The sequence below is a fragment of the Prionailurus viverrinus genome, chromosome B3, assembly GCF_022837055.1.
Source record: "Prionailurus viverrinus isolate Anna chromosome B3, UM_Priviv_1.0, whole genome shotgun sequence".
Lineage (NCBI taxonomy): Eukaryota > Metazoa > Chordata > Mammalia > Carnivora > Felidae > Prionailurus > Prionailurus viverrinus.
The window spans coordinates 86,431,711-86,503,799 of NC_062566.1; positions in this window are offsets into that span (position 1 = coordinate 86,431,711).

Sequence of the window (72,089 nt, forward strand, 5' to 3'; positions counted from 1 at the left end):
GTGGGCATCCTTGTCGTGTTCCTGATCTCAGGGAAAAAGCTCTCAGTTTTTCCCCATTGAGGATGATGTTAGCTGTGGGCTTTTCATAAATGGCTTTTATGATCTTTAAGTATGTTCCTTCTATCCCGACTTTCTCAAGGGTTTTTATTAAGAAAGGGTGCTGGATTTTGTCGAAGGCCTTTTCTGCATCGATTGACAGGATCATATGGTTCATCTCTTTTTTTTTGTTAATGTGATGTATCACGTTGATTGATTTGCGGATGTTGAACCAGCCCTGCATCCCAGGAATGAATCCCACTTGATCATGGTGAATAATTCTTTTTATATGCCGTTGAATTCGATTTGCTAGTATCTTATTGAGAATTTTTGCATCCATATTCATCAGGGATATTGGCCTGTAGTTCTCTTTTTTTACTGGGTCTCTGTCTGGTTTAGGAATCAAAGTAATACTGGCTTCATAGAATGAGTCTGGAAGTTTTCCTTCCCTTTCTATTTCTTGGAATAGCTTGAGAAGGATATGTATTATCTCTGCTTTAAACGTCTGGTAGAACTCCCCTGGGAAGCCATCTGGTCCTGGACTCTTATTTGTTGGGAGATTTTTGATAACCGATTCAATTTCTTCACTGGTTATGGGTCTGTTCAAGCTTTCTATTTCCTCCTGATTGAGTTTTGGAAGAGTGTGGGTGTTCAGGAATTTGTCCATTTCTTCCAGGTTGTCCAATTTGTTGGCATATAATTTTTCATAGTATTCCCTGATAATTGTTTGTATGTCTGAGGGGTTGGTTGTAATAATTCCATTTTCATTCATGATTTTATCTATTTGGGTCATCTCCCTTTTCTTTTTGAGAAGCCTGGCTAGAGGTTTGTCAATTGTGTTTATTTTTTCAAAAAACCAACTCTTGGTTTCGTTGATCTGCTCTACAGTTTTTTTAGTTTCTATATTGTTTATTTCTGCTCTGATCTTTATTATTTCTCTTCTTGTGCTGGGTTTAGGCTGCCTTTGCTGTTCTGCTCCTAGTTCCTTTAGGTGTGCTGTTAGATTTTGTATTTGGGATTTTTCTTGTTTCTTGAGATAGGCCTGGATTGCAATGTATTTTCCTCTCAGGACTGCCTTTGCTGTGTCCCAAAGCGTTTGGATTGTTGTATTTTCATTTTCGTTTGTTTCCATATATTTTTTAATTTCTTCTCTAATTGCCTGGTTGACCCACTCATTTGTTAGTAGGGTGTTCTTTAACCTCCATGCTTTTGGAGGTTTTCCAGACTTTTTTCTGTGGTTGATTTCAAGCTTCATAGCATTGTGGTCTGAAAGTAAGCATGGTATAATTTCAATTCTTGTAAACTTATGAAGGGCTGTTTTGTGACCCAGTATATGATCTATCTTGGAGAATGTTCCATGTGCACTCGAGAAGAAAGTATATTCTGTTGCTTTGGGATGTAGAGTTCTAAATATATCTGTCAAGTCCATCTGATCCAATGTCTCATTCAGGGCCCTTGTTTCTTTATTGACCGTGTGTCTAGATGATCTATCCATTTCTGTAAGTGGTGTATTAAAGTCCCCTGCAATTACCACATTCTTATCTATAAGGTTGCTTATGTTTATGAGTAATTGTTTTATATATTTGGGGGCTCCGGTATTCGGCGCATAGACATTTATAATTGTTAGCTCTTCCTGGTGGATAGACCCTGTAACTATTATATAATGTCCTTCTTCATCTCTTGTTACAGCCTTTAATTTAAAGTCTAGTTTGTCTGATATAAGTATGGCTACTCCAGCTTTCTTTTGGCTTCCAGTCGCATGATAAATAGTTCTCCATCCCCTCACTCTCAATCTAAAGGTGTCCTCAGGTCTAAAATGAGTCTCTTGTAGACAGCAAATAGATGGGTCTTGTTTTTTTATCCATTCTGATACCCTATGTCTTTTGGTTGGCGCATTTAATCCATTTACATTCAGTGTTATTATAGAAAGATACGGGTTTAGAGTCATTGTGATGTCTGTATGTTTTATGCTTATAGTGATGTCTCTGGTACATTGTCTCACAGGGTCCCCCTTAGGATCTCTTGTAGGGCTGGTTTAGTGGTGACAAATTCCTTCAGTTTTTGTTTGTTTGGGAAGACCTTTATCTCTCCTTCTATTCTAAATGACAGACTTGCTGGATAAAGGATTCTTGGCTGCATATTTTTTCTGTCTAGCACCCTGAAAATCTCTTGCCAATTCTTTCTGGCCTGCCAGGTTTCAAAAGAGAGATCAGTCACGAGTCTTATAGGTCTCCCTTTATATGTGAGGGCACGTTTACCCCTTGCTGCTTTCAGAATTTTCTCTTTATCCTTGTATTTTGCCAGTTTCACTATGATATATCGTGCAGAAGATCGATTCAAGTTACGTCTGAAGGGAGTTCTCTGTGCCTCTTGGATTTCAATGCCTTTTTCCTTCCCCAGTTCAGGGAAGTTCTCAGCTATGATTTCTTCAAGTACCCCTTCAGCACCTTTCCCTCTCTCTTCCTCCTCTGGGATACCAATTATGCGTATATTATTTCTTTTTAGTGTATCACTTAGTTCTCTAATTTTCCCCTCATACTCCTGGATTTTTTTATCTCTCTTTTTCTCAGCTTCCTCTTTTTCCATAACTTTATCTTCTAGTTCACCTATTCTCTCCTCTGCCTCTTCAAGCCGAGCTGTAGTGGTTTCCATTTTGTTATGCATTTCGTTTAAAGCATTTTTCAGCTCCTCGTGACTGTTCCTTAGTCCCTTGATCTCTGTAGCAAGAGATTCTCTGCTGTCCTGTATACTGTTTTCAAGCCCAGCAATTAATTTTATGACTATTATTCTAAATTCACTTTCTGTTATGTTATTTAAGTCCTTTTTGATCAGCTCATTAGCTGTTGTTATTTCCTGGAGATTCTTCTGAGGGGAGTTCTTCCGCTTGGTCATTTTGGATAGTCCCTGGCGTGGTGAGGACCTGCAGGGCACTTCCCCTGTGCTGTGGTGTATAACTGGAGTTGGTGAGCGGGGCCGCAGTCAGACCTGATGTCTGCCCCCAGCCCACCGCTGGGGCCACAGTCAGACTGGTGTGTGCCTTCTCTTCCCCTCTCCTAGGGGCGGGATTCACTGTGGGGTGGTGTGGCTCGTCTGGGCTACTTGCACCCTGCCAGGCTTGTGATGCTGGGGATCTGGCGTATTAGCTGGGGTGGGTAGGCAAGGTGCTCGGGGGCAGGAGGGGCAGGCTTAGATCGCTTCTCCTTAGGTGATCCACTTCAGGAGGGGCCCTGTGGCAGCGGGAGGGAGTCAGATCCGCTGCCAGAGGTTTGGCTCCGCAGAAGCGCAGAGTTGGGTGTTTGCGCGGAGCGAGCAAGTTCCCTGGCAGGAACCGGTTCCCTTTGGGATTTCAGCTGGGGGATGGGCGGGGGAGATGGCGCTGGCGAGCGCCTTTGTTCCCCACCAAACTGAGCTCTATTGTCAGGGGGCTCAGCAGCTCTCCCTCCCTTTGTCCTCCAGCCTTCCCGCTTTCCGAGCAGAGCTGTTAACTTATGACCTCCCAGACGCTAAGTCGCGCTTGCTGTCGGAACACAGTCCGTCAGGCCCCTCCGCTTTTGCCAGCCAGACTCGGGGGCTCTGCTTGGCCGGCGAGCCGCCCCTCCGCCCCGGCTCCCTCCCGCCAGTCCGTGGAGCGCGCACTGCCTCGCCGCCCTTCCTACCCTCTTCCGTGGGCCTCTCGTCTGCGTTTGGCTCCGGTGACTCCGTTCTGCTAATCCTCTGGCGGTTTTCTGGGTTATTTAGGCAGGTGTAGATGGAATCTAAGTGATCAGCAGGACGTGCGGTGAGCCCAGCGTCCTCCTAAGCCGCCATCTTGCCGCAACTCTCTGGAATTTTTAAATCTTCGTCTTACCCATACAGAGCCTCCAGCAACCTGTTAATTATAGTTAAGGTTTTTCAACTTGGTTAAGGTTCAAGTGGCATTGTCTACTCATGAGTCTCTACTCTGTTAATCCACAACTCCCTGTATTCAGCTCTCTGTCTCTGTAATAATGGGAATAGAGGTTTGCCTGAAGCTTTCCCTCTATGGATGCAAGAAGTGTTGTTGATTTTTTTAAGTCACTTTACCTACTTGTTGTAGGACAACATGGTATCTTTTAAGCCCCTGACCTGCAGAATCAGAAACCGAAGTCTCCAGGAATCCCTTTTTAAATGAATCATAACCAAAACCCTCACCCTATTGTAAAGTAAAATGCAACTTCTCAATGCAGCCCTTTCTCCCTTTCATCAGCATGCGGCAGCATCAGTGAGTTTGAGGTATTTGGTTTCTAGTTTGAGTTAGATACCAAATCCTGTCTTATACTCCAGGGTGTCTTTGGCAAGTTTTTGAGATAAACTTTTGGTGATGCCTTCCTTTCACCCAGTTTCCCATGAAGGGGAAATGTTCTTTGCTTTTTTAATAGTTCTGAAGATATTTTACCAATAATATTTATAAATCCTGCCCTAAGATATGCCTTAAAAAGGCAAATCATATTGTATGGCCTCCAAGGGCAATATGATTAAGAGAAAGCAGACATAATGCAACCTAGAAGATTTTGTTGTTTAAAGTGAAACTGGAGTAAAATTTGTACAATTTCCTAATACTACAATACTAAATCTTTCACTTAATCATTACACCATTCCTTTGGTTCCAGACTTATAACAAAGGCAAGTACACTTTATTTTTGGACTTTAAGTATTTGATTTTGAATTAATAGTGTTTAAGAAGTAAATTAGATCATTGCCTAAAGTCACTCAAATGTGTCAGTTTGGTTGAGAGTGAGCATGTAATTTTCCATTCAATCGTGGACACATTTCATGGTGAACAGGAGCACACATAGTAGATGATGTCAGACAAGAAGTATAAGGTGGACTCTACCCTGGCAAAGTAGACACATGGTCACTCAAGGCAGGAAGCTTTTAGCCATATAGAAACATCAACTTTAATTGACTTAAAGTCTGAAGAAGTGTATTCAAGCATGTTATAGATGTCTCACCTCCAAACAAAATGTTCTATATCCTGCTTTGTAGTACTGGTCTAGAACTCAGCAAGTCATATTGTTGATTTGCCATCTTCTTCCTGTTAGTTTCTGTCAGTAGCAAGAACTAGAGGGACACAGGAAGGCAAGAGAAAGAAGGGTGTTGTTCTGTTTTGATGAAAGTTCTTTTCCCTTTCACACTCCTGTCAGTAATACTTCACTCAAGCAGTGGCAGGTCGTTGGACCGACAGTAGTTAAAGTCAATTTGCAGTCTTTTTTTTATTTTAATATAATTTTGTTTTATTTTTTTTTCAACGTTTTTTTTTTAAATTTATTTTTGGGACAGAGAGAGACAGAGCATGAACGGGGGAGGGGCAGAGAGAGAGGGAGACACAGAATCGGAAACAGGCTCCAGGCTCCGAGCCATCAGCCCAGAGCCTGACGCGGGGCTCGAACTCACGGACCGCGAGATCGTGACCTGGCCGAAGTCGGACACCTAACCGACTGCGCCACCCAGGCGCCCCAATTTGCAGTCTTTCTAATGCATGCAAAACCATATTCATTATAATCCTTAAGAGTCACCAGCACAAATTATCATACTCTCTTCCAAAATTGGGATCTTAATATAGAGGGACCCCTCCATGCTCAAAGATAAAAAGAACAACTGTTTAACAACATATTCTCAGATGTACAGGTTACAGATCCATGGGCTTGCTATGACACTTTTTGTGTCTCCTCCAAAGTCATATGTCGAAGCCCTAACACCCATTATAACTTTATTTGGAGATGGGGCCTCTCAAGAGGAGATAAAAGTTAAATGAGATCATAAAGGTGGTGCTAAGATCCATGAACCAGGACCCTCAATGACTCTTTCTTAGGTGCATGGTGAACACAAAGTAAGAAGGCATCATGTGCAAGCCAAGGAGAGGGCTCTCACCAGAACCCAGGAGACTGGCATACTTACCTCAGACTTAACAGCATTTAGAACTTTGAGAAAACAGATTTCTGGCATTAGAGCCACCCAGTCTATGGCATTTAGTTATTGCAGCCCAAGAAGACTGTTGTAATCCCTTTCCCCCAAGATACTAAGTTCCAATAATTTTAACCTTTTTTTTGTAGCCCAGCTGTATGGTAGCTGCCCCATTCTTCTGTGATCCCTTTGAAATCTTTGTTTGTTTTCCCCTTTCAGTTCTTCACTTTCTAATGAAGAGTTCTTTATATTTATTTCTCCCTGTTTAAGAGCTTCAGGTGTGTTTTTGTTTGCTGACTGGCTCTTGTTCACTGTACTTAAAAATACACTCAGATTTTTTTTATATGGTGTAGGTCTTGATTTAAATCAGTATAAAAAAAGAAAGACTCATATTCAAAGTTTTAATACCATCATCCATAAATGAAGTGCCTGTATATGTATATTAATATATATTAATATTTGTAAAGCATAAGACACAATACCCAGTATAGAGTTAAAGTTAACTAATTTATTAACTTTGTGTAATATTAGGTGTGGATAGGGGACAGGATGGAATGAATGGGAAAATGAAATATGGTAAATATACTCAAAACCACTGAACTACACATTTTAAAAAGATGAATTTTATAGCATGTGAATTATATCTCAATAATAAAATGAAAGAAAAGGTATGGGGATAAATATAAAAAGGAAAGACATTTACAGGGCCCCTGGGTGGCTCAGTCAGTTAAGCTTTGACTCTTGATTTCCACTCAGGTCATGATCTCATGGTTCATGAGTTCAAGCCCCATGTCAGGCTCTGCACTAGCAGTGCAGAGCCTGCTTGGGATTTTCTATCTGCCTCTCTCTCTGCCCCTCCCCCACTCACTCTCCATCTCTCTCTCTCAAACATCAATAAACATTAAAAAAAGAAAGACACTTATGAGAATATTAGAAAACTTTGCTGACAATATTGGATGATACTGATGACTATGATTTTAGTAATAATTTTGTAATTTTAGTAATAATGAAATGTTAAAAATTAGACTTATGTTGTAAAGTGTTATGGTGTAAAGTGTTGTAAATCTATTCCAAAGATTAAACTTAAGTGATGGACACACAGGAGTTTATTATTTTGTCCATACATTTTTGTATATTTGAAAATTTATATAATCAAAGTTTGTTTTGTGCATATACATATACATGCCTAATTAAATCTGAAATCCACGCACAAATTCAATCTCCCGTGTCTTCTTACACCACTGCTACTATTCCCCATCTCCTCACTGCTACAATACCCTAACTGATCTCTCACCTTCTCTTTCCTCCATAGAGTTTCTTTTTAACTGAGGAGTTAGAATGATGACTTCTAAAGAAAACCAAATCTTTCCCCTCCACAGAGAACCCTTTGTGTTGCACTCCATATAGAAATAAAAGATCCTACAATACCTCATGGTGTTCTACATGGTCTAATCCCAATCTTTCAACTTCTTCAATGCTTCCCCTCATCTCCTGCTTCTCTCTCCTTAATTTGCTCCACTCCAGACACATTAATATCTCTCTCTCTCTCTCTCTCTCTCTCTCTCTCTCTCTCTCTCTTGAACACACCTATTTTACTCAAACTTCTTGAAACACACTTCCCCAGATACTTGGCTGGACTCCTCACTTCCTACAGTTCTTCTGTGGCTACAATATTTAAAATTAGACACACTACTGTCTGTCCCTCTAAACTGATTTCTTTTCTCCCCTATTTTTTCATATTATATTTAATAATAATGTAATGCATGGTAACAATAGTAATTGAAATACAGTGACTAGGGTTTGTCAACTGACTTTTGTCTGGCCTCAGTTGTAGAGGATTCATGGTTAGGATGACATGACACAATTGGGAAGTGACAGGCAACTTTTTTCTCAGGGAACGGGTGAGTCCTCAGATTCCTAAACTTTCTCTAGCTTAGTCTCCTAGAATAGGGCTTTCAACGAGTGCCCATCTTAAAGAGGTGTGGGGATTCCTGGAGTTGCTCCTGCTTCCACAAGTATACTAGCCACCAGGACAGAATTAGACTGACTTTGCATTCCTGCAGAATCCTGGCTTATGTTAGTGGTCTTGGTATAAAACGTTAATAGAGGGGCGCCTGGGTGGCTCAGTCGGTTGAGCATCCGACTTCGCTCAGGTCATGATCTCACGGCTTGTGAGTTTGAACCCCACGTCAGGCTCTGTGCTGACAGCTCAGAGCCTGGAGCCTGCCTTGGATTCTGTGTCTCCCTCGCTTTCTGCCCCTCCCCCACTCATGCGCGCGCTCTCTCTCTCTCTCTCTCTCTCTCTCAAAAATAAATAAACATTCAAAATAATTTAAAAAACATTAATAGAACCACCTTTTACCCTTTCATTATAAAAACTGCTCATGCTTTGAAATAAGTTATAAGGCAGTCTTACTGACAATCCTCCCAGTGAGTATTTAAAAGCTGGAATGGACACCTGCCACCCAATAATGTAAAACTACAGCCAGGATGCAAATATATCTGAAGGATGCTAAAAACTCTCAGAACTCTTGGTTTGTTGGGACTGCAGTGTTTTGTTACGTTATAATGATTTAACCCTAATGTTACCTGAGTAAATATTATGTGTCATAGTCATTGATGAAAGAAAACATTTATTATACTTAATGCATTTGGGGGAACCATGTATTTTAGTTAATTTTTGTTTATTATCCCTCTTCTGTATATATGTAATAAACACTGTGAAAACAGTTTTTTTTTCTCTTTTTGATTCTTTTTCCCCTTTTTACTTATGTATCCACAAAACACAAGAGACTACTTGGCACGTTGAAGGTTCTGAATAAATATTTGTTGAAATGAAAGGAGGTTCTAGAATTTATTCTATCCTTGCCATTTCTAAAGTTGATTTTGTCATTATGATATTGCTTTCTAATATGCTTTTTTTCCCCTCCCCAAAGACAGAAAAGTCATTTTGAATGAAAATGGAATTCTAGCAGAGGATACTTTTTGTGAAATTTAGTTCATTACCTCTTGCTTCTGAAGCACTTCAATTTCCCAAAATCTCCATGGTGTGATAGTTTATATCTTCAGTCTATGATTCATTCACTTTTAAAAGCTAAATAATAGGTGCAATCTTGCAAAAAGGAACATATTAAAAGGCACACAGTATCAATTCATGAGTTTTGGGAATTTTTTAAAAGGATATTTAGATGTTATTCAAAAGCTAGAAATCAAAGAACTCAAACAGTGTTTTCTAGAAATATCATCTGAAACACTTTAACTCAAAAGTAAAACAAATCCAAATATTTTATATAAAGAAGCTTTCCAATTATTTTTATATAATAAATCCAAATATGTTGTTGTGTCATGTGGCCCATGTTTACACACACATGTTGAACTTGAAATAGCAAAATTAAGTAAGTAGAACCAGTTATGAACATGGACGATGTTATGCTATGTAAAGTAAACTAGTCAGAGAAGGACAAATACTTTGTAATTTCATTTATGTGAGATAGCTAAAAAAAGTCAAACTCATAGAAGCACAGAATCGAATAGTGGTTGTTGGCTCGGAAGAGGAGAAAATAGGGAGTCATTGTTCAGTGGGATACAGTTATAGTTATGCATGAAATACAACATTTTGCATACAGTTACCAATACTGTATTGTGCACTTAAGGATCTGTTAAGAGGATAGATCTCAAATATGATCCCCCATCCACACACACACACAAACACAAAAGAGGTAATAGATCTCATGACCTTGATGATATACCAGATGTTTGCCTGTGTCCAAATTCATCAGAGTACATACTAAGTATATGCATAAACTCTCTGTATATTAAGTATACTGAAGTAAAACTACTGAAAAAGTTTCTCCTCTGCAAGATATACAGAACTGGAGGAGGACATATTAAGAACCAGACCTTTTATACCTGGTTGAAAATAGAATAAAAATGCTTTAACTCTATACATCACCCCTCTTTCCATTTAAAAATAAATATTGTAGTTTGGGAATGAACATGAATGTAAGACTCAAGAAACCTTAGACCTTATCTTTTACTCCTCATGAACTTGTAAAAGTCACTCGTCTGTACACTTAGGTTTTTCCATCTGTTTAATGAGAAGTTAAACCTTAATTTCCTCTGTGCTTTGCTGAACTAAAATCCAATGATTAAACCCCTTAGAAATAAAATAAATTAGGTTTTTTATGATACAATGAGGATTTAAATTTACAAACAAGTTAATGTTTAAGACACTGGTTACTATTGTATTTTCAACTACTTTTCGAAGAGATATGTCAATACAAACAGTTAATTGATACAATTGAACTCCTATCACTGGATAACAATGTTATCTTTATAAGAGCAAATAGAAAAAAAAATATCCTTTTCATGAAATTGTCCTTAAACTCTCGTTTTGATCTGAATTCCTGTAAAAATATTTTTTCAGTTTTTTCAGCAGTTTGGACTATAATTTTCAAAACCTGTGGGCCACCTGCCTTCAATTCACATTAATGCTCAGTCTCAAAATTTTCTTCTGCATCTTTAGGTAAAATGCACAGAAGAAAGCTTACTGTTCCATTGATTTTTGCAATATAAAGCCTTTTCCATGGCATAGCCCTACCCACAACCCTCACATGAATGCACCCATCATTGTTTTTTCATGCCAACTTTCAGTGACAGCCTGGACTCTGAAATACATTAGGTAGTGACTGAAGTGAAATGGGGAGAAGCCAACCAAAATTTTACATGCTGTGGTATGTTCTCTATCTTACCCTCAGCCTCACAAATGATTGAGGAAAACAAAGCAACTGGATGGAAATTTATCATCTTCAGGCAATGAATTCTAGAATCTTCTAGAATCTTAAATCTACCTGTTCCTACAGTCTACCTCTTCAGTTACAGAAATCTGCTAACAAGCCCAGTTCTTCCACTAGTTCTGTCCTACTTTTCCTCTTCTTGGGGCACTTGGTCTCTTTAATCTTTCTCAGAGATCAGCACGCTCTCTCTCATATGCTAAATCTCCATTTTTTCCATTTCCAGTAATTGAAACTTCTGCTTCTGCTGATTCAAAACAAGAGTTTGAGGTTTTCATTCTTTATTTTTCACATCGGTGGTCTGTTGTTTCCAACTAAAAGAGTGTGACTTGCAGGGAGGCCTCACATCTGCCATTCATGTTAGGATTTATTTGTAAACCAAAACCTCATAGGGAAGCTGATTTGATAGTTATTGTGGCTCAGGTTTAGTAAATATTGCAATACACTTTAGTGTCCCCTGTCTCTGGAGTTGCCATAAAAAGATGAAATTCTTAACCTGAGTTGTGAACGCCTTTTCTTTAGAAGCAGGGGAATATATGCCAGGTGGTTGGGGCAGCCATTGCTAACAAGATTGGACTGTATTGTTTTGAGACTCGATAAAACAAAACCATGTTTTCCTTCCCGTTTAACATGGCTGCAGCATGGTCTGAACCAAAGACTACCAGAGTGTTGACTGGCATATCAAACTTCTTTAGTATCTCTGCCAGACTGATATATACTGTTTCCCTATCTCCATATAAATACTGAAGCAAATCCAAAAGACAAACATGGAATTAATTATGAAATACAGATATATGAATACAAAGAGTCTCTCAAGTGTGGTACTTTTATTTGGCATATTCTATCTAGGAAACTGTATTTTAGGCACAAATTTGAGTGCATAATTTCCCAAAACTCAGTTGTTATTTTTCCTTATCCATTTCCAGTACATGGAAAATTATAGAATAATAAATAATGAACCTTCTTATAACTGAGAAACCAGTTCATCAGTTACCAAGTCCTACTCAATCTTTAGTCATCTGTACCTCTTCCACTCCATCTTCTCAATGGAATTGCTTTAGCAAATCCAAACATATGACTTCAACCTGAAGTATTTCAGTATGTGCTCCAAAAGTAAAAAAAAAAAAAAAAAAGAAAAGAAAAAAGAAAAAAAAAGAAAAGAGAAAGAATAAAACTATCATATAATACCATTTTCACTTTTTAAAAATTAATATCTTTAGTACCTTCAAATTTGTTGTTCTAATATACCCCAATTATCTAATAAATGTTTAATAGCTGATTTTTTCAAATTAAAACCCAAATTCCAATACTGTACTTAATGTCTCACGTTTTCATCTCTTTTTCCTTAATGGACATATTTTTGAAATAGATATATAAATTACAAGCATACAGCTTAATAAATTGTTAAACTACTGTCACTCAATAAATAGAATATCAATTATTCACCAGAATCTTTCTTCTAGCCCCTCCCTTGAAAGGTAGCAACTGTTTTGATTTCTATCATGGCAAGTTTCCCACATCTGTAACAACTTCTGTAGCGTGTATTACAAGTAGACAATTGCTGGATAATACCTTATGTGTATATTGAAATTTAGTATATTGCCAAGTAATTTTTCTGACGTGTTTGTAACAAATTGTACTGCCAGCAGCAATGTATAAAAAATTCAGTTTCTCTGTAACATCAACAATACTTGCAGTTTTACCACTCTTTAAAGATATTTCTCATTTTTGTGACTATGTGTGGTTTAATGTACATTTCTATGGTCACTCATTATTTTTTTATTTTATTTTTTATTTTATTTTTATTATGAAATTTATTGTCAAATTGGTTTCCATACAACACCCATTGCTCATCCCAACAGGTGCCCTCCTCAATGCCCATCCCTCACTTTTCCCTCCCTCCCACCCCCCCTCCCCTCATCAACCCTCAGTTTATTCTCAGTTTTTAAGAATAAACTTATGGTTTGGCTCCCTCCCTCTCTAACTTTTTTATTTCCTTCCCCTCCCCCAAGATCTTCTGTTAAGTTTCTCGGGATCCACAAAAGAGGGAAAACATAGGGTATCTGTCTTTCTCTCTATGGCTTATTTCACTTAGCATCACACTCTCCAGTTCCATCCACGTTGCTACAAAAGACCATATTTCATTCTTTCTCATTGCCACGTAGTTTTCCATTGTGTATATAAGCCACAATTTCTTTATCCATTCATCAGTTGATGGACATCTAGGCTCTTTCCATAGTTTGGCTATTGTTGAAAGTGCTGCTATAAACATTGGGGTACAAGAGCCCCTATGTCTCAGCACTCCTGTATCCCTTGGGTAAATTCCTAGCAGTACTATTGCTGGGTCATAGGGTAGATCTATTTTTAATTTTTTGAGAAATCTCCACACTGTTTTCCAGAGTGGCTGCACCAATTTGCCTTCCCACCAACAGTGCAAGAGGGTTCCTCTTGCACATCCTCTCCAGCATCTCTTGTCTCCTGATTTGTTCATTTTGGCCACTCTGACTGGTGTGAGGTGATATCTCAGTGTGGTTTTGATATGTATTTCCCTGATGCGGAGTGACATTGAACATCTTTTCGTGTGCCAGTTGACCATCTGGATGTCTTCTTTAGAGAAGTGTCTATTCATGTTTTCTGCCCATTTCTTCACTGGATTATTTGTTTCTTGGGTGTGGAGTTTGATGAGTTCTTCAGGATTTTTGGATACTAACCCTTTGTCTGACATATCATTTGCAAATATCTTTTCCCATTCCATTGGTTGCCTTTTAGTTTTGTTGATTGTTTCCTTTGCTGTGCAGAAGGTTTTTATCTTTATGAGGTCCCAATAGTTCATTTTTGCTTTAAATTCCCTTGCCTTTGGGGATGTGGCAAGTAAGAAATTACTGCAGCTGAGGTCAGAGAGATTTTTTTCCTGCTTTCTCCTCTAAGGTTTTGATGGTTTCCTGTCTCACATTCAGGTCCTTTGTCCATTTTGAGTTTATTTTTGTGAATGGTGTGAGAAAGTGGTCTACTTTCAGTCTTCTGCATGTTGCTGTCCAGTCCTCCCAGCACCATTTGTTAAAGAGAGTGTCTTTTTTCTATTGGATGTTCTTTCCTGGTTTGTCAAAGATGAGTTGGCCATATGTTTGTGGGTCTACTTCTGGGGTATCTATTCTATTCCATTGGTCCATGTGTCTGTTTTTGTGCCAATACCATCCTGTCTTGATGATTACAGCTTTGTAGTAGAGGCTAAAGTCTGGGATTGTGATGCCTCCTGCTTTGGTCTTCTTCAAAATTACTTTGGCTATTCGGGATCTTTTGTGGTTCCATTCAAATCTTAGGATTGCTTGTTCTAGCTTCGAGAAGAATGCTGGTGCAATTTTGATTGGCATTGCATTGAATGTGTAGATAGCTTTGGGTAGTATTGACATTTTAACAATATTTATTTTTCCAATCCATGAGCATGGAATATTTTTCCATTTCTTTCTATCTTCAAATTCCTTCATAAGCTTTCTATAGTTTTCAGCATACAGATCTTTTACATTTTTGGTTAGGTTTATTCCTAGGTACTTTATGCTTCTTGGTGCAAATGTGAATGGGATCAGTTTCTTTATTTGTCTTTCTGTTGCTTCATTATTAGTGTATAAGAATGCAACTGATTTCTGTACATTAATTTTGTATCCTGTGACTTTGCTGAATTCATGTATCAGTCCTAGCAGATTTTGGTGGAGTCTATCAGGTTTTCCATGTATAATATCATGTCATCTGCAAAAAGTGAAAGCTTTACTTCATTTTTGCTAATTTTGATGCCTTTAATTTCCTTTTATTCTTTGATTGCTGATGCTAGGACTTCCAACACTATATTAAACAACAGTGGTGAGAGTGGATATCCCTGTTGTGTTCCTGATCTCAGGGGGAAAGCTCTCAGTTTTTCCCCATTGAGGATGATATTAGCTGTGGGCTTCTCATAAGTGGCTTTTATGATGTTTAAGTATGTTCCTTCTATCCCGACATTCTAGAGGGTTTTTACTAAGAAAGGATGCTGAAATTTGTCAAATGCTTTTTCTGCATCAATTGACAGGATCATATGGTTCTTTTCTCTACTTTTATTAATGTGATGTATCACATTGATTTATTTGCAAATGTTGAACCAGCCCTGCAGCCCAGGAATGAATCCCACTTGATCGTAGTGAATAATTCTTTTTATATTAGTTGAATTTGATTTGCTACTATCTTATTGAGAATTTTTGCATCCATATTCCTTAGGGATAGTGACCTGTAGTTCTCTCTCTCTCTTTTTTTTTTTTTTTTTTTTTTTTTTTTGCTGGGTCTCTATCTGGTTTAGGAACAAAGTAATGCTGGCTTCATAGAATGAGTCTGGAAGTTTTCCTTCCCTTTCTATTCTTTGGAACAGCTTGAGAAGGATAGGTATCATCTCTGCTTTAAATGTCTGGTAGAGACTCTTAACAACTGAGAACAAACTGAGGGCTGATGGAGGGGAGGGTGGGTGATGGGTATTGAGGAGGACACCTGTTGGGATGAGCACTGGGTGTTGTTTGGAAACCAATTTGACAATAAATTTCATATATTTAAAAATGAATGAATGAATGAATGAATGAATGAATGAATGTCTGGTCGAATTCCCTAGGAAAGCCATCTGGTCCTGGACTCTTATTTGTTGGGAGATTTTTGATAGCTGATTCAATTTCTTTGCTGGTTATAGGTCTGTTCAAGTTTTCTATTTCTTCCTGTTTGAGTTTTGGAAGTGTGTGGGTTCTTAGGAATTTATCCATCTTCCAGGTTGTCCAGTTTGTTGGCATATAATTTTTCATAGTATTTCCTGATAATTGCTTGTATTTCTGAGGGATTGGTTGTAATAATTTCATTTTCATTCATGATTTTATCTATTTGGGTCATCTCCCTTTTCTTTTTGAGAAGCTTGGCTAGAGGTTTATCAAGCTTGTTTATTTTTTCAAAAAACCAACTCTTGGTTTTATAGATGTGCTCTACCGTTTTTTTTTTTTATATTCCATATTGTTTATTTTTGCTCTGATCTTTATTATTTCTCTTCTTCTGCTGGGTTTAGGCTGCCTTTGCTGTTCTGCTTCTAGTTCATTTAGGTGTGCTGTTAGATTTTGTATTTGGGATTTTTCTTATTTCTTGAGATAGGCCTGGATTGCAATGTATTTTCCTCTCAGGACTGCCTTCCCTGCATCCCAAAGCATTTGTATTGTTGTATTTTCAGTTTCATTTGTTTCTGTATTTGTAAATTTCTTCTCTAATTGCCTGGTTGACCCATTCATTCTTTGTAGGGTGTTCTTTAACCTCCATGCTTTTGGAGGTTTTCGAGACTTTTTCTTGTGGCTGATTTCAAGCTTCGTAGCTTTGTGGTCTGAAAGTGTGCGTGGTATGATCTCAATTCTTGTATACTTATGAAGGGCTGTTTTGTGAGCCAGTATGTGATCTATCTTGGAGAATGTTCCATGTGCCCTCGAGAAGAAAGTATTTTCTGTTGCTTTGGGATGCAGAGTTCTAAATATATCCGTCAAGTCCACCTGTTCCAATGTTTCATTTAGGGCCCTTGTTTCTTTATTGACCGTGTGTCTAGATGATCTGTCCATTGTTGTAAATGGGGTATTAAAGTCCCCAGCAATTACCACATTCTTATCAATAAGGTTGCTTATGTTTGTGATTAATTGTTTTATATATTTGGGGGCTTTCATATTCGGGGCATAGGCATTTATCATTGTTAGCTCTTCCTGATGGATAGACCCTGTGATTATTATATAATGCCCTTCTTCATCTCTTGTTACAGTCTTTAATTTAAGGTCTAGTTTGTCTGATATGACTACTCCAGCTTTCTTTGACTTCCAGTAGTATGATAGATAGTTCTCCATCCCCTCACTTTTAATCTGAAGGTGTCCTCAGGTCTAAAATGAGTCTTGTAGACAGAAAATAGATGGGTTTTGTTTTTGTATCCATTCTGATACCCTCTGTCTTTTGGTTGGAGCATTTAGTCCATTTACATTCAGTGTTATCATTGAAAGATATGGGCTAAGAGTCATTGTGATGTCTGTAGGTATCATGCTTGTAGTGATATCTCTGGTACTTTGTGGTCCTTACAACATTTCACTCACAGAATCCCCCTTAGGATCTCTTATGGGGCTGGTTTAGTGGTGATGAATTCCTTCAGTTTTTGTTTATTTGGGAAGACCTTTATCTCTCCTTCTATTCTAAATGACAGACTTGCTGGATAAAGGATTCTCACCTGCATATTTTTTCTGTTCATCACATTGAAGATTTCCTGCTATTCCTTTCTGACCTGCCAAGTTTCAGTAGAGAGAAACGTCACCAGTCTTATCTGTCTCCCTTTATATGTTAGAGCATGTTTATCCCTAACTGCTTTCAGAATTTTCTCTTTATCCTTGCATTTTGCTGTTTTCACTATGATATGTCATGCAGAAGATCAATTCAAGTTACTTCTGAAGGGAGTTATCTGTGCCTCTTGGATTTCAATGACTTTTTCCTTCCCCAGATCAGGGAAGTTCTCAGGTATGATATGTTCAAGTACACCTTCAACCCCTGTCTCTCTCCCTTCGTCTGGAATGCCTATAACACGGATTTTGTTGCGTTTGATGCATCACTTAGTTCTCTAATTCTCCCCTCATACTCCTGGATTTTTTTTCTCTCTCTTTTTCTCAGCTTCCTCTTTTTCCATAATTTTATCTTCTAATTCACCTAATCTCTCCTCTGCCTCTTCACTCCATGATATGGTCACCTCCATTTTATTTTACCCCTCATTTATAGCATTTTTCAGCTCCTCATGACTATTTCTTAGTCCCTTGATCTCTGTAGCAATAGATTGTCTGCTGTCCTCTGTACTTTTTTCAAGCCCAGCAATTAATTTTATACCAATTAGTCTAAATTATTGTTCTGTTATATTGCTTAAATCGTTTTTGATCAATTCGTTAGCTGTTGCTACCTCTAGGAGTTTCTTTTGAGGAGAGTTCATCCATTTAGTCATTTTGGGTAGTCCCTGCAGTAGCTCCAAACTGCAGGGCAGTTCCCCTGTGCTGTCTAGAGAAAGTTGTGTTGGTAGGTGGGCCGCATCAGACTGAAGTCTGCCCCTAGCCTCCGCCGGGGCACAGTCAGACTGGTGTGTACCTTATCTTCCCCTCTCCCAGGGGCAGGACTCACTGTGAGTGGTGTGGCCCCTGTCTGGGCTGCTGGCGCACTGCCAGGCTTGTGGTGCTGCTTTGATGGGATCTGGCCAAGGGCATATTAGACGGGGTGGATCTGCAATGTGCACAGGGGCGGGAGGGGCAGGCTTAGCTCCCTTTGTCCTCAGTGGTCCCTGTGGGAGGGGCCCTGTAGCACCAGGAGGGATGCAGGCAGTTTGGAGGGATGGATCCACAGAAGCACATGGTGGGCATTTGCGGGGTGCAGCAAGTTTGGTGACAGGAACTGGTTCCCTTTGGGAGTTCGGCTGGGGGATGGGAGAAGGGGATGGCACTTGCCAGCCTAGCTGAACTCTGTCTCCCAGGGCTCAACAACTCTCCCTCCTGGCATCCTCACCCTTGCCACTCTCTGAGAGCAGAGTTGTTAACTTTTAACATTCCAGATGTTAAGTCCTGCTGGCTGTCAGAACTCACGCAGTCTGGCCCCTCTGCTTTTGCAAGCCAGACCTTGGGGGCTCTGCCTTGCCTGGCTGGCTGCCCCTCCACTGCCTGGCTCTCTCCCACCAGTCCATGTAGCACGCACCACCTCTCTGCCCTTCCTACCCTCTTCCGTGGGCCTCTTGTCTGTGCTTGGCTCTGGAGAGTCCGTTCTTCTTGTCTTCTGGTGGTTTTCTGGGTTATTTAGGCAGATGTGGGTGGAATCTAAGTGATCAGCAGGACGAGGTGAGCCCAGTGCCCTCCTATACCGCTATCTTCCCCTAAAGACACTATGGTCACTCATAAAGTTAACAATTTGGACATCCTTTTGGCCAGTTATTTTGCGTATTTATGTTGAGGTTTTGTGGCCATTTGTATTGCAAAATACTCTTTCCATTCTGTGGCTTATCTTTTAATTCTTGTAAGGGTCATTTTTAATTCCCAAACAAGTTTATAATTTAGTCCAATTTATTGATTGTTCTCCCTTTTTGGTGGACAGATGATGAGTCATATTTAAATGACTTTTCCCCCCTTCCAGTTTATAAAGTATTTGTCATTGTCTTCTGAAAGATTGTGTTATCTGCCTTATGTATGTATGTATGTATTTATTTATTTATTTTTAAATTTTTAAAAAGTTTACTTTTGAGAGAGAGAGATAGAGAGCATGAACAGGGGAGGGGCAGAGAGAGAGGGAGACACAGAATCTGAAGCAGGCTCCAGGCTCTGAGCTGTCAGCACATAGTCCAACGTGCGGCTTGAACTGACAAACAGCAAGATTGTGACCTGAGCTGATACTGGACGCTTAACCCACTTAGCCTTCCAGGCACCCCTTATCTGTCATATTTAAAGCATCGTCTGGAATTTGTTTTTTAATATGGTGTAAAGTGGGATTCAAGCTTCATTTTTGCGTGTGCGTATCCAGTTCAACAGAAACTAATTATTGAAAAGACCGTTTTTCCAACTTGTTTGCAGCCTCAGCTTATTTAAAAATAGATTGATTATATATTGATATGTTTATTTTAAGACTTTTCATTTTGTTGTATTGATCTTTCTGTCCCTCTTTTTATTATTATAGCACTGTTTTGATTGCTGTAGTTTTCCTAGTAGTAGTAGATATCCTATATGTGAGTTCTCCAACTTTGATCTTTTCCAAACTCATCTTCCTTTTTTTCGGCCCTTGACATTTCCATATAAATGCTAGAATTGTCAATTTCCATGAAAATCAGAACATCATCAACAACAGCATCGTCCTAAAATCACACTGAATCTATACATCCATAGAGAGAAAAGTGACAGCTTTGGGTGTTCAAATCTATGAACTTAGCATATTCCCTGGTTAAAGTCAAATATTCTTTAATATTAATTGTAACAAAGGTTTTAGAGTTTTTGGAACATGGTTCATTAAACTTAGTATTCACAATTCTAGCAAAGTATTTCATAGAAATGATGATTAAGCATCCTTATTTCTTTTATGATCTCATCAACTAGCTTTCAAATAATTCAGAAATAAGTGATGTTTGCTATAAGTTATTTGTAGATTTTTTTTAAGAGACTAATTTCCCTCATATTACTAATCAAATTAAAGTTTTTAACATCATAAGTGAGAATCATTAAATGATTCTTCTAAAATAATCAGAAATAAGATCATCATGAAATAAATATGGTTATTCTCCTTTATTAATTGTAGGTATTATTAAAATTCATTTTAAAATATTAAATATACCAGGTTTTCTTGGAAAAAATTTAACTTGATCAAGATCATTATGCATTTGATGTATTGCTGGTTTCAGCTTGCTTATATTAGGCTTCCGATGCTCTGCATTTATGTTCAGAAGATAAACCTATTAGAGTCTTTGCTACATTGTTTTCCAATCGCTATTTTCAGGATGTGAGATCAAATTTATGCTTATCTAACAAAATTAACTGAATGTGTTATTTCTTTTTCTATCCTCTATTCTTTTTTGAAGATTTTGCTTTGAACGCATATGATCCCTGAATGAATCATAATAAAATATTTCTCTACATTTATAATATTACATATATAATTCTTCAGATTTTAAATTCTAATAAGTTTGGTAAGTTGTATTTTACCTATTTTTTAAATCAATTGGCACAATATTGTTTAAAATACACCCTTATTACCAATATAATCCTTTTTTAGATTCTAGAGTGATATTTTTTTTTTATTCATCTTCCTGTTACAGTTTTTCTATTTGTTTCTTGATCGATATTGCCAGAGCTGATGATAAAAAAAAAATATTTTAAGGGTGCCTCGATACCTCAGTTGGTTAAGTGTCCGACTTCAGCTCTGATGCTTTGGCTCATGATCTCATGGCTCTGTGCTGACAGCTTGGAGCCTGGAGCCTGCTTTGGATTCTGTGTCTCCCTCTCTCTCTGCCCCTTCCCCACTTATGCTCTCTCACTCTCTCAAAAATAAATAAACACTAAAATTTTTAAAAATATTTTAGAAGATTCAATAGTAACTAAAAAGGTTCTATTAGACATTTGCTTTCAATTTTAGTAATTTATTGTTTCTATTTCCTTATAGTTTTTATACTTACACTATGTTGGAGTTGTTTAAACTTACAGAGGTGTGCAATTTTAGCACTGAGTCACTCTTCTTTTCAACAAATTTCTTTAACACTATAAATATCCTTGTGAGTATAATTTTAACTGCACCCCATAAATTTTGAAACATCATATTTGATATGTCGTTCACTTTAAAATTCTAATTTCCAGGGGTGCCTGGGTGGCTTAGTTGGTTAAGCATTTGTCTTCACCTCAGGTCACAATCGCCTGGTCCGTGGGTTATAGCCCCACATCTGGCTCTGTGTTGACAGCTTGGAGCCTGGAGCCTGTTTTGGATTCTGTGTCGCCCTCTCTCTTTGCCTCTTCCCCACTTGCACTCTGTCTCCTTTATCTCTCTCAAAAATAAAAATAAACATTACAAAAAAATAATACCTTTATAAAAATTAAAAAAAAATCTAATTTCTAATGTGACTCTTTTTTTAATTTAAATTTTAGTTAGATAATATATAGTGCAGTATTGGGTTCAGGAGTAGAATTCAGTGATTCATCACTTACATACCACACCCAGTGCTCATCCCAGCAAGTGCCCTCCTTAATGCCCATCACCCAGTTAGGTCATCCCCCACCCACCTTCCTCCATCAACCCTCAGTTTGTTCTCTATAGTTAACTCTCTTGTGGTTTGTTTCCCTCTCTTTTTTCCACTCCTTCACATGTATTCATCTGTTTTGTTTCTTAAACAAATATGAGTGAAATCATATGAGTGAAATCATGGTATTTGTCTTTTTTGATTGACTTATTTTGCTTAGTATAATGCATTCTACCTCCATTCATGTTGTTGCAAATGACAAGATTTTACTCTTTTTGATAGCTTAATGATATTCCATTGTATATGAAATATTCTTCTTTATCCATTGGTTGATGGATATTGGGCTCTTTCCACAGTTTGGCTATTGTTAATAATACTGCTATAAACATTGGTTGCATATACCTCTTTGAATCTGTATTTTTGTATCCTTTGGGTAAGTACCTAGTAGTGCAATTGGTGGGCCATAGGGTAGTTCTGTTTTTAACTTTTTGAGGAACCTCCATACTGTTCTCCAGAGTGGCTGTACCAGTTTGCATTACCACCAACAGTGCAAGAGATTTCCCATTTATAGATTGTTGGATCTACTTTGTCCCTTAATACAGTAAAACCTTGGTTTTTGAGCATAATTAATTCCAGAAACATGCTTACAATCAATAGCACTTGTATATCAAAGCAAATTTCCCCTTAAGAAATAATGGACATTCAGATGATTCATTCTACCACCCAAAAATATTCATATAAAATGATTGCTGTGGGGTGCCTGGGTGGCTCAGTCAGTTAAGTATAAAACTCTTGAGTTTGACTCAGGTCATGATGTCAGCATCATGAGATGAAGTCCTGCATCTGGCTAGGTGCTAAGAGTAGAGCCTGCTTCAAATTCTCTCTCTGCCCCTCTCCCAGCCACGTTCTCTCTCAAAATAAGTAAATAAACATAGAAAAAATGATTAATATAATACAAAACAATAAAGAAAATAAAAAATATAAAAAAATAAATTAACCTGCACTTCCTTTGAACCCTTCGGCTGGTGTGAGGGAGACAAGAAAGAGGATGGTTATTGTGTAGGACGACTTTCACTATCACTAAAGGAATTGCTGCTGTCTATTGGCTCAATGGAATCTTTTTATTTTCATGCAACTGTAACAAGCAACCTACCCAATGACACTTGCTTTTGCCTCCTTTAGAGGATTTTGCAGGAATGTGACATTGCATTGATGAGCACTCACAATCCCACAGTGAGAGAGAAGGAAGAGCCATTGGCTCAGTCGTGATCATGTGATGTTTGGCATCATGTACTAGTAGTATTGCAAGGCATTGCTCATTTATCAAGTTAAAATTTATTAGAAATGTTTTCTCATCTTGCAGAACACTTGCAAAACAAGTTACTTGCAATTCAAGGTTTTACTGTATTTAGGTTTCATCAGTGTATTTATTATTTTCTAGGTTGATTCCACATTGCCTCTTGTAATTAAAGGTCCTGCCCTCTCCTTTTATATCCAATAATCTACTTGTGGGAAAAACAAAACAAAACACAACAAAAATGGCGAATAATTTGTCCTATGGACTAGAACATATTTAGATTATACTGATCATATCTCCATAGGGTTATTTAATATCTTCCTTTTCCATCATCTGTTAGGTAGATCTAAAGACTTGTTTAGATTCAGAGTTTTGTTATTATTGACAAGAATACTTCTTGGATGATACTATGTGATCCCATTATGGGACCACATACTATGTGAATCCATTTATGAAATTTCTCATTTGTATTTTATCTAAGTGTTTTTGTATTCTTTCAGAATGATTTCTTATGTAGTATGTTTCTACAATGATTTTAAACTGAACTTGTTTAATCTTTAGTCTTCATTTATTGCTTAGTTACCATATGAATAGATGAGGTAGGAGAGGCAAAATAAATGCATCATTATTTCCTTTTATTTACCATTTATTTTGAAATTAGAATTTTGAAGAATCCTCCAATGATTATTCCACTCCTTATTAAGCAGTACATTCTTAGAGTTCTCTTAACATGACCTTGGTACTCTTTGATAGCATCTTTGATCTCTGGTAAAATAAGCGTGCTAGACTCATTTTGTACATTTTCTTCTCTAGACTTTCATTTAGCCATTACTATAAAACATTTGGTTAACTTTCTAATTACTGATCAATTTCCTTACCAATAATTTATCTGTCCAGATTTTTATATTTATTCATGTTTCAGTCTTCATAGGTTACATTTTTCTAGACATTTATCCATTCTAGGTTTTACAATATTTGCATAGACTTGTTCATAGTAGTCTCTTAGGATCTTTTGTATTACGGTGGTATGTTGTAATGCCTCATCTTTTATTTATAACTTTATTAAGTTCCTTTTTTCTTATTAATCCTAGGTAAAGGTTTGTCTATTTTGTTTGCTTAAAAAAACAGCTCTGAGTTTTGTTGTTATTTTTATTGTCTTTTTAGTCTCTATGTTTTTATTTCCATTCTGAATTTATTTTCTTCCTTCTAACTTTGAACTTAGTTTGCTCTTCTTTAAATTCTTGAGGTGTGAAGTTAGGTTATATGAACTCTTTTTGGTTTTTGATGTGTGCATTTCTATAAATTCCCTTATTAGAATTCCTTTTGAAGTATCCTCTAAGTTTTAATATGTTTATTTTCATTTGTCTCAAGATAATGTTGATTGCTTTTGATTTATTTTTTTACCCATAGATTGTTCAGTAGCATGTTGATTAATACGCATGTATTTGTGAGCCAGTTTTTTGTTTGTTTGTTTGTTTTGTTTTTTTCTTTGGGTAATTGATTTAATTTCATACAATTGTCTTATGAAAAGATACCTGATATGATTTTAGTATTTTTTAATTTGCACTTAAAAATGTGTATTTTGCTGTTTTTGGATAGATTGTTCTGTAAATGTCTAGCCCATCTGGTCTAACATGCTGTTTAATTTCAATATTTCCTTACTGATTTTCTGTTTGGATGGTCTATCCAGTATTGAAAGTTTGGTATTGAAGTCCCCTATCACTGTTTCCTTCTTCAGGCCTGACATTTGCTTTGTATATTTAGCAGAATCTATGTTGGGTGCATAAATATTTACAAGTGTTATATCCTCTTGGATTTACTCCTTTATAATTATTTAATAAACTTTGTCTCTTATTACAACTTTTTGGCTTTAAGCCTATTTTTTTTCTAAGTATAGTTATTCCAGGTTTCTTTAGGTTTTCATTTGCATGCAGTATCTTTTTCTGTCTCTTCACTTTCAGTCTGTGTGTGTCCTTAAAGCTAATGTAAATCTCACATAGGCAGCACATAGTTGGGTCTTATATTATTATCAGCCACCCTTTCTGGAGAATTTTGTCCATTTACATTTAAAGTAATTGTTGATAGGTATGGACTTACTCTTATCATTTTGTTAATTATTTTCTGTTTGTTGTTATTATTCTCTTCTTTTTTTCCTCCCTTCCCTATTTAGCTTTTTGATTTCATGATTTTCAGTAGTAGAATTCTTAGACTGTTTTCTCTTTATCTTTTGTGTAACCACTATAGGTGTTTGCTTTGCATTACATTGGACTTAGATAAAATGTTTGTAATAGTCTTTGTTAATTGGTAGCAACTTAACTTTAAACACATACTAAAGTTCTGTATTCTTTCTCTCCATGTCTTGTTTTTTTACTTTTATAATTAACACATTTTTACCTTGTGTATCATTAGCAAACTATTGTAATTATAGTTATTTTAATACTTCTGAGATTTAACCTTTATAATAGAATTATAAGTGATTTATACAACACTATTTCAATATTGGAGTATTCTGAATTTAACTCTGTATTTACTATATTAGTGAGATTGATTTTTTAATATTTTCTTCTTATTAACTCACATTATTTCACCTTGAAGAATTCACTTTAATATTTCTCATAAGGCTAGTCTATTGGTGATGAACCACCTCAGCCATAATTGTCTAGAAAATTCTTTGTCTTTTTTTTTTAGATATTTAATGAATATTTATTACTTAACTTATCATAACATTAAAGTTGCAAGTTACCAAAAAGATTTTCAAAACTATTTTTAGGCAGATGTATATATTATAAAACATAATTATTATTAAAGAAAATCCACCCATATATAATATGTTTATTTCATTTATATCAACAATCTGACACACATGTTCTTAACAGTTTGCTTGGATTGTTCATGAAGATTTCATTAGACATTAAGCAAAGCTAGACATCATCAAATTATTTCCCTGTTAACTATCTATAACACAAGCATGATAGGCAGTTATCAAAAAAATGACATAAGCAAAAGCCCTAAGAAAGTTAAATGCATGTGTTTTTGTTTTGTTTTGTTTTGTTGCTGCACTTGATATACATGAAGTAATGGGTATCAAAAAATTAATTTTTACTGCAAATTTACTTGTAATTTGTTCTTAGGTTGATTTATAATTGGTATGATCTTAAACATCTAGTAGATAGAGTATTTAACTAATAAACCCAAGTGGAATAACAGTGTATGCTCATATTATACTTAATGATGATAACTCAGAAGACATACCTGTTCTTATTAAACTGACAATATCAAACTGATCTTTACACATAATTTGAAAAGCATTGAGTTAGTTCCTATATTTCTGGGAGTTTTAGGAATATTTAAACTTATATCGGTACTTATGTCTCTTAAGCCAATTAGAATAGAGCATAATTGTCTAGAAAACTCTTTGTCTTTTAATCCTGAAGCATATATTTGCTGGGTAAAGTGTTCTTGATTGGCAGTTTTTACTTTCTGTTCCTTGAAAATATCATCCAACTCACTCTGGCCTGTAAAGTTTCTGCTACAAAATTTGCCGATGATAATCTGGTGGTTCTCTTGCATAACAAGTTGTTTTCTCTTTATGCTTTAGGGTTCTCTCCTTGTCTTCAACATTTGACAAATTAATTATAATGTGTGTTTGGTGTAGGTATGTTTAGATTCATCCTGATTGGAATTCTCTGTATTTCCGGGATCTGGATATATCTTTCTTCAGGTTAGGGAAGTTTATTTGAATAAATTTTCTACTCCCTTTTCTCTTTCTTTTCCTTCTGGTTTATCTATAATGTGTATATTTGCTTGTTTGTTGGTATCTCAAAATCCCTTGATTTATCTTGACTCTTTTTCACTCATTTCATTTTTTTCTTCCAATTAGATGCATTCCACTGCCTTGTCTTTGTGTTTGCTTTAGTCTATTATTAGATCCCTCTATGCAATTTTTTAGTTACTGTATTTTTCAGCATTATGATTTTTGTTTGGTCCTTTACTTTCTTCCATTTTTTTGTCTCTTTGTTGAAATTCTTTAGTCATGCATTGTCCTCCTGACCTCAGTGAACATCTTTATGACCATTACTTTAAACTCCTTATCATGGAAACCACTTATATCTGTTTCATTAAGGTCTTTTTTTCTGGAGTTTTATGTTCTTTTGTTTAGAAACACATTTCTGTAACTCTTCATTTCCCTCTACTCTCTGTACTAATTTCTGCATAAGAGCTGAAACAGCCACCCCCCCCCCCTCTTGACAGAGAGGTCTTTTGTAGGAGATGAATAGTGCTTTCGACCCAGCGTGATTTCTTGGTTGTTTCTCAAAGCTTTGTGATTGTATATTCCACTTTCTTTGCTCTTAGTTGAGGATGTGGCAAGATCTGTAAAGGTCCCAAAAGGGAGAACCTCAGTCAGCCCTAAGATATAGTCTCTATGGAAATCAGACCCTCAAGCAGCAGCTTTTGAGGTATAGAGAGATCTCTTTCAAGGAAAGATAGGGAGATGAACAGTACTGTCTGTTCCTTCTGTACTGAGTCCTTGCCAGTTAAGAACTGTTTCTTGTGTTTACTGTAGTCCTGTGGGGCCAATAAATGCAGCCCCCCACTGATCACCAAAGTCAGTTATCAAGGGATGTTTCCCTTGGCTTACACCTGTAAGATCAAAGCACCCATCATGTGCACAAGCTCCTTCCATAGGAATGTAGGTGATGTGGGACAGACTACAAGGAGAGTGTGGAGATAGTGAGTTTGTTGGGGGAGAATTACAGTCAGCTGGCAGATGTGTGCTACATTAGAACTTTGACCCTCAGGCAGCAGTTCTTATAATGCAAATAGGACTCTTGGGAAAGACTGGGAAATGAGAATGTATCTGCTCTCTCTGTACTGAACCCTGGAGAAATCGCTCTTTAAGAACTGCCTCTTTGTTGCAGACTTATGGGACTAGCTAACACAAGCTTCTTTGACCAACAGAAGCCGGTGATCTAGAGATGCATCCCTTGGGTGGCAACTATAAAATATGGGGTACCAGAAGTATGCACAGATTTCTTCTAGAGAGATGCTGGCAACATGAAGCAGACCAGAGGCAGAACCTGGTTAGAGCGTCAGCTTTCCTGGTCTCAGGAGGGAGGGTAATTAGGCATTATATGAGTGCAAAATTAGCAGTGTTTCCTTCAGGCAGCTGCTTTTACTGTATGAAAACAGGACTCTGTTGGGAAAAGACTGGGAGATGAGCATTTCTATCTACTCCCTCTTCAGTGAACCCCAGCGGGGATAGCTGGTTAAGAAATGCTTCTTTGTTGCTATAGCCCTGTAGGACCAGAAAATGAGAGCCCCATTGGCCACCAGAAGTTGGTAATTGAGAGATGCATCCTCTGGGTGGCACCTGCAAAAGGTGGGTCCCCAAACGTGCACAATTCCTTCCAGAGAAGTGCCAGCAACCCACTGAGCAGGCCAGAAGAATGTGGAAACAGCCCCCCCACCCCCCACCACTTATTTCACCAGTGTCCAGGGAGGATTGCTGTCAGTTCCTAAATGTGTGCAAAACAAGATACCTTACCCTCAGGCAACAGCTTTTAAAGTATGGAAATAGGCTTTTTCAAGGAAAGGCTGGGAGTTTCCATCTGCTGCCTTTGTACTGAGCCCTGGGGAAGCTCTTGAGAGCTTGTTAAGTAGTGTTATATTATTTTGTATAGTCTAGTAAGTTTCCTGGATACAAGACCCATTGGCTGTCAGAGCTAGATGTTTTAGAGGCCTGTTTCTCAGATGGAAGTCTTAAAAGTTGGGTGCTATACTTTGGGTCCAATATTTTTGCTCTTCAGAGAGTTGGAAATTCTCTCCAGATTGTATGTCACTGGGATGTGGGTGGGGTTCTTGGGCATAGTGTGTCCCAGACTTTCCTATTGATTTGGTTGTAGGTATTTTCTCCTCTACCTTATGTGTAGGAGTCTATACTTGGTGTGTCTGTGGAAGAGGTGAGTTCAGGAGCCTCCTATGTTACCTTTGTGGGCCCGAATTATGGGATGTCTTTCCATTTTTTATTCTCTTTAAATTCTTACATCAATAGTTTACAGTATTTGTGTCTTTCACACCTTAGTTCAGTTTATTCCTAAGTATTTTATTATTTTTGTTGCTATTGTAAATGAGATTACTTTCTTAATTTTCTGTTCAGATAATTCATCCTTTCTGTGTGGAAATACAACTGACCTTTGTATGTTGATTTTTCTTATATACCGCTACTTTATTCAATTTGGTTACCAGGTTTTTCTTTGGCTAGGGTGCAGGATGAAGACTCTTTAAGGTTTTTATATTTAAAATCAAGTCTTTTGCAAACAGGAGCAATTTTACTTTTTATTTTTTGGTTTGAATACCTTTACTTTTTGTGCCCTAAGTACTCTATCTAGAACCTCCAGTACTATGTTGAGTAGAAGTGGTGAGAGTGGGCATGCTTGACATGCTCTTGAAATGGGAGGAAAAGTTTTCAACTTTCCATCAATGCATAAGATGTTAGTTGTAGGGTTTCCTACATTGCTTTTATTATTTTGAAGCAATTTCCCTCTATTCCTAGTTTTTGGGTTTTTATTATGAAAGGGTGTTGAATTTTATCAAATTTTCTAAAGTACTTATTAGGATAATGACGTGATTTTTATCCTGCATTCTGTTAATGTAGTATATTAAAAATTGCTTTATATATGTTCAACCATCCTTGTTTCTCGGGGGTCAATCCCTCTTAGTCATTGTGTATGATCTTTTTATTCCATTGTTGAATTCAGTTTGCTGGTATTTTGTTGAGGATTTTTCAATCTATACCCATCAAGGATATTGACTTGTTTTCATTTCTTGTGGTATCTTTTATCTGCGTGTGACATCAGGGTCGTGCTGACCTCATACAATGAGTTTGGAAGTGTTTCTTTCTCTTAAAATTTTTGGAATACTAAACAGGATAACCATTATGTCTTCTTTAAATGTTTGGTAGAATTCACCCATGAAGCCATTTGCTACTGGGATTATCTTTGTTGGAGGGTTTTTATTAAATTTATTTAATATATATATTATATAATAATATATATATACTATACTATAATAATATATATAATAAATAAATTTATTAAATTACTAATTTAATCTCTTGTAAACCCATTCAGATGTTCTATTTATTCATGAAATAGTCTTGGTAGGATATATATTTCTAATAATTTAATCATTTATTCCAGGTTATCTAGTCTGTGGTATATAAATATGTACAGCAGTCTCTTACTATTTTTTTTCTATTTCTGTAGTATTTAAGCACTTATTTTTTATATTTGGAACCTTCTCTTTTTTCATTAAACTAGATAAGGAATACACAATGGGGAAAGGATAGTTTCTTCAACAAAGAATGTCAGGAAACTGGATATCCACATGTGAAAGAATTTACTTGGACCCTTATCTTACACTGTATACAAATAACCCAAATTAACTAAAGACCTGAAATGATAAAATTCATAGAAGAAAGGTTAAGGGAAATGCTTCATGACATTGGTCGTGGCAATGATTTCATAGATAGGATACCAAAAGCATAGGCAACTAAAGTAAAAACATATGCGATCCCATAAAACTAAAAAGCTTCTGCACAGCAAAGAAAACGCCAGGAAAATCCAGCTGTAGTATGAGAAAATGTTTGCAAAACCTGTATCTGATAAATGGTTAATTCCCAAAATATATAAGGGACTTCTACAACTAGATGGCAGAGAAAATCTAATAATTCAATTAAAACTGAACAAAAGAGCCAATAGACATTTCTCCAAAGACATACAGGGATCAACAGATAAAATAAAAGATGTTCCGTGTCACTGTTACTCAGTGCAGTCAAAACCACAATGAGATACTATATTAGGATAAATATTATTAAAAAAAAAATTTCAGGGTGCCTGAGTGGCTCAGTCGTTTAAGAGTTGGACTTCAACTCATGTCACGATCTCATGGTTTGAGAGTTTGAGCTCCACATCAAGCTGTCTGCTGTCAGCACAGAGCCTGCTTTGGATTGTCTGTCCCCTTCTCCCTCTGCCCCTCCCCTGCTGGTTCATTCATATTCTCTCTCTCTCTCTCTCTCTCTCTCTCTCTCTGTCAAAATAAATAAATAACCTTAAAGTTTGGGTGAGGAATTAGAGAAATTAGAAAACCGGTACACTGTTAATGGGAATACAAAATGGTACAACCACTATGGAAAACAGTAGTTAGGTGTCTCAAAATATTAGAAATAAAACTGCCATATGGAACAGCAATTCCAATTCAGGATACTTATGCAACATAATTGAAAATAGCCACAATGTGGAAACAACCTGTTTCCATCAATGGATAAATAGTTAAACTATGACACAAAACACATTATATATATTATTTACCCTTAAAAAAGGAGGAAATTCTGCCACATATAACAAAGTGGATGAACATGGATAATTATGCCAAGCAAAATAATCCAGTTATAGAAAAACAAATTCTGCATGATTCCTCTTATGTGAAACCTCATTTAAGTCAAATTTATAGAAAAAGAGAGTAGAATGCTAACTGCCAAGGTGTGGGTTGACAAAGAAATAGGGAGTTGCTAGTCAATGGGTATGAAGTTTCAGTTATGCAGGATGAATAAATTCTAGAGATCTGCCATGAAGCATTTTGCATACAGTTAACAGTACTGTATTATACATTTAAAAATATTTTAAACAGGCAAATCTCATGTTAAGTGTTCTTATACTACAGTAGAACCAAACGTGCACAATTATACGCATACCAGTAGATACAAAAAAGGTGAAATCAGACCAAGGTTATTGGATTATATCAGCATCAATTTCAACTTTAAAATGCTTACAATACTGTAGTTCTGTGGCTCTAAATATTCTAATATAGGTATGTGCTCATCATAAATATCAAAAATGTGCACATGTATATATCCTTATATTCACATGTAGAAGTGTTTTTGTGTGTATATGTGTGTGGGTGTATGTGCAGTTTCTCCATAACTGCCTTCATCTGGGTCACTTTTTATATGTCACTTACATAATCATCTAGAAGCCTGGTTCTGACTCTTGGGTTTGTAAAGTTTTCATCTTTTACTAGATTAAGTTCAACTTAAAAAATCTGGCTTTAGGGTAATTCTTAACCTGACCTAGCAGGATTCTTTGTAAGGCATAAGATACTGAAGTTAAGAGGTGAGAAATTTGATCAGATACCAAGGGTGAGGAAGCTAAACTGACAGATCTAGCAGAATTATTGCTAAAACTGAATTAATAGGCCAACGATAGAGGTCAAGGTGAGGTCTAGTTAAAAGAGGGATTCAGAGGATCCTGACTAAATGAGTCTTTGTCAATGCTGAAATAGAATTCTGGGTGCCAAGTTTATTAGGGAGACCTTTATATGATCAATACCTGTGACAGAAGAGAAAGAAGTAGTAGTGGGCAGAGAGGAAAGATACCATCACATGCAGGACACAGCTCTGGGTATGAATTTAGATCTTCCTGGACATGGAATTAAGGACCAGGCCTTTATACCATCCCCTCTACCAGTCTTGGATTTAGGCTGTCCCCAGAATGGGTTGTGATTTGGGTAAGGCAGTTCCCTTGAGCAGATGTCACATTAGCCTACAGACTACAGAATTCTTAGGCTTGCAAAACACCATTCTTAGCCCTGAAAGGATATTTGAGAAGCACAGGATAGCATTCACTGCAGCTTAAGATCCAAGGTGCCCCAGTTACTCCCTTCCTTAGGATTGCCAGTCAAATACAGTGTGGCTTAGAGCAGCCTCTCTCCTGACATATGGGCTATTGAAAATTAAACTGAAGTATTAAGCCAAATTTCTACCTCCATGACTTACAAAGAAAAAGTTTAGCAAGAATAAAGAATTAAACAAATGCAAAGAAATACACAGATGCAAGAAAGAAAATGAAGGTCTTCAACTTATTCAGAGTTTAATTTTCCTTGGGATTAGAAAATATCTACTATTTTGTGATAGATTTTTAACTTCTATTAGTGAAATTTACTTTTTCCCCCCTTTTAGTGTACAGGATTCTCTTACCTCCATATAAAAGGCGTCTAATTGGTAGAAGTAGATCTGTTACTTGCTGACTATGAAGACTTGGGTAGATTAGACTTTATTTTATTTTTATTTTTTAAGTTTATTTATTTATTTTTTTTATTTTGAGAGAGAAGAAACATGGGAGGGGCAGAGACAGAGGGAGGGAGAAAGAATCCAAAGCCCTGTGTGGGACTCAAACTCACAAACCACGAGATCATGATTTGAGTTGATGTTGGATTCTTAATTGACCGAGCCATCCAGGTACCCTGGGGGTATATTAGACTTTTTAAACTTGAGTTTCTTCCCTGTAAAATAATGAGTACTTTAAGATCAAATACAAATTAAATTAAGAGGCTAAATTCTGCCTCCTTAAAACTAAGGGAAGAAATTCCCTTTTTCTTTTTTCTTAGAGCATTTACGTTATGAAACTTGGAATTTAAGTTCTTTCCCTATCTGAAATGTGTGTAAGTCTTTCAAAAAGCTATTTGAGTCTTTTGCCAGCTTTAAGACACTGGAATATCTTTCTGAAGAACTATCTCTTTGAAATGTCATCATCAAGAAAGACAGTGCTCCTATCTCCCAGTCTTCCTGGCTCTCAGTCTCATTTTGGCAGGGTCCCTGGTTTCAAGTTGTAAAACTGCCCCCTCTCACAAAGATACAGGAATTTATTTTTCCTTTGGATAAACCCAATTAACTAACACAGATGGTAATTCCAACTACCAAGTAAATTTAGGATGAACTCTCTGTAAAAAAGTAGTGCTGTCAAGTCCTCTTACTTGAGAACCAGTCCTCTATCTTGGGAACATGTGTGTAATGGGTTGTATCTGCTTGGCTATGTAAAGGGTGAGATTTCTTTCTGTCTTTGCAATCTCTTAGCAGATTGCCTGTGATGCACGTCACGTCACATTCTGGTTTCATGCTTATTCAATGAAAAAATTCTCTTCTCTTCTACCTTGGTTGAGTGGTTTCCTGGGTTTGGATGAGATTTTATTAAGTTTCCCCAACACTACTTAGCTTTCAGGATTTGTGCATGTATTGTGTGTGGTTGCAGATTATATAAGTCATTATTAATATTATTTTTACCAAATCTCACTTTGAGAGAAGTTTGAGTTGAACTCACTTGTTAATTGTTAAATATCCATTCTAGTGCTTACAACTGCTGAGTATGTACTTATTCAATGAATACATATATTCTGACAAGTTCAGAGTTTCAGTTTTGATCTTTGCTCTCTTTTTCTAGGCTAGAAAATCAAAAAGTGATTGTGAAGTCTAGTAAATGAATACCTTGGAGTAAAATGAATTACTGATTTAGACATTAAAATACTTTGATGTTGTGGAGACACGTATATATTTTGTTGTCCTTACTATCCCCAATTTAGAAACTTAAATGGGGCAGGTACATGTAAACTAAAGCTCGTGTCAACTCATGTGAATCTCAATATGTTTTTTTCTAAATTTTTTTTTTCAACGTTTATTTATTTTTGGGACAGAGAGAGACAGAGCATGAACAGGGGAGGGGCAGAGAGAGAGGGAGACACAGAATCGGAAACAGGCTCCAGGCTCTGAGCCATCAGCCCAGAGCCCGACGCGGGGCTCGAACTCACGGACCGCAAGATCGTGACCTGGCTGAAGTCGGACGCTTAACCGACTGCGCCACCCAGGCGCCCCAAATCTCAATATGTTTTAAGACACCACAAGTTGTGTTTATATATTTTTCAAAATATGTGACTCTTACAAATTAATATCACAAAATTATTGAAACTAATATTTCCAAATATAGGACATTCCTAATGATTTGTTTTAATGAAACATAAGAAAAAAAACTCTTACGGTTTGCCTCCCTCTCTCTCTCTCTCCCTTTTTTTTCTTTTCCCCTATCATAGGTATAGGGAAATTATATGTATTATCATTTTAAAATTTCTCATAATATGCTACACTGGAGACTGCCCTAGGCAAAACAACAACAAAACCCCAGAATTTTCAAGTCAAACCAAGTTATCTTTCATCATTTTCTAAAAATGTAATTGTGTACATATATAATTTATGGACTTGGGGTGGTGATGATGTATCAATGTAGGTTTATCAGTTGTAACAAATGTGCTGGTCTGGGGGCAGGGGGGACCTTGACAATGAAGAGGCTGTGCAGGTGAGGAAGCAATGTGTATATGGGCAATCTCTATACCTTCCCCTCAATTTTGCTGTGAATGTAAAACTGCTGTAAAAAATAAAATCTATTAAAAAACATAACAGAGGTGGGTATTTTAGTTATCACCTTTGGAATTAGTTTATTTCCAATACCAGTGATAAAAGCCTGAGGGCTAAACTGATTGTGAAGATGTCAAGAACAGTGCTAAAATACCTTAGGCAACTTGATAGTGTTTGAAATGCTAATGACAACCCCTTCTGTTACTTTGGAATTTATTTTTATTAAATTCTACATCTAGGTATGTACAATAAATGTCTGTGAACACAAAAATCTGAAACTAAAATGATACAAACTGTGAAACTGCTCTATTCTCTATTGTTTGCTTTAACTTTTTTCTAAGGAGTGGGGAAAAAGGGGGGGGAATCTTATCCATCCCTATAAAAACAACGCCTTTAACATGTTGATAGACTGTACACAAGGCTGAAAATCTAATCCATTCTATCTAAACTATCTCTGTAAAATCTCAGATGGTGTTATTATCTGAGGGGTGACTGGTATTATCTGTGAGGAGACCCATAGTGTTTTTCCACCTGAGGCTTTGATATGGATTCATAATAAGGAGATTTGTCTATGAAGACCTGGAGTGAAACTGGGCAGTGTATAAATATGGAAGTGAGGAATACATCCTGGTTTTTGATTTCTAGTTGGGCAATTTTTATCCAACATCGTTAATTTAATTGTTATCAAAATACACATGATTAAAATAAATGTTAATAAATTTGGAAATATTAAAATTGCTTTTAAGATACTATTTCTTATCTGTATTTTAGAATTCTAGGCATTTATAAGACCCTTCAATGACATTTTACAATGTCTACAGGGTAGATGATATCATGAGTTTTGCGTCGGGCCAATCTGATCTTGAGTATCATTCCAAATATAGCAGGTTTTTACTCTCGTTAGCTTTTTTCAAAAGTAGTTTTTGGACCTTGCATTAAGGTTCTCCAGAGAACCAGAGAAACACTTAGTTTGTCTATCATCTCTTAAGAGCTCATAATATCAGGTAGTATTACATAGAATGTTTACAATTACTAAAATAAAGTTTTAAAAATATCATCACTTATAGAGTTTCCATTAATGTTCTTGACTTCCATAATGATCTTTAGCTACTTTTTATATTTATCTGCAGTATTGAGACATTAATAATGGGTAGAAAATACTGAATATTTTAATTATGCCAAAATTATTCCTCAAATACATTTACTTGTTTGATCCTCACAACAGCCTGTCAAATATATACTATGGTTTTCATTTTTGTACATGAGGAAACTGAAGCACAGAGAGATTAACCATCTTGCCCAATATCACACAACTGGTAAGTGATGAGACTGGGACTTGAACTTAAATACTCTAAATGCAATGCCCACATCTAAGCCAGGATCCCTTACTACTTCTCTGTAAGATAGGCCTAGTACTTCTCTATAATTATCTGGCACTGTATCATAGTATATACTAATCACCGTATTGCCGTGATTATATTTTTGTACCTAGTGTCATCTTGGTAAAATGTGTAGAAATAAGTGAAAATGCAGTCTTCTAAGATATTTTCAAATTAGTGGGAAAGGCATTTTGTAATTGGGATAATTGTAATATGGTGTATGGTGGAAACACAGGAGGGATGCACTGTCTTTTTGTTTGGGACATACACTTTTTGATGTGTGTCATTGTTGAGCAATTTCTAAGCAGCCACTTGGAAACTGACAGGTTGGCTTGCCACACTCCCATATATTTGGCTTATGAGGGACAAGGGGTTCAAGCAGGTGTAGAGAGTTTACCATGGCACAGCAGGAAGAATGAGCTTTCTGTTTGCTTCATTTCCCCAATCCCTGATCCCACTGGAGCAATCGCAGAGGCAGACTGGGGAGGGTGCTGTGTACACAACGGGTCTGTGTCACAGCTGAGGATCACTGAGCTCTGGAAAACCCAAATCTCCTTGCAGTGCTTCTGGAAAACTTTTCAATGCTTCCCTCTGCAGAGACATTATCCTCACTATCCTAGATGATAAGCAAACATTCAGAGAGAAGAATTAGAGAGTTTTTGCTTATTTTTAAACTATCTTTGAATATCCAGGAATGGTTGTTTTGTGTCTGGAATTTAGATAAATCTGAGCTCAAGGACTTAATTCTTAGACACGAAGAAATGTGAAAAATTGATGGAGAGTTATATCTCAAAGTAAGACCCTTTTGGACAGCCTTCCTAGAATAAATAAATGCTAAAATTTGAAGCTTGTACGAAAGTTATTTAGAATATTAAGGGTCCACAGCATTCCATTAGAAACACAGAGAGAGTTGGGGTCCCTGGGTGGGTCAGTTGGTCAAGCGTCCAACTTCAACTCAGGTCGTGATCTCGCGGTTGGAGCCCCGTGTTGGGCTGTCTGCTGATAGTTCAGAGCCTGGAGCCTGCTTCAGATTCTGTGTCTCCCTCTCTCTCTGCCCCTCCCCTGCTCACATTCTGTGTCTCTCCCTGTCTCAAAAATAAATAGACATTAAAAAATTAAAAAAAAAAAAACCACACAGAGCAAGAGTTTTGATATGGCTGGAATAGACACAGAGTGTTTGGCAAATTATGATGAAAAGGCCTCTATTCTGAGCATTTCAGGTGTAGTAAAAGAGATTTACATTTGATCCTGAGATGAGTAGAGGGCCTTTGAATTCTTTTACATGGGTCACAAGTAGCCTTGCTTTAGAGAATTTAACTTTTTGGAAGTATGTCTGGTAGGAGGAAGCTCAAAGCTAATTTTGCTGTTTCTTCACAAAAAAACATAAGCAAACCTTACCCAAACATTAGCCTTTTCAGGTCACATGTTCTTTAATCCTTAGTTTTCTCTATTCTTTTTTTCAGATCCAAATTACTGCTTCCTTTCTTCCTCCTCCTATATTTTGCCAGTCCTTAGTTTAATAGAAAACCAGATTTTCCATACCCTCACCATTCCAGAGTCCTTTCTTCCATGTCATATCCATAACTTGTCAAGGATAAATCTTTCATTTTTCACACAGGGCCAGGAAGTAGAGTAATTCATCTAGATTCCCAGTGCTGCCTTCAAATCACTTGTCTTTCATGTTCTTATAAACCTCTTTTCTCAGTCTTGGCATATAAAATTTGGTTACCCACTTTAACTGTTGCTATGTGTAAAATTTTACATATTTATGGAAGATTTTGATATATAGCATAACTGTACTTCCTTATCTCAAGTCATAATATTGTCCCTGTTGATTTGTAGGCTCTTATAGAAACCCTAACAGCATAGTGAATTCCATTTTTTTACTTCTTTAGATCCAAACATTTCAGATATACTTGATTTCAGCTACTCAAACCCACAGCTATATTCTCCAAACATAACAGCATCAGCAAAACCACTTATAACTGCTTTGTTACCAACCTTTTCCAATTGTATTTATTATTTTATCCCCCACAAACCATCACTTGATGCCTTGATTTTCTCCCATTGTAAACTGCCCTCCTTGTCTTAAATTTCTTCTCTATGTAGACTAAAGAACACAAATTTAATTTTAATGATCTAAATGCCTCCAACTCTGTTGTCTCCTTGCCCTTTCTCATATCTGCTGAGAAAACACAATCATAAATTTATCAACTATCTATCATTTTTACCTGGGTTTCTGAGCACTAAAGAAAATCCAAGCAAATACATCAGGGACACGTTTAATTCATCATAATAAATCTCTAGGTCCTAATCAATAATTTACAGAACCATTGATATTTAATTTTAAAGCTCCATGGGATGTTATCTCTGAGGTCTTTGAACTAAGTTTACCAAATATCAGTGAGATTTAGAAAATATCCTTTAATCCATAGAGTACGTGCAAATTTGAATAGGAAGGATCATCCTTTATGAAAATCACAACTCAATATAGCAATAATTCTTGAATGTCTTGCATACTTATGGAAATAGTAAGAGCTTATATTAATCAAAACAATTTGGATGGTGGATATTCAAAATAAACAGGTATTTCACAAATTGCTTTCAGTATGACTTTTATTATTTCAAGCAGACTTATCTTGTCCTTTAGTGTCTGTGGACATGGTAATTTCCATTCTAGTAATTATTATTCTCTGACACAAAATTTACTTATTGTGGATGCATTTCCTTTCAAGTATAATTCTCAAGTTTGGTGTGTGTGTGTGTGTAAGTGCACGCACATACTTCAGATCTGGTTTTACATTTATAAATGGAATCTATTTATTATAGCTATAACTAGGGCCTTTAAGATTATTAACATGCCAGAAATAGTTACATTTTTCTTTTTTTGAATCTAAGAGATGAAAGGGCAGAGTACATGTCTGAAATATTCTTTGGCCTTGAATTAACGAAGAGTATTTAATAAATTTTCAAAGATGGTTATAATTTAGAAATATCAAGAAAATTCTGCTGACATTGCTATCATCCCTTTTTATACCCCCCCCCCCCTTATACATGAACCCACAACAAGCAATTTTTCTTTAAAAGCAAAAAAAATTTTTAGGCAAAATCTTTTTTTTTTTTATCATGTCAAAATAATACAAAGCATGTTTACTTAAGTTTCACCTAATATGTTAAAAGGTCAAGACAAACTCCTTTAAAAGAATAAAATCTACCTTCCAGGACATTTAGATTCTATATTGTTTATTTCTGCTCTGATCTTTATTATTTCTCTTCTTCTGCTGGGTTTAGGCTGCCTTTGCTGTTCTGCTTCTATTTCCTTTAGATGTGCTGTTAGATTTTGTATTTGGGATTTTTCTTGTTTCTTCAGATAGGCCTGGATTGCAATGTATTTTCCTCTCAGGACTGCCTTCGCTGCGTCCCAAAGCGTTTTGATTGTTGTATTTTCATTTTCGTTTGTTTCCATATATTTTTAAATTTCTTCTCTAATTGCCTGGTTGACCCACTCATTCGTTAGTAGGGTGTTCTTTAACCTCCATGCTTTTGGAGGTTTTCCAGACTTTTTCCTGTGGTTGATTTCAAGCTTCATAGCATTGTGGTCTGAAAGTATGCATGGTATAATTTCAATTCTTGTATACTTTGAAGGGCTGTTTTGTGACCCAGTATATGATCTATCTTGGAGAATGTTCCATGTGCACTCGACAAGAAAGTATATTCTGTTGCTTTGGGATGCCGAGTTCTAAATACATCTGTCAAGTCCATCTGATCCAATGTCTCATTCAGGGCCCTTGTTTCTTTATTGACCGTGTGTCTAGATGATCTATCCATTTCTGTAAGTGGGGTGTTAAAGTCCCCTGCAATTACCACATTCTTCTCCATAAGGTTGCTTATGTTGATGACTAATTGTTTTATATATTTGGGGGCTCCGGTATTCGGCGCATAGACATTTATAATTGTTAGCTCTTCCTGATGGATAGACCCTGTAACTATTATATAATGTCCTTCTTCATCTCTTGTTACAGCCTTTAATTTAAAGTCTAGTTTGTCTGATATAAGTATGGCTACTCCAGCTTTCTTTTGGCTTCCAGTCGCATGATAAATAGTTCTCCATCCCCTCACTCTCAATCTAAAGGTGTCCTCAGGTCTAAAATGAGTCTCTTGTAGACAGCAAATAGATGGGTCTTGTTTTTTTATCCATTCTGATACCCTATGTCTTTTGGTTGGCTCATTTAATCCATTTACATTCAGTGTTATTATAGAAAGATACGGGTTTAGAGTCATTGTGATGTCTGTATGTTTTATGCTTGTAGTGATGTCTCTGGGACTTTGTCTCACAGGGTCCCCCTTAGGATCTCTTGTAGGGCTGGTTTAGTGGTGACAAATTCCTTCAGTTTTTGTTTGTTTGGGAAGACCTTTATCTCTCCTTCTATGCTAAATGACAGACTTGCTGGATAAAGGATTCTCAGCTGCATATTTTTTCTGTTTAGCACACTGAAGATCTCGTGCCAATTCTTTCTGGCCTGCCAAGTTTCAAAAGAGAGATCAGTCACGAGTCTTATAGGTCTCCCTTTATATGTGAGGGCACGTTTACCCCTTGCTGCTTTCAGAATTTTCTCTTTATCCTTGTATTTTGCCAGTTTCACTATGCTATGTCGTGCAGAAGATCGATTCAAGTTACGTCTGAAGGGAGTTCTCTGTGCCTCTTGGATTTCAATGCCTTTTTCCTTCCCCAGTTCAGGGAAGTTCTCAGCTATAATTTCTTCAAGTACCCCTTCAGCACCTTTCCCTCTCTCTTCCTCCTCTGGGATACCAATTATGCGTATATTATTTCTTTTTAGTGTATCACTTAGTTCTCTAATTTTCCTCTCATACTCCTGGATTTTTTTATCTCTCTCTCAGCTTCCTCTTTTTCCATAACTTTATCTTCTAGTTCACCTATTCTCTCCTCTGCCTCTTCAATCCGAGCTGTCGTCGTTTCCATTTTGTTTTGCATTTCGTTTAAAGTGCTTTTCAGCTCCTCGTGACTGTTCCTTAGTCCCTTGATCTCTGTAGCAAGAGATTCTCTGCTGTCCTCTATACTGTTTTCAAGCCTTCCAGGACATTTATAGAAGACACGTAGAGATTTGTTCTTAAGAAATTAAAGACATATTTGTTTATAGCACATAGTGATGCTTAACACATTTTTCTCCCTTTCTTTAGATGAGGATTAATTTTTCAGTATGAATTGCTGAATTTGAATTCATATTTTATACTTTATTTTTAAATTTAACAGTGTGATAAAACTGAACGTTTTAAACAGAGAATATTATTTGGAAGAAACACTGGTTTATTTCCTGTTTGAATCAGAGATGATCCAATATATTTTTTTTATAAATGCCATCAACTTCTGGAAGAAATCCCCTTTAGAACCTTTTAGAAACTCACTGTTTATATGAATGGCTGAAGGGAAAAAGAATAGAATAAGGGAAAAGAAAGTAGAGATTGTTTTTAAAACATAAAGGAGGAAATTACCAGGTTTAGTAAATTAATACTGTGGCTTGCATAAAAACATGTTTGATGGTTCTAAACACTTTTTCCATGTTAAAAACTAAATATTACATTATTAAGAGTTGAAAACAAAAATAATTTGCTAAGAAGGTAACTCTTGGAGCGCCTGGGTGGCTCAGTCAGGTAAGCGTCTGACTTCGGCCCAGGTCATGATCTCAAGTGAGTTCGAGGCCCTCATTGCACTCTGTGCTGACAGCTCAGAGCCTGGAGCCTGCTTGAGATTCTGTCTCCTTCTCTCTCTGCTCCTCTTCTGTTCTCTCTCTCTCTCAAGAATAAACAAACATTAAAAAATAAAAATTCTCTACATTAACAGAAACTAAGAAAAAGAAAGTACATATATATGTATATACATACATACAAAAATATTTATTTATGTATTTTTGAGAGAGAGAGAGAGAAGACAGAGAGAGCGTGAGTGAGGGCATGTGGGGGAGGGGCAGAGAGGGAGGGAGACAGAGAATCTCAAGCAGACTCCAGGCCCAGTGTGGAAGCCCACATGGGGCTCTACCTCACAACTGTGAGATCATGACCTGAGCTGAAATCAAGAGTCATATGTTTAACCAACTGAGCCATCCAAGCGCCCCTTATTTATTTTTTGATGCTTTGTTTTCTCTGAATGTCTGTTCCATTTTCCTTGCCATCTGCTCATTGCTCTGATTTGCCATTGGTGTCAAAGTAGAGCATTATGTTACATGCTCCAACAAGGCCAGTGCCCAAATGGTTAATGTAGTTTCATATTTCTCCTCTTTCAAATTTTCATAAAAGAGAAGTATGATTGTTTAAACTCCTTAATCTGTTGACCTTCATCAGTCTTCCTTTCATCCAGTAATACTCATAAATAGATCTTCATCATGGGGTTCTTATCAAGATTGAGATAATACCATTAAAATTTTTCCTAAAGTGATTGGCATTAAAATATTGTAGCTAGTCTTAACACCAATATGAGAAATATTGTTAATATAAGTGTCAGTAAATCAAACTGTTGGATATAGAAAAGAATAAAAATATCAAAATTGGCCAAAGTCAAGAAGATATAAAATCATAAAAGTATAAAGACACTAAAATGAAATTAGAAATAGTAAAATATTAAAATAAGTACAAGTGCTATAACATTGATATTATTACTATCCTGAGTAATACAAAATAAAGAAAAACAAATACTAGAAATGAAGGGGGAAATACCTGTCTATCATTTGGTAGTGACAAAATTAATAGCATTAAACAAAGATTAAAAAAAATTGAAACATAAGTCTTTTTGCTGATGTGTGACTTTGGGCAAGTCATTTAATCTTGTCATGCTTTATTTTCTTCATCTAAGAGTAGAGATATTAATAACAAAATTATGAGCTTTTGGTACATAACTTAGAGTATAATAGCTATTCAATATATGGTAACTAATAATCAAATTAAATTTATTAAATTTGGTTAAATTACTTACATTTTGGATAAGTTTTTAAAAAACATGTTTATTGAGAAATAATTGGAATACAGTAAATGACACATATTCCCAGTGTGCATTTTGATGTGTCAGGATTTTGTTGAATCAGCATTTGTTAAGGACAACCTCAGGGTGCTGGATGGTGAGCGGCAGTTCTCAGAAAAGACTGCAAGAGAAATTGAAATAGAGAAGTTTATTGGTCATGATCCTGGAGGAAGGTACACAGCATGCTATGAGGTGCCACATGGGGAGATGGTGACAGAGTGCAAGCTGAGAGAGAGGCAAGACCTGAGGCATAAACCCTTATGAGGGTCTGTGGCTGGAGTGCTTTGGAGTTCCTAAGGTATATCCAGGTCTGTCCATTCAAAACAAAGAGAGAGGTGTTCTGGGTAAGCAATGTGGGGGTCTTACCTAAAGGGCACACAGGGGAAGAACCTGAAAGGCAGAGACTTTACACAAGGACTGTTGGAGAAGTCATATCAGGAAATTAGTTTTATTTGTGACTGGGGTTGGCATGTAGGGCATGCACTTGCATGAGGCACTATATAAAGGTGTCAGCACCACCCCCCTCCCAAGCTCACTCGGTCAAAGGAAATGGATGCTGAGGTGGCAATACTATGCAACAGCTTACCTAAACTGTCAACGTATGTTATGACATGTATATGTCAATGAAACCATCATCACAATTAAAAGTTTCCTCATATGCCTTTGTAATCTTTGTAATCTTTGTAATCTTCCCCTGTATTCTTGAATCTGCCCCCTGCTATTCTAACTTCTTCTGAAAACAATTTCTATTACTAGACCTTGGTTTGCATTTCTTGGAAATTTTTTATGAGTGGAATCATAGAATATGCACTAATTTTTGTCCAGCTTTTACTCAGTGTAATTATTTTAAGATTTATATTGTTGCGCATCTCAATAGTTAATAGCTTTATTCCTGAGTAGTATTCTTTTGCATGTATGACACAGTTTGTTTAATCCATTCCCATGTTGATGGACATTTTGATTGATTTAGGTGCTGTAGTGAACATGTTTTTGGTATAATTTCTTTGTAGAAATATAAATTTCATTCCTCTTGGGTAACTATAGTGGAATGGGGTATATTTAAATTTTTTTTAAGAATGCTAGACTATTTTCTAGAGTGGCTCTACCATTTTATATTCCTGTCTATAGTGCATGAAAGTTCTTGTTCCTTTATGTCCTACCCGAAACTTGCTCTGGCCAGTATTTTTAAATTTAGTCATTTTAAGAAGTGTGTGTTTACCTAATTGTGTGTTTGTGTGTGCTTAAAGTTGTTTCAAGTTTACAACAAACCTGAAAGGAAGGCAGAGATGTTCCATATACCCACTGCCCTCATACTTGCATACCCTCATCCACTGTCAGCATAACTCACCCCTAATTTTGCAGGCTGTTTTTTTTTAACCATGGTTGAACTTACAATGATATAATCACTCAAAATCCATGGTTGGTTCACTCTTACTATTAAGACCAATGAATTAATGACATATATCTATCATTATCATAGCATACTGAATATTTTCAATGTTGTAAAATTCCTTTGTGTTCTGCATATCCAATCTTCCTCTTCAACCCCCGCCCCCCATCTCTGGCAACCATTAATCTTTTTATTGTGCCTGTAGTTTTGTGTCTTCCAGAATGTCGCATATTTGCAATCATATAGTATAGTGCTTTCTCATATTGGCTTTATCCATTTTAGCAACATACATTTAAGATACATCCATATGTTTTCTGTCTTGATAGTTTCTTTTCTTTTGGTTTTTTTAATTTAAATTCCAGTTAATATACAGTGTAATAGAATATCCAGGTGTACCACTTAGTGATTCAACATTTACCTACAACAACTGGTGCTCATCACAGGTGTTCTTCTTAATCCCTATAACCTATTTAACCCATACCCCTACGAGCCTCCCCTCTGGTAACCATCAGTTTGTTCTTTGTAGTTAAGAGTATGTTTTTGGTTTGCCTCTCTTTTATTTCCCCTATGTTTATTTGTTTTGTTTGTTATATTCCACATGTGAGTGAAATAATATGGTATTTGTCTTTCTCTGACTGACTTATTTCACTTAGATCCATCCACATCATTGTAAATAGCAAGATTTCATTCTTTTTTAATGTTTATTTATTTATTTATTTTTTTTTTTTAATTTTTTTTTTCAACGTTTATTTATTTTTGGGACAGAGAGAGACAGAGCATGAACGGGGGAGGGGCAGAGAGAGAGGGAGACACAGAATCGGAAACAGGCTCCAGGCTCTGAGCCATCAGCCCAGAGCCCGACGCGGGGCTCGAACTCACGGACCGCGAGATCGTGACCTGGCTAAAGTCGGACGCTTAACCGACTGCGCCACCCAGGCGCCCTTTTTATTTTTGAGAGAGAGAGAGAGAGAGAGAGAGAGAGAGCGAGCGAGCATGAGCAGGGAAGAGGCAGAGAGAGAGAAAGAGGGAGACACAGAATCTGAAGCAGGGTCCAGGCTCTGAGCTGTCAGCACAGAGCCCAATGCGGGGCTCAAACTCACAAACCATGAGATCGTGGCCTGAGTGAAAGACCCTTAACCGACTGAGCTACCCAGGTACACCAAGACTTCATTCTTATTTATGGCTGGTAATATTCCATTGTGTGTGTGTGTGTGTGTTTCTGTTCTTTTATTATATAGAGTTTGTTTTTCTTATTGAGTTTTGCAGTCAGTTGTCTATATGTTCTGAATATATGTTATCATATATAATTTGCATATATTTTCTCCCAGCTTGTGGCTTGTCTTTCCAAACAGTATCTTTTGAAGAGCAGAAATTTTTAAGTTTTATAATGCCCAATTTACCAATTTGTTCTTTTATAGATTGTTCCCCTTTTTTTTATCTTAGAAATTTTTTCTTACCCCAAGGCTACAAAAGCTTTCTCCTGTATTTTCTTTAGAAGTTTTACAGTTTTAGATTTTACAATTAGGGTGATCTATTTTGAGTTAATTTTTATGTAGGTAATAGGCCAAAGTTTTATGTTGTTTTCGTGTTTGTTTTTTCACATGGATATCCAGTTACTGCAGAGTAAATTTTTGGAAAGTCTATCACTGTCCATGAAATTTTCTTGCATATTAGCTGAGAAACAATTGTCTAAGTATTAGTGAATATATTTCTGTACTCTATGTGATCTATTTTGCTGCATTCATGCCTAAACCATTCTCTTATAATGTCTCCAGATTAAGCATTCCTCTTATTTCATTTTTCTTTTTCAAAATTGTTTCAGTCTTTTGAGGTGTTTTATTGTTTTTGTTTTGTTTTTTTAATTTACTCATGGATGTTAGAACCATTTTGCCCATTTCTATAGAAAAGCCTGCTGGTATTTTGACTGGAATTTCACGTAGTTTTAGATCGATTTCAGGAGAACTGACACCTTAACATGATATCTTCTTACCATGAACAGGGTGTATTTCTCCGCTTTTGAAGGTCTAATTTAATTTCTCTCAGTTATGTTTTGCATCTATTAGGGTACTTTTTTTTTCTTTAATTGGAAGCCTACTATCTTTAGAGACCAATTTTCTGAATTAAGTTTTCTCAATTTTAAAATACTCAGAGTTGTTTGTACTTTCCCATGTTGACCTTTATAGGAACACTCTCCAACTTCTCAACTCCTTTAGTTCTTTATTAAAAGCAGTATTCTGAATAAGTCAACCTGAGCTTCCCCAAAGTAAAAATCAATTTGATTGTTGTAAGAGGGGTGACCACAACAATTACTTAGACTTCCTTCCAGTGTAAATAGACTGATTCTGAGTTCAAAAGGGAATAGATAGCAATGGAGAGGATAATACTTATATTCTTCCTAGGTAAGAAAGAGTCATCTAGAGCACTAAAAAGTGGTTTGTAATTTTAGGAAGTTAGAATAGATATCAGAAAAATTGCTTTCATTATGATAAAGAGTAGATCTGAATAGATGGGTACAATTCTGAAATTTAGAAATGGGGAAATAATTTTTAATTTGATAGAACTGGTTTAAAAATCACTAGACAATAAAATATGGTATTTTTGTTTTGTTTTGTTTTCTTAAGATATACAGTGGTCATGTGAAATCAGATTATGATGACACTGTAATGTTCTGTTTAGATATTTGTTTTTTAATAATTTTTTTTAATATTTTATTTTTGATGCAGAGAGTGAGTGTGAGCAGGAGAGGGGAAGAGAGAGAGAGAGGAAGACACAGAATCAAAAGTAGGCTCCAGGCCCTGAGCTATTAACACAAAGCCAGTGTGGGGCTCTAACTCACAAACTGTGAGGTCATGACCTGAGCCAAAGTCAGATGCTTAGCCAACTGAATCACTCAGACACCCCTGTAATATTCTACTTAGGAGTTTAATTTCACTCTTTATGTAATAATCAACTATTAAATGTTTTTATTTGCAAGCAATTAAATCAAGCATAAATTTAGGATTATAATCTGGGACCAGTGTGAAGGATCATAGGAGGAAGCACAGACACTGTCATCATGAAGTACTAGAATTACCTCCAATGAGGGGAGTATTTAGGGCAATGAGGTTGGAAATGGGAGCCTATCAGTGATGTGCCCTACAAGAGAAGGAACACAATACATGTGACTTTGACAGGACATGGTTTTGCTATCTGGACTCTCATTCTCTGAATTCTAGTAGACTATTGCATTTCTGTAATGCATGGAAGAAATCCAGCCATCATTAGTCTGCCTTTACTGTGTGCTAATTGTATGTGTCTATAATTAAAATGACGTATTCACTGATGTATGCACTCATTTAACCTGCATTAATTTAAAAATTGTGTTAGTATGTGCTTGGTGATATTTACTTGCTTACTATATGAAGCATTTAGCAGCTATTTGGATATGAATCTATACTTTTATCCCAAATAATTAAAGCAGGCCTAAAGAATGTATATTGACAAAACATTATTGGAACTTAAGTTATAAATAGCTGAAAATAATTTCTTTTGAACATTCTATAATTTTAAACTTTCCAAAAATCTTTATTTTTTGGCTTCTAATTAGGATGAATTAATGAGGTTCTTGCTATAAAATTCATTCCAATTTTCTCACTAATCAAAATTCATTCTTGCCTGCTATGAAGGTGTGGTCTGGATGATTGAATATTATGTTCTCTGTGGTTTCTCCACTCATAGGTCAATTAACTCCTTTGCTTCAACTCCTCTGTTTGGAAAATGGCTCTCTTATTGCTTGTAATTCAGCTTTCTCACAGGAGTGCTGTGAAGTATAATGAAGAAGGAAGCAGCACTGACAAATTGAAATTGAATGGAACTGAGAATTCAAGGATCTATGATTTGCACCTGGTCTTGCTAGTTAAGAAACATTGTAAATTAAACAACTTTTTCTAGACCGAAATTGTCCTTGTATAAAAGAATGGAATGAATTTTTCCATTATTTTTTTTTGAAAGACTTAAGTACCACCTGTGAGAGAAGAGATAAAAAGGGGGAAATAATAGCCAGAAGTAAAAGTAAAGAATATTAAGTTGAGATACAGAAAGATCATTCTGGAAAGAGAAAAATGGGAGGGTGGGGGAGGTGAGAAGGAACATCAGCAGATCCTGTGCTTCAAAGGAGAGGACAGAACCTGGGACTCATTTTTCCCTAGGTACTTTTAGGCACATTAGGGTAAAACTTCAAACTAAGAAAGGTGTGGGAAGAACTGGCAGTGTGAGTGTGGGAAAAGGTAGCATTAACAGAAAGCTGATCTCCCTGGTAATAGGTTGGCTACCTGTTGGTTCTCATCTGGGGGGAAAAAAAGAAAAGATGAGTTGAGAAAAGAAAGACCCATACAGGAGGAGCAGACAAGTCATGAGAACATCTAAAGGCAGTTCTTTGTTGGAACACATCAGAGAAAACTGCAGTGGATCGATCCTTGGGTAATTTGAAGAGTATTGTGAATACCTTTAACAGATCCTAGGTATGGGAGAGCATTCTGTTAATTGTAGAAGTCTATGCATATGTTTAAAAGAGTATTAGAAGGAAGATGATTAGATTCAAAATATACAGGATTTTTTTTTTTAATTCTGGAGGTGGTCTACGTTGGCATTAATGTCATTACACAGGGCAAGGCAAAGTGATTTAACCTATTTAGAATTTTGTTGTTTCCTCAGATGACAACTTCCTATTTAAAGAGATCAACTTCATTTCTTTTCATGAGACTTCCAGTGTGATTGTAGGAAAATGACATAATGAGGAAGTTAATAGCTCATTACTAATACCCTTTAAAGAAAACCGATCGTAAGTATAATTAGTGACATGACAGCAGCCATAAATATATAAACTGAAGAGTCAAATAAATGTGCCTCATACTTAAGTATAGACCTGTGCCCAAGGAAGACTACATGAAAGAGGTTTCTATATCAGCATGTATTTGTAACATCGAAAATAGAGGAAACTGATGTATGACCACTAAACCTTATTCAGGTCAATTTGAAAGGTCATACATTTGTATCAGAATTTATCAGAATTTCATATTTACTCAAATATGAGTAAACATGAACATTTTTATTCTTAAAAATTCATGTGCTATTCCTTAATAATTCCTAAGCTCTGTTGCTGTCAAACAGTTTAATATCATATGGTAATATCACCAGTACAGCAATTTTAAATTTATATGTTTATTAGAATTTCATTTGGCAATTATTCAAATAAATACCATCTCTATCCTTGTCTTACACTCTTACCTTTCACACTTACAAGTGTTTTCTTTTTTCCCTGATTCTGAGACTCAACCCCCACATGGATTCTTACAATGAGGATAATAAAACAGAAGAAACTTCTTAAGCAGATAATAGCTTATTGGTGGAAGAAGGATTTTGCATAGCTTGTCAAGGCCATTTCTTTTCTTATCTAACTACTTGGTTGTTACCTACTCTGTTCCCTACTGTTCCCTACTCTGTTCCCTATCATCCTACTCTGATGATAATGACATACTGCATAATGTCTTTTTAGGTGAACTCTGTAGATGGGAGCATCTTAGTGATATAAATATGTTTTGGCATTCACTTTCACCCAAATACTATTCTAGAAAATCTCCTGAGATCATCTATGTTTATCTTATGTTTAGGAAGTGATACATGTCCTATCTTCTCTGGATATACTTAGACTAGCATTGCTTTTCCAGGTAAATGTCTGGCAGACCCCCTGACTCTTCCTCCTTAGCTAATGCTTTATTCCCTTACATAGAACCATCAGGAATTGTTTCTCTTCCTCTCTTTCCTAGATCATGAGGAGGGACCAAGATGGGAGTGTGGTAATAACCCTCCAAGCTTAGCAACCCTTTTACATTCTGAAATCTCCAGATAAAAAATAGGCAACCCCTTGTTCAGGCATACTCCCTAGTTTCAGGGGTATTTCTCTTAATCACTATTTTTCTCACCAGAAATACAAACACATTCAAGGAGAAAAAAGTATTTTAAAAAACCCCAAATTTCCAATATCCGGAAATTCTGTGTCCATTGTGCTAGATAGTCTCAAAGGTGTTCCCCATGACTACTACCTTCTGGTGCTCATACACTTGTGAAATGCCCTACCCTTGAAAGTTAATGGAACCTTTGAATTGCTTCTAACCAGGAGAATACAGCAAAGGTGAAGGGATGTATACATGATTACAGTACATTTTCACCTATCTTATCAGGAAATTCTCTCCCCCATCAGATTTGTAGAGGCAAACTGGTCTGCTGTCCACATCTACATGGAGAGGGTCATGAGGCAAGGAACTGAGGACAGTCTCTGACCAACAGCCAGGAAAGAAAGAAAAAACAAGAAACAAACAAAAACAACAACAAAGAAAATAAGATCTTTCTTCAGCAAGAAGCAGCTCTTTCCAAACTCAAGCCTTAGATGGTGCTCCAGTTATGCCAGACATCTAGATCTCAACTTCATGAGATTCTGAAGCAAAGGATCAAGGTAAGCAGTGACCAGAATCTTGATCCCCAGAAATTGTGAGCTAATAAATGTGAGTGTTTTTAAAGACCTAAATTTCTGAAAATATTGTTATAAAGGAATAAAAAACCAGTATGTTGAGGAAAGACTAATCTCTCTTCTCTAGCAAGCTTTATATTTTGTATTGGTCAGTAAGAGATAAGTTTGGAGAGAAACTAGTCCTTGTAGTTTGCATAGACCTTACTTCTCTCACAGTGACAGGTTTGCCCCAGCCTTACCAAAAGTGATGGAGGTGGCTGGGAAAGGGAAGCGTTAATGATCTCAAGGAATGGAAATAAATAAAAAGGTGATGGAATTGCAATAAAAAAAAGAACAAAAAAGGAAGTTTTCATGTGAAGCTGTAATATAGGAGGGACCTGTGGGAAAAGGAAGAGAAAACGTAATAAGAAAATGCTTACTAACAGTGAAAGCATGAGTAAAAGAAGAAAACCATAAAAATAATTGTATACTATGAAAAATCTGTCTTCGATCCACCAAAACAAATAAATGAAGCAAAGTGAAGGAAGTGGAATACTATAAAACATCAAATAAGATTGTTTTTAATGGAGTTGTAAGGGACAGAGGCCAGTTTGATGTTACTAAAGGAAAATTAAGGCCAGAAATGATCAATTTTCGTAAAAGTAAGGTTCCTAAGTACAAATATGCATCCAATAAAGGAATATTTATTTTTCCAAAAGTTTACTCCTACAGGAAGACAAACCCAATTCAAAAAACATGCCTGCTTTGAAAGATAGGCATGTCAAAACAAACCCAGAAATTGGCAAACACTATTAAATATGCATCTCTTAATTTAATCATTGAAAATGCAGGAGGCAGAAAACTAAAGTATGGTTAATTTTATTCACATGATATGGCTTCCTTCTCCTATGTTATAATACTCACAGGCTGGAAAGCATAAATTTGTCCCTAGGAAGTAAAGAACATTTTAAAATTCCCACAGAAATGGGACACATTCAGTCAATTGAGTAAAGATCTTTCTAGCTGTTTGTTAACCTTTGGCAAGTGTTTTGAATGTGATTACATTTTAGAGAAAGAGAAAATCAAAATATAGGTGGACATATTTGACAATTCCAAATCTACACAACAATGCAAAATATTATTTTGAAAAGAAAAGGGAAAGTGCATTTTGAGGCTTTTTAAAATATTAAATATTAATGATAGTTCAACAAAAAATTAAATTCAAACTGAAAGCAATCTATTCAAAGCCTTCCCGAGCCACACTTAACACACTTAATAAAAGTCAGGTGTCTGCATCTGGCCCTACATTCTCAGAAAGTAGACTCCACCTACAAAGCATCTCCTTTGCTAGACTGACCACAACCCACATCCCAGATGAGTCCAAGACAGAACCCCTTGAAACACCTTTCACCTCCTGTCCTACCTGGCCAAGAGTTGTCCCCCTGCCCAGCCCCTGCCATGGGCACAGCTGCAGCCCTCTCTCATGTCCTTCAAAACCCTTTAAAAGCCCCAGCCTGACAAAAACCCAAGGCCAACATTTCTCTTGATGTCTGACCCCTCTCCTCCCTTGAGGAGTGAATAAAGTCTGTTCTGCTTCTTGCTCTACTGTTGATGCAATTCTTCTTCCCTAGTGTCACCAGCCACTCTACACAAATTGTCAGATATTTGTAGGGACTTACTGAAGTTTTGACTTGTTATCTCTGGTGGTGATATATTTGACAAAAAGTAACAAGAAATAAACATATCACCACATACATCATTAATTTAGGAGCAATAGTGCTTGGAGACACAACAAAATAGAGTGCTTATATCTGAGGTCAGAGCAGCCATCTGACAATGTATCTGGGATTCTGTTTTACAATATGTCAGGTTATTAGTTTTCATCAAATTTAGTGTTGAACTAGGTACCAGTCAATGGAATAGAAAGCAGAAAAATATACTAACGCTCAAGCATTTGTTGCATAAAGATTTTGATGCAGCTTTTAACTCTGAACATGTGCAGTTGATAAGGGAAAGGAAAATGGTATGTTGAACCCATGGCTGGTAAACAAGGGTATGCTTTTTAAAAGTGATGTGGTGAATAAAATGCATTATGACTCTTACATTTTCAATCTGCACGCAGAGAAAGGAGATGATGAGGAAAAGTAGATCATGAAAGAATTGAATACACGCTATCCTTCATTGTTGGATTTTTGAAAAGTTTGTGAAAAGGCCCAAAGATAACAGGAAAATTAAGTGATTATTTTCCTTTATAATTGGAATGCAGAGGAAACGATGCTTGAAATAGAATTTGGCAATAAATAAAAATCACCTGGTAGAGAAAAGAAGGAAGGACATTCTAGAAAGAGAAACAACATATGCAAAGGAATGTCAACAGGATATCTAAGTAGTTTCTTGTTGCTGGTTTTGTCTGTTAACGAGAGGCAGGAAGCAAAATGATACAGTCGGGAGACAGAAAAGAAATTGAAAAATCTGAGGAAAAGTGCCAAGAGAACTGGAGAACTGGTAATTAATACGGGAGTGAGAAAGGGTGGAGTACAGGATGTCTAGGCAAGGACAACTGTGTAGATAATGGTGTCACCTACAGAGACAGCAAATATAAGAATGATCTGGGGGCATCTGGTGGCTCAGTGGGTTAAGCATCTGACTTCGGCTCAGGTCATATCTCGCAGTTTGAGTTCAAGCCCCATGTTAGGCTCTGTGCTGACAGCTCAGAGACCGGAGTCTGCTTCAGATTCTGTGTCTCCCTCTCTCTCTGCCCCGCCTGCTCACTCTGTGCCTCTCCCGGTTTCAAAAATAAATAAACATTAAAAAAATAATAAAGTGTTTCAAAAACAGGAATGATCTGATGTGTAGTCCTGAGTGATTAAAAAGAGAGCTAGCAAGAGCAGTTTGAGATAATTTTACTATGTAAGGTAGAAGTGGGGATGCCAATTAAGGCATTTGATATAAGGGGCTAAAGTAAATTTATGATGTGATTTATAGATTAAAATGTATTTTAAAATATCTCACGTTTAAAAAAAATGTTTATTATTTTGGGAGAGAGAGCATGCGGATAGGGGAGGGGCACAGAGAGAGAATCCCGAGCAATCTCTGTGCTGTCAGCCCAGAGCCCAGCACTGGCCTTGGTCAAACTATCGGGAGATCATGACCTGAGCCAAAATCAAGAGTGGGTGCTTAACTCACAGAGCCACCCAGGCGCCCCATCTTACACTTTTTATTGAATTAAAACTACCTACAGAAAAGTACACCAATCTTAAATATTTATTCCAATGAATTATCATAAAACTGCACACACTGTAACCTCCAGCCAGGTTGGGCAATAGAATAAAAATATTATCACAAAAGGCCTGTTTGTGATAACTCTGGAACACCATACACTCTGTCTCCTCAGCAGTAACCAGTATATGCAGTGTTAATATAACAGATTTGTTTTGCCTCATTTTGATCTGTGTACGGTGGAATCATAAAGCGTATTCTTTTGTGTCTTACTTTCCTCTTTGTTATTATTTTTAAGTATCTTCACCTGCACCTGTTGTCATTTTTCACTGCCTTTTCATTCAGGATTTTTAAAAAATTTAAAAAAATTGTCCACTGTTCCCCCCACCGCCCCGGTGGTTACTTCTATTGTTCACTCAGATGATAACATTTTTGTTTCCTTTTCTTTTCTTTAAGATCATTCTCTCAACCCCCACTGAAAATATGTAGCCACTATTTTCAGTTTTTTTTTTCCAGAGTTGTATATATGTGATTTATTTAACTCTCATGACCACCCATTGGGTAGATATTATTAATATTACATTTATTATATATAATTACATAAATTATTTCCATTGAATTTCTAGTATAATATCCTATAATATATAAATATGAATAGTATTATGTTTTATATATAATACTACCATTCCTTTTATAAATAAGGATTCTGAGGCTCCAAGTTTAAATGACTTGCTCATTAGTTGGTAAGTGGTATAGTGAGGATATGAATTCATAAATGACTTAAATGTTTATATTTGGCTTATATTTACATTATCCATATAGAAAAATCTGCATCATGTGAGAGTTGTGTCCACATGTATTAGAATTTAAAATTGTAGTCCCCAGAGGAGAAATATCAGGATCAACCAGGAAGTTTTTTAGGAATGCACGTGCTCAGGTTGCACCCAGATTTATCGAATCTGTATTGTAACAAACTTATCCTTATGCATGCTAAAAATTTGAGAACCACTGCTCCCAAATACTCTTTGCTATAAAGTTTGCATAAGGCTGAACTAAAATGAATTAATTTTACTAAAGGCACAAACTCTACAATAATTACTTTGTTAATATTTGCTAATGGCAAGGTAATTTAAAATTTCTTCAGGGATATTGATACAATGCTGTGTAAGAATAATAAAGACATGTTGAAAATATGAACACTTCATTTGAATTTTAGTTGGTAAGGCAGTGAACTAAAAATGAAATTTGAGGATCCTATATCAGTGGAAAGCACTTACACTGTCACTTTTATGAGTTGCTGGAATTAAATTTGAGTGCAGAAAAAATAGGTAAGGGTAGAAGTGTGGAACACTATCTTATAAAGAGATTTCTTTTAGGGAAAATTGTATTTGAATAAATTTTTAAATGAATCGGTGAGCGAAAAAGAGTTCTTGGAAAAACTGGTTAAGGGATATTAAAAGTCACCATTTTAGAGGAGATTACAAAGAACTATTTTTATGTCATGCAAAATGAAGACAACAGACATAAGATATTTCCGTGCCTTGCTTAGGACTCAGCTTTTAAAATCTGTTTTCAATCTTACTGTCTTATTTGAAAGTAAAACTGAATTCAATCCACTTCAGAATTATAATGTTTACTTGTCTTTTAAAATTTAAATTAGTTTATTTCAGAAAGTCTTCCTTATTCTCAAATTTTTGGCTTTGACTTGCATGTTACTGGGATAGTTGTACGATATGGGTCAATTTGCAGATCTGGAGACAACTGCACCAAGGATGCGTAATGAAGACATTTATCATATTTGGATTTATGTTTATGGAAAAAAGTGGAAAAAGCCTAAATGGTCAAAAAATATTTGGTTGAGTAATTGTGGTGTATCAGTATAATGAACTGCTATAAAACTAATGTAAAATCATGCTGAAGTGTTATATAATGGGGAAATGGTGTTAAATAGGTAAGAGAAAAGAGATGACTATAAAATGGTCTCATAGGATTGTATAAAACTTGCATTTCAAACTTGAGGAAAATTTATTCCAAGACTCTTGACATTGTTTATTTCTGGTTGGTGAAATTAGAACCATTGGGAAATTACAGCCATTTGATTTTCTGGGCTTTCCAGTTTTTTTGCCTCACACGTATCATTTTGATTATTAGAAAAATAATTGTTAAAACTCTCCTTCAACTAACAATTTTAAATTCTAAACTATTGAGTGTAACAGAAAATTACCAAAAGTGATTTAGAGAAATGATATTTCATTCATTTTAAATAACAGCTCTTTGGATTTGGTTGGGATAAAGTTTAAAGACTAATGCATACCACTGTTTTCTGAGTTTTGTCAGAATGTATGTGCTAAAGCAGAAATGCTTGTAATCTAATAGTGAATAAATGATTGAAATACAGGTTACTAAGTTGCAAGAGAAAAAAAGGAAGGTTTGGATAAAAGTTTACATTGTTCCCTTGGCACTTTGTTTATGCTTGCATCAACTTCTTTGGCCCAACACCGTATGGATGGTATGTAAAAAAACCAGTTCATTACCCTAGATGAAGAATTTATTATACTAGATAGGGTACAGGCAGAAACCAATGTATTCTTTTTCTCTAGTTTCTATTAGCATCTCCTAGATACTTATTTCCCTGTCACTTGTTAAAAAGTCCTCTATATCCTTCTTAATTAAAGTCTAGTCTAAAACAATGATCACATGAACTCCAAAATTTCATCCAGTTTATAATTTATACACTTTCCTAGTTCAGGTTGACCTCAAGTCTGAAAAATCTGCAGTAGGAAATATAGCTATAGTCCACATTTTCCTGCCTTTACTGTCACTGTTTGGAACCTCTAGAGAGTTGCAGCTATAAGGCAGAGGAAGTAGGAGGAAACTCAGAACATCCTTGACCTTAATAATTTGCTGTTAGTATCCTCTGGATGCTATAGTTGCACAATTTTCTGCTCTTTCTCTTGTGGGATCTCCTAGAGGTCACCTTACTCCTTTGAGAATTTCTCATTACAAATTCTCTTTACATAGTGTTAAATTCTCAGGCTTACTACTTCGTCTTCCACCTTTGGTCTCCAGTGATTCATCCCTTGTATAGTGTTACTTATCCATCCAGGCAGTTCTTGTCTTTCAACTTCTTCACAAAATGGACCTGGTCCAGCTGTCTTCTGTGGGATCTGTATCTCAAAACTGAGAAACTACTAAGCTACTATCTTCCTCCAAGTTTTGGGAAAGCAGGCTCTTTACAGTCTAGTCTCCTTCCTCTGACATTAAAGCAGGCAGTTCTAGCCACTGATCCCTGTCTTCAGTTTTTTTCCAGGTCAAAGTCCTATGCCAACCTTTTACATTTGAAAGATATTATGGCTAATTAGAAGATTTTTGACAAAAACAAAAAAAATCACTTTATTATCACTTCATTATCTTTTGGTATTTAATTTTGTGTCTTTTTAGTCATATTTTCTATATCCTTGCCTTTCTATGTTACATTATGGGAAACATATTCTTTCCTATCTAGGGTCACCTGGGTGACTCAGTCTGTTGAGTCTGATTTTGACTCCAGTCATGATCTCAAGGTTCATGGGATCAAGCCCATCACAGAGTCTGCACTGATGGCACAGAGCCTTCCTGGGATATTCTGTCCCTCTCTCAAAAATAAATAACCTTAGAAAAATTTAAAAAGAAATTCTACCTATGTTCATTTTGCTGGGTAAACTATTCATCAAGTTTATAGTAGTAATGCTTATATTTTTCATTAAATGAAATTTAAATAAATCTACCTTGTTACGTTTAATAGCATCTTGGTCTTTGGTCATTTTTTAATCACATTTATCTAGGTTATATATATATATATATATATATATATATATATATATATATATATAATATATAAATAGAATGTAAATTACCGTATATATATTACATTCTATTTTTTTATTTTTTTTAACGATTATTTATTTTTGAGACAGAGAGAGACAGAGCATGAACAGGGGAGGGGCAGAGAGAGAGGGAGACACAGAATCTGAAACAGGCTCCAGGCTCTGAGCGGTCAGCACAGAGCCTGACGCCGGGCTCGAACTCACAGACCATGAGATCATGACCTGAGCGGAAGTTGGACGCTTAACCGACCAAGCCACCCAGGCGCCCCTACATTCTATTTTTAAATTGCAATACTTGATGTCTCTAGAGGTATAATTTTAAATGATATCTGGTAAATCCTATTTGTTTTTAAGTTTTAATTTTGTTTATGTATAGCTCATACTTAGCTAAATTCACTGTAATGGGTCTGCTTTTTTTTTTTCCTAGAGACAGTTTTCATTTGGTATTGCATCTAGAGGTGCTACCTACTTTAATTTGCTTACCTGTCTTAGACATTTCCTAGAAACCCTTCCTAGAAATCAGAAAAGACTGTTACATAGTATTATCTTGAAATACCTCATACAGCCATCACTAACTGTAAGGGAGGCTGTTACATTGAGTACTTGAGTACTGTTTCTGTGTTTAATATCTCCCAAACAAAAGCAGGCTTATCCTAGAAAGTAGAAGAGAATGGAAAGGGATAGGATATGAGCAGTCACAATATGGTCTATTTTGAGGATGATACTGTTTAAACATTCCGGATATAAGTTAGCTGCATGAATATTTCATATAAAATTCAAAACAAAGAAAAAACATATTTGCATTATTCCCTCAACTTCTTTAATTAGGCTCATAATATTTTTAGAGTATGGTAATCATGTTAGGTATCATTTCTAAAAAAAAAAAAATGCAACAAGATACTGTAGTCATTCTTTGAAACTTTGGTATAATTTCATGCACTCTCTTTTACACCAGTGAAGATAAAAAGTTGAAGTATGTCAAACACATATTCACAATAAAAATAAAAACTGTGTATTTTATTTTTCATTCATGAAAAAATATTTTTAATTATCATTGTTTTTTAGGAAAAATTGTAGTGTCCTAAATATAATTGTAGTGTTGTAAGGAAATATTTCAGCCTTTAGCTTTTTGTTTTTATTTTTGTTCTATCCAGGAATTTTAGCTAAAATACTAACTAAAGGTACTGCAAGAGAAAGTTTACTGAGTAAAATTAACTTAAATTTTATTTACACTGATCTTTCTATACATTGAAAAAGTTTATGGAACTCAGACATTACTAATCAATATACTTAACACTGTGACCTGCAATTCTTTGGCTCAGGAAATAAATATATTTTTAATCTTTTTATGTTTGGCCTTGTCAGAGGTGGTTGAAATTTCATAAGCAAAATAAATGATCCTAGCAGATTAATTTTAAAATACATTTAAGGATGGACCTGTAAGGTAGAATGAGAGGAAAAAGTGATATTGTCTGACTCTATTATCAAGAAAGATTTCACACCAGGGGTAAAGACTTCTGTGGCTTGAGAAGAAAGAAGTATTTCATGTCCCAGAGGGGTGTGTTCAGTCAGGGTATTTCAAACTGAGAAAACTCATACACAAAGATGCATGGTTTCAGGGCAGAATGACCTGTAGATTGGTGTGGTTTGCAGGGAGAAGAAAAGCTTGAGAGTAAGCTCCTATCAGATCACACTATAAAACAATATACAGAATTTGAACTTCATTACCAAGGAACAAAGTCAGCAGATTTTTCTTACTGAACATAAAAAGTCTAATTTCAATAAATAAACAAGCTCATTCATCTTAATCCATAAATATTGGGATTTTGTCTTAACAGTTTTAAGCACTGGAAAGTTGTAAACATGGGAGAGATTGTTACTGATTCATGTATAACACATTTTGATAATTATCCACTTAGTGTGTATTGCCTGTTGCTTGGTTCACCTCTCCATGTGGGAATTGAGCAGGAGTGATTTACTCTTCGGAGGTCAGATGAGATCAGGAGTGTTCAGGGTGGTATGGCTGTAGACAGGAGTGATTTACTCTCAAGTAAGGTTTTGGCATTAAATCTTATTTACCAAAATGATCTAGAAAAATAAAAAAAGCTTACCTGTTGAATGAAGGTATTTTAAACTCATGATAATTATAAACTTATGGGAAATTTATCTTGCCGAGAAGAAAAAAGAAAGAAACTAATAATGCTATTAAGAGTAGCATAGTAAAAATAGTGGAATTGCATTTTTTCACATGATATTTGAGGTTTATTTGCAAGGTTTTATTTAACAAAAGAAGACGAAAGCCCTTATCTTAAAATAGGTTTTATAGTGAGTTTTCCAGCTTATCTACTGAAAGATCTTAGCATTCAGAAACTAGTTTAAATTTCTGTAAAATATAAGTTTTAGTAATTTATTTGATCCTCAGGAGGAAAAGAAAGTCAATTTGAAGAGCGTTATGTTTCTCTTCTTCAAGTAAAAGAAGAATGGCTAATTTAAGAATGTCAGGCTTATCATTTTAAGCCTTTACTTCAAATTGATGCGTGTTCTTGAAAGAATGTAGTTATTTGCATTGCTACTAATAAAGAAGGTATTGTTACATTAAAGCATTTCTTTCCAAACTGAAATTTTGGTAGAAATAGACTCCTCAATGGAAAACTAAGAATCAAATTTGCTTTCCAGTCAACAAAAACACCAAAACTTCTTATGTATTTCTGTGAGGGGGAGCTCTCCTGTTGCATTGGATGGAGGTATAGGCAGTCAAGTTAATGTTCTAGTGACATTTTGTGTGATGATTATTGCAAACTGAAAGGATAAGGTGTGGTAGCTTGAAAAGCAGTCTTCCACACTGACCCTGGTCCTCTTTCCTATTCTAATCAGTCCCTGGTCCCCACTACCACCATTATTGACCCAAACTTGTCTTGAGCCATTTCTGATACATTTTGTTAAACTCCAACTTCCAAAAAGAATTCCCAAGATATTTTGAGGCAGAACACTGCCCATCTAGTAATTTTATTGAAGTGCCTTCAATCACCGGACAGGCAAAACAAGGACTCCTGTAGCAAGGATCTCTGAAAATGAGCAGCAAAATCACCCTTTTGGCATGCATCTTCTTCAGATCTGTGTGACTGATCTCTCATTTGATGAAGGTCCTTTTGTAAACTTTGCTGGTATTTTTAGTGAGGGTATTGCTATTCAGTGAAGAACTGCACAAACCACCACAACAGTGACATCTTTAGGCCTGAGGAGTCTGATCTGTCAGCCCTTGCACTTGTAAAATGGTGCCAAGTCCCATGACAACTTTTCTATTCTGGTTGGTATTCTAAAATCAGGGAAGGGAATGATGTACTGTTGAGACCTCACACTTCAAAACCTAATCACTCCATTTCTATATTGGTTCCTGGTAGGTAGAAGGGCAGATTGTATTGTTCATGTCAATCATGACTGGGTGAGTACAAATTTGGGTGTGCCTTCCCTCTGAAGATGCATCTTCACGATAATTTTCACTGGGCCTTGTGTGGTTAGGTGCATTATCTACGCACTTCCTTTGCAAATACTCTGCAGTCACCAGAGGTCTCCACAGATTAATTTTGGTGGCAGAAAATGTCTTTGGTTGAAGCAGAGCTCAATGATCAGAGAAAAAGACAGGTATTTTGGTGCATTTGGGATATGTTTTGACATGACACTTCTAGTAACAAATTTGGATTTAAGGGATGAAGAACCTCAGAACCTTTCTCCCTATTCCATACATGGACAGCCACTGACAAACGTCCCTCTGCAGCAGACATAGGCAAACCTATCCAAAACCTTGACCTACTCATTTTTTTTTTAATTTCAAGTTTTTATTTAAATTCTACATAACATGCGTGGTAGAAATGGTTTCAGGTGAAGAATTTAGTGATTTGTCATTTACATGCAACACCTAGTACTCCTCAAAACAAGTGCCCTCCATATATTCATCACCCATTTAGCCCATCCCACACCCACCTCCATCCATCAATACTTAGTTCTCTACACTTCAGTCTTTTTTTTTTAATTTTTATTTTTGAGAGAGACAGCATGAGTGGGGAAAAAGGCAGAGAGAGAGAGGAGGACAGAGGATCTGAAGTGGCCTCTGCACTGACAGCCACAAGCCCGATGTGGGGCTTGAACTCACAAATCACAAGATCATGACCTGAGCTGAAGTCGGACACACAACCGACTGAGCCACCCAAGTGCCCCAAGAGTTTCTTGTTTTTTAAGTAGGCTTCATTCTCAGCACAGAGATCACACAGGCTTGAATTCATTGGTAGTTAGAAGTTATCTAAAGTGTTGGTGTGTGTGATTTAGAAGGGAGCTATGAGTGGTGATGAATGATGTTTATGCTTGAAGGTTTTTAGCAATGACTACAGTTATTCTGAAAAGTTTGGTGCAGTTATATCATAATTCTTAGTGATATTTAAAATGGAATGGTATCCTAGCAAAATGGAAATAGCCCAAGTTTGGAAACAATGGGTTGCTATATATACAAACATTATAGTATTGAAAAACTAATATATCTGTATCTCTCTATATATCTATATAAATATCTATCTGTATATCTATATAGATCTATATAGATCTATATAGATATAAATATCTATCTATAGATCTATATAGATCTATATAGATATATACATACACACACATGTTTTAATTTTAACTTTTAAGTTGTTTCCTCAATTTGATAATTTGAATTGTAATTGTTTCTTGGTACAGTTTTTGTTGGGAGATTTAAGATAAATATCCTTAGAAAATGATTCATTAAGGCTTGTTAAAACCATCATCTTCCTCACTTAAGATAAATACTAAAGAGAAGTTATAATTTTTTTTTCCTCTGGTCATTTTCATGATGTCTGTTCCATCCATCATTCATTACCATGCTTTTTTTCCACTTAGGCAAAACATTTCTATCAAATACTTAAAATGGGACAGCCTGTCTTGTAGATGTTGGAAGTAGAACAGTGAAGTAAAAAAACAACGATCTCAGGGGCGCCTGGGTGACTCAGTCGGTTAAGCATCCAACTTCAGCTCAGGTCATGATCTCTCAGTTTGTGGGTTCAAGCCCTGCATCAGGCTCCGCACTGACAGCCTGGAACCTGCCTCAGATTCTGTGTTTCCCTCTCTCTCTACCCCTTCCCTGCTCATGCTCTGTCTCTCTCTCTCTCTCTCCCAAAAATAAGTAAACATTTTTTTTTTTTAAAACAACGATCTCAGCATTCGTTAACTGGTGCCAAGATAAACCTGTAACTTAATATATATTTAATAAGCATTAATTGATCAAATAAAATTATGAATGAATGAAAAATGGATTATAATTACTTTTCAGAATGCGTTTGCCAATTATTTGTTGGGGGTTCATATGTCTGGATTGGGTAGCTTATGGTACAATAAAGGACAGCCCTGAAATTCATGGTGGTTTAAAATAACAAGAGTTTAAGGCATCTGGGTGGCTAAGTAGGTTAAATATCCAAATTCTGCTTGAGTCATGATCTCCAGGTTTGTGAGTTTGAACCCCATGTCGGGTTCTCTGCTGTCAGCTCAGAGCCCACTTCAGATCCTCCCCCACTTGTGTTCTCTTTCTCAAAAAAAAAAAAACCCACATTAAAAATAATAAGAGTTTAAGGATTCCTGGGTGGCTCAGTTAAGCATCTGACTCTTAATTTTTTTTTTAATATTTATTTATTTATTTATTTATTTATTTATTTATTTGAGAGAGAGAGAGAGAGAGAGCAAGCAGGGGAGGGGCAGAGAGAGATGGAGGAACAGAATCCAAAGCAAGCTCCAGGCTCTGACCTGTCAGCACAGAGCCCAGTGTGGGGCTTGAACCCACAAACCATTAGTTCATAACCTGTGCTGAAGTCCGCAGCTCAACCAAGCGAGCCACCCAGGCACTCCTTGTGTCTGTCTCTTGATTTTGGCTCAGGTTGTGATCTCATGGTTCGTGAGATCGAGCCCCACATACGGCTCTGTGCTGGATTGGGATTCTCTCTCTCTCTTTCTCTCTGCCACTCCCCACCCTCTCTCTCTGTTAAAATAAATAAATAAATATATTTTTTAAAGTATTTAGCTTTTTTTTTTTTTCTCAGACTACTTGTCATCACCAATCAGCACAGAAGCATTTAGGGACCCGAGCTGATAGAGCAGCTACCATCTCAAATATTGACAGTTTCTGTTTGACAGAGAAAGAGAGTACATCACTGACCAAACAGCTCCATCTAAAGACAAGTGTAATTATGCCATGGGAGATGAATCAGGGAACCACAGAAAATGTTAGGTAAAATGCAGTAACGACTTCGATTAGGTGTCTTGCTAAATATTTGACGGAGAAAGAAGATTCACTTCAGCTGATCAGGCTAGGGTGCTAAAGAAAATAATGTAAATAGAAAGGAGAGTTGTAGTAAGACTAGACATGATAAGATCGTGGATTCAGAAGTGAAAGCAAAAGCGGAAAAATGGATTTTCTCATTGGTGATATCATTTAAAACAAGTCCACCTATGCCAATTATTTATTGCATTAATTATAAGTTCTGTAAGTGTCATCTGAGTTTTTTTGATAATCATTCACTCTATATTAGAACAGGTTTTTATTTTTATTAGTTTTTTAAATTTTATTTAAATCCAAGGTGGTTAACATATAGTATAATAATCACTTCAGGAGTAGAATTTAGTGATTCATCCCTTGCATATAACACCCTGTGCTCATCACAATAGGTGCCCTCCTTAATGCGCATCACCCATTTAGCCCATATACCCATCCAACACCCCTCCAGCAACCCTCTGTTTGGTTCTCTATATTTGAGTCTCTTATGATTTAACTCCCTCTCTGTTTTTACTTATTTTTCCTTCCCTTTCCCTAGGTTCATCTGTTTTGTTTCTTAAATTCTACATGCTAGTGAAATCCTATGGTATTTGCCTTTCTCTGACTTATTTTGCTTAGCATAATACACTCCAGTCCATCCACATTGTTGCAAATGATAAGATTTCATTCTTTTTGATCGCCAAGCAGTATTCCATTATAAATATATACACACCACTTCTTTATCCATTTGTCAGTTGATGGACATTTGGGATCTTGCCATAATTTGGTTATTGTCAATAGTGCTGCTATAAACATTGGGGTGCATGTGCCCCTTCAAATGAACACTTTCATATCCTTTGGATAAAAACCTAGTAGTATAATTGCTAGGTCATAGGGTGGTTCTATTTTTAACTTTTTGAGGAACTTCCACAGTGTTCTCCAGAGTGGCTGTACCAGTTTGCATTCCCATCAGCAATGCTAAAGTTACAACAGATTTTGATTTTGTGCTTTGTAAACATTACACTTTGTGCTTGCACTTACCAAAGTAGCCTAAAGAGACAGCCTTTGTCCTTAAAAAATTAAAATGTCAGCATGACAGTTTTCCATAGTTGTAAAGGAAACACTGCTAACACCTAAAGAATATTCTCATATATGGTAAGAGAAGAAAATCTAATATTTTATTAAAATATTTAGTGTTTTAAGGAATTATTATCAATCAAGAGATATAAAATTATTTTTACTATCACTAAGAATCACTGAGTGACTCTATCTGTATTTCTATTTTAACAACCTTTGCCTGTTGTGAAAACTCTGGACTTAATCCCCACAGGAGATGTATGCCATATAATATTTTGTAATGAAATACTGTATTTTCATTTGTTATAGCATATCCATAAAATTAAATTTAAATGTAATATTGTGACTTACCTTAGGAAAAATAATTTCTTGTATTTTAGATATGAATTTGAAAATTTTAAGATGATTCATAAATAAGAAAATATGTTATGTTAAAAACAATCCTTTTTTTTAGTATTGTTATTTAAAAAGCTATATGTTGTTAGAAACTAGAGCAATCTGTGAAATAAATTTAAATCTATAAATTAGTAGTCTAATTTTCCATGTGTCCTATTATATTGTGTGACATTTTCCACCAAATCACATGTACACAAATATGTTTAGAAATAGTAATTTCCCAGGGCATTACAATACATGACTGAGATGTGGCACTATTATATAAGTGTTGATAAGTTTAATTTTCTTTGCTTATTAAAATTCTAATTTTTACAGTGTAGTCATTGTTTCATATTGTAATGTGGGCACAATGTGGAAAATATATTGCCCTACTACATTATAGTATACAATGTTTTCATTTAATAATTTTGACACTGGGGAGCCTGGGTGGCGCAGTCGGTTAAGCGTCCGACTTCAGCCAGGTCACGATCTCGCGGTCCGTGAGTTCGAGCCCCGCGTCAGTCTCTGGGCTGATGGCTCAGAGCCTGGAGCCTGTTTCCGATTCTGTGTCTCCCTCTCTCTCTGCCCCTCCCCTGTTCATGCTCTGTCTCTCTCTGTCCCAAAAATAAATAAACGTTGAAAAAAAAATAATTTTGACACATCCACAGAGTACATAATTTTAATTGATAGATATAGATTTTTTGGCTAAAAATTGAAATTTCAAAATATTTAAAAGCAAATCCTAATATCACTGGTATATCATTTTGTATCACCTGACAAAATTTTGATTTCCAAATGTACTAAAGGAATCTGGTAGATTTTTTGTGGAATGATCTGAAACAACAAATTTATAAATATAAAAGTTTGAATCTGAGTAAATAAGATCATTTTCTGAGGTTTAACGTGGATTGTATTGTCATAATCACTGAAAATCTATGCTAAATATGCTGATTTTCAATAAGCAAAGGTGCTTAGAAGAGTATGTTCATTTGATTTAGGTAGTTGTTGGTTAGAGTTGGTAACAAAACTCAAAAAGAAAAAAATATATATATAAAGGCAACTTAATCTCAGACTAAAGAGTATAATCTTATTCATTTACTCATTATATGGTTTTAATTGAAGAAGTAGAGAATAAAAACCTGTCCTTTAACAATATTAAGTTATTAGTAATGTGCAGAGAAGATTGGAGGAAAGCTAGAGGCAAGGAAACATTAAGAGGCTTTTGCATTAGTCTAGGAACAAGGAAATATAAGAGCTTGGATTAGAAAAGTAGCTGTGGGAATAGAAAACAAAGCATAGCTAATGGATACAATTCAAGTGTTTTACATTACTTAGCAAAATATTAGCTATCAAGATAGAGTTTGAAAATGACTCATAATTTTGAGCTTGATTGACAAGAGACATAAAAAATTCCAAAGAGGAAGAAGGTCAGACATTTTGGCCATGGGGATCATAGGAGTCTAATTTAAACATGTTGATCATTCAAGAATATATTGTAGCAAGTGATTGGACATGTGGAACCAGAACTTGTAGAATATTTTTAGTCTCCTAAGGAAGAGATGAATTATATACAATTGTGAATTCTACTTGAACTATGACTTAAAACTTTACTTTAAGTTAGTCATTTATTACAAGTTGTAAAAGTTAATTTAGAGGTTGCAAATTATCATATATCTGTGGAGCCCTTATTTTTCTCTAACCCAGTGGATCAGAGCTAAAAATAATTTTTGAAAAATTTAATGAAAATACAGTGACCTACTTTATTGGGAGAGGTCTCAAAAACATCAAGTTTATTTTTCTGATTAAAGTAATTCAATCATCATTTTCAAGAGTCTTTATTGACAGTAATAGTATTCATGATAGGCTCTGCAGAAGAATGCTTATTATAGATTTTGTACCTGGACATCTTTTCTTCTGTAAGTAGATAAAACATTAAAAAGGAAAATAACTATGATGAATCAGGATTATTGAAGCACATGTCAAACTAATGAAATAATTTATTTCACAAAAGGATCAATTTTGAATAAACATGTACAAAGTCCATCAAAAGTAGTAGGATATTTAGGGAAAAGGATTTATGTCATGTAAAGCATGTGGCTTCTTATCAATTTACTTTGTCAATGCAAATGAGCAATTTAGTCATTTTGAAGGCATGGTATTAATGCTAAAAAAAGCAAATATAATTATAGCAAAGAATGATTTGGCTCTCATAACTTTCAAAAGGGATTTTGCAAAATAAATAATGTCCTATCTCACAATAGACAAAAATATTTCTGCATTTTTATATCACCAATACCAGGTTTTCTCAGTTGAATTAAAGATTTTTTCCTCTTAATCTGGATATTTTTGAAAAGCATGTTTCAAATATTATATTTAACATTGATTAAAGTATAATTAGAGTTCTCTCCATGACTCGTGAGATCTCTTTCTGTCAGCAAAGAGAATTTTTATTTGCTGAACAACTTTTTTCCTCAAAAGCTGTTGTGTTCCTGCTCCATGTATTGGCAATATGATGGTGAGTAAGAAAGAATATTACTAACATTCTGAGGGGAGGATAGATAATAGAAAAAATAACTGAATATAAAATCTCATATTAGAAAGTCTGAAGTCCTATTCAGACCAAAAAGTAGAATAAGTAATGATAGGGTAGTGTTAATGTCAGTTAAAGTATTTAGGGAAAGCCTCTCAGGCATTGAAAATTAGCAAAGAGATGAATAAAGTGAGGAAACAAGAGTCAAGGATCTCTAGGACATGTGTTTTCCAGTCAGTAGAATAGCAAGTGATAATGCCAAGATGGGAATTAATATGGTATTTTGAGAAACCAAAAGACCATTGTAAATGGACAGAATGTGCAACTCAAAAGAAGTAGAAAATAATTTTAAACACCAGGGTCATATCATGTAGGTCCTTAGATATTATTCTCAGGATGATAGGAATCAATGGAACATTTTCAAACAAGAAATAACATGATATGATTTTAATAAAATTTTAGATTATTGAAGAAGGAGGTCTGGGCTTGGTCAAATATAATAACCTAAAAATTATAAAGAAATGATTACATTGGGGTCCGGTTCACAGGTAGAGATGGAAAGATTTCCTAAAGTTTAGATAGATAAAGGCTATGAAAAAGAGATAAAGGATAACTCCTTTTGGAGTTTTTGGGTCTGAGCAAATGCTATTTATTGAGCTAGACAATATCAGGGGTGCTACAGGTTTGATTTGCTTACTAGCATCAAAATGAAGATGCTTAATATGAATTTGGCAGAAAGGGCATAGGTTTATGACAAGGCTACCCTTCCCATCATTCATATAGGTGGTTTTCCCTTAAGCAGCATGTTATCATTCCCCTCTGCAATGGAAGCTCTAGATCAAAATTCAGTCTACAGTGTTTAAAACTATGAAATTTGGCTAGATTATACAGCTAGACATTTTTTATAGAGAAGGGTTCTGAAGACTTAGTCTTGGGGAATTGTATCTTTTAATAGTGAGAAAGAATATAATCCAGCAAAAGAAATGAGAAGAAACAAACACTGAGGCAGAAGAAAACCAGTAAAATAGGATGTTCTATAAAGTGAAGTGAAACACATATTAAGAAGGAAGGAATAATAAAGTATAATACATACTGCATGGCCGAATATGGTAAAGAATGGAAATTGTCCGTTAGATGTTGTGACATCTAAGTCATTGTTGACAATAAACAAAATGATCAGCGGCATTGGTAACAAATGCCTTAAGTCATTTTAAAAGAAAATACATAAAGAATTACGTGTATACAAATTTAGGGAAATTTTAGTATAAAGGTCTATGAAGAAAATGGATTATAGTGAAGAGATACATAGACTTTTTTCTCATTGCACTGAAACATCCCTCAACCTTTGTTTATGGTCATGGGAATGATTCAAGTGAAGGAAAAAATAATGTAGTAGAGATTGTGTTAATTGCTGGATCAAAATCCTTGTATTGATAATAGGGAATGGATCCATAGTTCAAGGGGAGAAATTTTAAAGATCATATTAACAGTATGAAATACACAGAGTATTTACACAAATACATGCGAGTTTGTAGCATTTAGGTGGGAAGATGAGTTTTCTTTTTCCTTGGAGATTATTTTTGTAATGTTTATTTATTTTTTACAGGGGAAGAGAGAGAGGGAAAAAGAGAATCCCAAGAATCCCAAGAACACCAACATGGGGATCAATCTCATGAACTGTGAGGTCATGACCTAAATCGAAATAACGAGTCAGATGCTTAACTGACTCGGCCACCCAGGCACCTCTCTTCACAGATGATTTTTAAGTAAACTACAAGTGAGAGTATCAAGTGAGAAAGTAGGAAAGGTTGAAGGGTGCAAGAAAGAAGAACCAGTATGAAGTGATTGAATGCATGGGAGGATGCATTCTCTATATTTGACATCAATGTTACCAATGTGGTATTTCCCTCAAATAGTGCATTTGAATCTAGAAAGGATGGAAGTAGTTGATTTTGCATTTGCTTGAGAGGCTTAAATTCCAGGATCTAATCTGTGTCTTTTAATACCTAAATCCTATTATCTCTGATAAGTTTTCTAAACTCAGGGAACCTCCAAGTCGTCATGTATTAGCATAATGTCCAGAGTTTTTACTGTGTACCAAGCAATTGATATTAATATGGATCATCTCATCAAATACTCAAAACTGTTGAGTCAATGTTATTAACTATTTTATATATTACACCCTGTTTTGAAGAAGGTAAGGAACTGATCCAACAAGACTTAGCTAGCAAGGGTAAGAGTTTGAAATAACATCCTGATAATATGACTCTAGAAGCAGAATGCTTAACTACAAATGTTACTGCTCCCTCACTGCATTTTAGTCTCACAAGAAAGGTAAAGAGTTAGGGGTTTCTGAGTGGCTCAGCTGGTTAAGCATTCAACTCTTGATTTCAGCTCAGGTCGTGATTTCATGCTCGTGGGATCAAACCCCTCATTGGGGGCTCTGCACTGGGTCTGGAGCCTACATGGGATTCTCTCTCTCCTATTCTCTTTGCCCTTCACATGCTTGATCTCTCTCAAGATAAATAAACATAAAAAAAGAAGAAGAAGAAGAAGAAGAAGGAGGGGGAGGAGGAGGAGGAGGAGGAGGAGGAGGAGGAGGAGGAGGAGGAGAAGAAGAAGAAGAAGAAGAAGAAGAAGAAGAAGAAGAAGAAGAAGAAGAAGAAAGTTAAAGAGTGAAGCAAAACTGGAAAAAAAATGCCCTTTGGCTTAAAAGACTAGATTGCCACTGCTAACTTTTGAGGAGAGTTGGCCAGCTTTTTCTGGAAAGGTCCAGGTATAGTTTAGTCTTTGGGCACAATATATATCTGTTGCAACTATTCCTTATCTGCTATCATAGTCCATTAGCAGCCATAGACGGTATGTAAGTCAGTGGGCGTGCCTATATGCCAATAATTCATTATGTACTATGGGACACAATCTGCTTTCCTATGCATAATGAGTGTCTATGGTGAACTAACTGAAATGAGAGCCATGTGGAATTCCTTAAGGACAAACTGTATAAATTTAATAAGTACACATTTGCATGTACTCTTTGCCAGCCACGAGGCTCCAAGAGGGTCTTACTGTTGAGTGGGACAAACAAGTTTGCTCTAGAAGATTTGACTCTAGAATATTTTTAGCATATTTAGAGGAGAATAAAGAATATGACATAAGTAGAAGGGGGAAGCTCTAATAACTAAATAGAGATTAATAAATTCCTAATGATGAAAGCAGTAATGAGAAATTGAGAATGTAATTGAAAAACTTGATGTAGTATTACAGATACTTTAATTGCTTTGGCTTTGAATTGTTCCATTAGAGTTTAAAATACAAATAAATCATACATATTTTTCAAATCAATGCCTTTTCAGAATATATTAAATGATATAGCAAGTGCTTTGTTATATA